This window comes from the organism of the source record quoted next, unplaced genomic scaffold (genome assembly GCF_019419815.1).
Source record: "Pyrus x bretschneideri cultivar Hongxiangsu unplaced genomic scaffold, Pyrus_bretschneideri_v1 Contig11, whole genome shotgun sequence".
Taxonomy (NCBI): Eukaryota; Viridiplantae; Streptophyta; class Magnoliopsida; order Rosales; family Rosaceae; genus Pyrus; species Pyrus x bretschneideri.
In genome coordinates this window covers 1054477-1114593 of record NW_025999402.1, presented here as the reverse complement: position 1 = coordinate 1114593, position 60117 = coordinate 1054477, and the positions used below count along the sequence as shown (strand labels likewise).

Below are 60117 nucleotides of genomic sequence, written 5' to 3'. Positions count from 1 at the left end.
CACCCACGCGCCGGCCAAGGCACGGCCAGATGCGCGGGCACGTGTCTGGCACACTTGTGAAAACCCTAACGGCGTTAGGGAATATTCCGTCCAAAAATAGTATATACCGTTAAATATACCTGACGTCGTTAGTAACGCTGTTAGTATATTCCGTCAAAATTGACGGAATATTCCTTGTCTTTTCCGCCGGTTACCGTCGTCGTCTGCAACTCGAATTCTCGCTGGAAACTGGAAAATTTTCAAAACTTCATATCTTCTTCATTACTTAACTAAAATCCATGAAATTGGTACCAAAATGAAGCTTACAATGAGTAGAACAAAACAATACCACTTTGAAGCCCTTAAATTCACGGAATCTCACCGGAGAAACCACGAAATTCCGGCCAAACCTGTAACTCACCACTCCAGGCCTTCCTGATGTCCAATTTCTTCCAAAATGCTTCTCCGAGCTTCGTAAGAGTATTTTAAAGCTTCCTATGACCTTAGAAACTTCTAAAACCCCCACGATCACGTGTGCATGAACAGTGCACAAAATCAGGGTTCCCTGGTTCTCAGGTTTTTGAGGGTTTCACGTCCAACCAACACCACCAATAGACTCCTAAGCTCGAAGGGAGTCCAAAAACAGCAACAATGGTCACGATCCGTGCCAGAAATGGTTGAATGGAAGCTTGTCCGTACAAGTTGTAAGGAAAATGGAATGAAGTCCGAGAGAGAAGAGAGAGAGAGAGTCACATGAGTGTGTGATATGGGTGTGTGTGTGTCCTGTAGAGTCAACCACCAAAAACAACTAAACAACACACCAAAATGGCAAATACCCACCAAGGGAAAAATCGTCATTTCACACCTACAGTACAAATAATTCGGGACGGGCTGTCAATGTGTCTATATCTTTTCAATAGGAAATCAAAAAAATTTATTGTTAGTTTTCAAACATATTAGGTTTGTAACTTACTTTTTTGCTTTTGGGTTTGTTACTTAACTTATTTTACTTTGGTTGCATGTTAATTTGACTTGTCATGAATGATTGGTATTTGAATTTGTGTAAAATTTAGGAATACCAAACCATCCCAAAATACTGAAAATTGGGAATACTGAAATTTCGGTTTGGGATTCGGAATTGCATTTTTGGTTTGGGATCCCATACCGAATCACCACCCCTAGGTAGGACACATTGATAAATATAGGTCACTTATAGGGATGGGCAACGGTTATGATGGGCGGGTAACTGCAGTTATTTATCTATAATCGTTATATGTTGGGTAATTGCATAGATGGTATACCCATACCCATAACCATTTATAAAACGGTTAACCATACTCGTAACCGCTTACATGTTTAACCGTAATCGTGTACCCATTTAACTATAACCATATACCTATTTACCCGTTTACTCCTTTTTCACCCCGTTTACCTTTTTCTTTTACCCGTTTATCCTTTTTTTTGAAGATAAAAATAAAAATAAAAAATTGTTATAGAAACATTTAAAATGCAAGCCTTTCAATATCTTCTAACCGATAAACCTAACCACAAATTGTTCCTCTTCTTCATTCGATTTCCAATTTGCGCCCACAATCCTAAATCCAAACCACAACTGGGCAGCACGGTAGTGTATATCATTTTTTTTTTGGCAAGTCGTTAGATTTATGGTCAATGGGGTCTTGGACTTTTCCCAAGTACGTAATTTTTTCACATATAATTGTGGATGAGGACTCTCTTCGGAATCTATTTGCAAGGATATTAAAAATTTTATCGTAGATTATGCGATCAATTTTTATTCGTTACTATTTGTGTTTAATTTTAAATAAAAATAATTACTGACCACACGATATACGATAAACGAATGAGATGTGAGAATCCAATGATCTTCACAAAAAGAATCTGAATTGGGATCCAAATCCTATAATTGTGCTCACCAATCAGAGCAATAAATAGGGTCGCTTACCAACTGTTTCGGACAAGGGATGAAATGCGAATGGGGTCGCGTCATCTAAGTTCTTATTTATTTCGGATGGAATGGTTTTGCTTCAGGTGAACTATGAATTTTCGGATTCAAGTGATGAGTTGAATCAAATTGGAGTACTTACTAAGTAATGTTAGATATATCATATTTTAAGAGACCACGTTGTATCAGGTAAGACACTTTGCTACCTGTAGGTCACTCATTTACTAAAAGGATGGTTAAAAGATGATATTATGTGTCCATTCCCGATTACAGACAAAAATCAATAAGATCACATTTTGAGAGACGATATTATACCATATGTCTGATAGAGGTGAACTCACTAATACAATAGGTCACCCCTTTACTAAATGAGTGGTACAATGTGGTCCATTTCCAGTAATTAACAAAAACCAATAAAAAGTCTCCTACTCGCCAACAATAAATGAGGCGTTAAATGAGCAGCTGTTTTGCTGTTAGCGAGGCTCAGCTACTGAGATTGTGAAATCCCATTCCCGGATTTCATCATTTAAAATCACGTATTTCATATTTTGTATTCTTATGCGTAGTTTTGAGATGTTTGTATTTGCGGCGTATAATTTTTTTGATAAGTAAAATGACGAAAATGCCCTTAATGAAATAAATGGAATTTTCGCAGACGTTTTTTATCCTTTCATAATTTTTCAGATTTCTTTTCCTATTTGGATAGTAGTGTCAATGCGAAAGCGTGGCCGCAAATGAATCGTAATTTGGAGTTATTAACGAACGAGGTTAGGGGCAAAATAGTAATTTAATTATTAAACTTGAAGGCTCCAGATTTGTTGGAGCAGCAACGGATGGGATGAAGCCACGTGTGTGGCTAGGAAGGAAAGGAGAGAAGAGAGAGGAGAGAAAGGGAGGGGCAGTTTGCTGAATCAAAAAGGAGAACAAGGAGGGAAAATAAGGAGTGGAGAGGCACACAACCAAGACCCTTTTTCCCTTGACCCATTTCCAGTCAGTGACCTGTTTCAAACCCGGACACCCCGAGTGAGTTCCGACGCATCTCCGCCATTTTTTATGGCGAATTAGGACACCTCATCACCTGCAAACACCATCACGCCTCTTCTTCTTCATTGATCACCAAAGATTCGACGAGATTAGGCCCATTTTGTGGTGTACCGCGGCGACGGAACCGTGAGGTTCTTGGTGGCAATATGCCAATTTCCTTGATCCCAGGAACAAACCCCAAACAACCTTGGAGGTGGCGGAGCACCGGAGAAGTAAAATCAAATGCCACTTTTTTAAGGGTTTCCGGCGGGTTCAAGACGAATTAGAGCTTTTCCCGGCCAAATTTTCCTTAGTCATAGGTATGAAACTTGCTCCACTCATTGAGATGTACATTTCTGAAAAATTTGGTAATTTTAGAGTTTGTCAGAATTTAGGGTTTCCGTTCGCCGGAAACCACCACCTGCGGCAGCGCGTGGCCAGTGGGTCGATGCTGCCATTTTAAGTTAAATTTGATGTCCTAATCTTAGATTTGATATCCATTTGATGTGGTTCGATAGTTTGATTCTAGTATTGAATATTACCGCCATTTGATCATTATATGATTCGACCATTCGACTGTTAGATCGTCACCAAACTTTGATACCTTATAGTACGTAATATTAGAGGACCACAAAAACTGACGAATTGGGAATCCTATGTAAGGATCTTCCCGAATTGAATTTCTAAGTTTGTAAAACCAAACGTTGACCACCATTTGAATTTACGATTGGTGGAGATTCGACCGTTAGATCGTGATGAAATTGTAGTATGTTGTTCAAGAAGAATAATGTGGACCTTAGGAAGTTACGGATCTGAAATCCGATGTACAAATCTTCTGGATTGAATTGCTAGGGTTGTGGACCCGACGGTTGACCTTTGACCGATAATTGACTTTTGGTTAATGGCTCCCAAATCATTCTAAAATGTCCTAGATGACATGTACAAGCTATGATTATGTGTTCTATTGATATAAATTCTAAGACGTCATTTGATATTTGTTCTAAGCGACGAGCATTCATGGCGCCTCGATATTCGTGCTAAGGAGTTGTAGCGCAAACTCCAAGTGAGTGCCTTTAATATATGTGATATGGTTATTACCTTGATTTCTTATATTAGTATTCTTTGTGGATATGACTTTGTTTTATAAATATGTTTTCTATAAAATTGTTATTTTTATATTAAGCCATCGATCTATTTTTATTAAGTGTAGTTGCGTATTACGATTTTAACCGTATTCTATTAGGATGATTTTGTGTTTTTTTTTTTTTCTGAAGTGAGGGAATTCTTGGCATTTTGAATGCTTCACCAAACTGGTATTCTCCCTTTATATATATATATATATAGATGAATACCACATAAATACAAAAGAGGATGACAAACTAATTGAACTAATTTCACAAAAAATAGTAAAAAATGGTTTGAACTGATTCTACAAAATGATCGAGGACGGGTTGAACTGATTCTGCAAAAATAGTCGACGACTGATTGGTCGAAGATGGGTTAAACTGATTCTGGGAAAATGGTCGAATATGGTGAATTGATTCTGCAAAAAAATGTTCGATGATGTGTTGAACTGATTCTGTAAAAATGGTCAAAGACAAGTTGAATTGATTCTGGAAAAATGGTTGAGGATGGGTTGAACTAATTCTGCAAAAATGATCAAGGACTAATTGAATTAATTCTGCAAAAATGGTCGAAGATAGGTTAAATTGATTCTACAAAAATTATTGAGGACGAGTTGAACTGATTCTCCAAAAATGGTTAATGACTAATTGAATTGATTCTAAAAAAAAATGGTCGAAGACGGGTTGAACTGATTCTGCAAAAATGGTCGAGAACTAATGGAACTGATTCTGCAAAAATGATCGAGGACCAGTTGAACTGATTCTACAAAAGTGATCAACGACTGATTGAATTGACTCTGCAAAAATGGTCGAAGACAGGTTGAACTGATCCTTTAAAAATGGTCGAGGAATGTTTGAACTGATTTTGCAAAAATGGAAGATGACAAATTGAATTGATTCTAAAAAAAATGGTCGAAGACATGTTGAACTGATTCTGCAAAAATGGTCGAGGACCAATTGAACTGATTCTGCAAAAATGGTTGATGACAAGTTGAACTGATTCTACAAAAATGATCGATGATTGAATGAACTGACTCTACAAAAATGGTCAAAGACTGGTTAAACTGATTCTGCAAAAATAGTCGAGGAAGGGTTGAACTGATTTCGCAAAAAGGATCAATGACTAATTGAATTGATTCTAAAAAAAATGGTCAAAAACGTGTTGAACTGATTCTGCAAAAATGGTCGATGACTAATTGAACTAATTCTGCAAAAATGGTCAATGAAGAGTTGAACTGATTCTACAAAATGATTGAGGACTGATTGAACTGACTTTGCAAAAATAGTCGAATATAAGTTGAACTGATTATGCAAAAATGGTCGATGACGGGCTAAACTGATTCTAGTAATAAATTATACAAACTGATTCTACATATAGTTTTAAAACTAATTCTCCAGATATCGAGGATGAGTTGAGCTTATGGCACATATTAATTTTATTGGAGTTGTGAAGGCTGAGTTCTATTAACATCTCTAAAACTTTAAAGGTATGACTGTTATTTTAAAACATTGTTTCCATGTTTTTGGACTGGGGTTAAGTTGTTTTTATGTTTTTATATCTCCTTGATATGTTTAAAAACTAGTGGAGTTTGTTGAACTATAGTGAAAGTTTTTGTTTCTATATATACAGCTCCCAATTTTTCATAACCCAAATATTCGGGTTGAAAAATCAGCTTTTAAAGTGTAAAATATCACATCTTTTTTTTTTTTTTTTTAATTTGAAAAAGAATGTCACATCTTCTATTAAAGATGCTCTAACATTTTTTGAGCCCTCTAGTTGGACGTAGTAGAGGAAGAGGTGGTCGAGGCCATCGAGTTGGTGGACGGTTTGGATATCGAGGTGACAACAAGTCACCTCCTATTTTCAAAAGAGATGACTACTCTGAAGAAAAAGGAGTATACCACTTTGACAAGTCAAAAGTGGAGTGGAAATTTTGGTCACTACAACCAGTGAATGCTACACGAAGTTACCAAAAGAAAAAAGAGAAAAATCAAACTAGGTGGGGAAAAATAAAGGACAAGGAGACACTTGTGATGGCTTTTCATGCATTGACAGAGATTGATTAGGAGACACTGTATGTGAACACCGATTGCAGTAATCACATGAGTTGATGTAAGTCTTCCCCTTTTAATTTGGATGAAAGCTTTCACAATGTGGTAAGTTTTAATGATAAATCACCTGTAAAAGTGATGGGTAAAGGAGATATTCAATGAGGACAAAAAATTGTTTGTTGAAACTTATTTCAAACGTCTTTTATATCCCTGATTTGAAGACAAATTTATTTGAGTGCTTGTCAATTACAAGATAAAGGATACATGATTACAATCTTTAAAGGGGAGTGTGAAGTACAATCCAAAAAGAGGCTCCACAATCAAATTCGTCTAAAATCTGTTAGATTTCTTGATGTAACACATGTGATGCACTTTACGAGAGATACAAATTCATACCATTATGCTTGCCTAGAGATGTTCCAAATACCAATTTTCTCCTTAACAGTCATTTTAAGACGAGTTATGTAACATCCCACATCGCCCAGGGGAGTGGATCATGTAAGCCTTATATATATATATATATATATATATATATATTCTCATCTCTACCTAGCACGAGGCCTTTTGGGAGCTCACTGGCTTCGGGTTCCATGGGAACTCCAAAGTTAAGCGAGTTCGCGTGAGATCATTCCTAGGATGGGTGACTCATTGGGAAGTTCTCATGTGAGTTCCTAGAAACAAAACCGTGAGGGCGTGGTTGGGGCCCAAAGCGGACAATATCGTGCTACAGTGGAGTCTAGCCTGGGATATGGTGGTGTGGCGGTGCGTGCACTGAGACTCCACCTGACCTTCCTAGGCTAATTTTGAGGCCCCGATTCCATATTTGACATCCGTTTAGTGAAATTATGATGTTTAATATAGTTTCATAGTTGACCGCCTAGTTGGCCATTAAGAGGTCCTTGCATGAATTGACGATCCGACCGTTGGATCGTCACCAAACTTTAATATATTATAGTATGAATATTTGAGGATACTAGAAGCGTACGGATTGGGAATCTGATGTACAGGCCTTCCTGAATTAGATTTGTAAGTTCATAAAATAAAACGTTGACCGCCACTTGATTTGGTAATTGGCGGAGATCCACCCATTGGATCATAATGAAACTTTAGTATGATGTTTTAGAAGCACAATGTGAATCTTTGGAAGTTATGGATCAAAAATCTAATATGCGGATCTTCCGGATCGAAGTATACATGGTTGTAGACCCTACCGTCGATCTTTGATCAACAGTTGACTTGTGGTCAATGGGTCTTAAACTATTTTAGAATGTCCTTGATGATGTGCTTTATGTGAATTACATATCCTATTGATATGAGTTCTGAGATGTGACTCGATAATTGTTCTAAGTGCCAATCGTTCGGGACACCTCGATGTGCATGCTAGAGAATCATAACGTGGACTGCAGATGAGTGGGTCTTTTCCTTTTATCGTGTGTATATATATATATATATATATATATGACTAATAATTCCACAAACATTTATAAATTGAATTTCATATAATTTCTATTAATGCTTTGGAGGACTAGTGTGAACTACAAATGGCTTGATCATTGTTTAGGATACGTAGGCAGTCTAACGAGACGTTAGATGCAGCCATACAAAATGTGAGATTAAATAATTGAGACAATAGCTTTGTTTGGGGAATTGAACAATGTGAAGGACATTGAAGGACATTGGTGTAAAATGTGAGTTTTAACCTTATGTGTTGGTGGTTAAACGCTGGTTATAAATCAATGTGTGAAGAATCAAGAAATTTAAGTAAGAATTCATAAGTATTGATAGTTAATTAAACTAGTGTCTAGTTGGGCTTGTCACCGATGATTACCCCAAAAATAAATAGTTTGGGAGTAGGGAGTTACAACTTGTGCATTTTATGCCATATTTTATATATGTATATAATTTAAAATGCTATGACATGGTTGAGTATTAGATTGCATCACAGTATATCCATATGTATATTTCTTGCACATAATTATTGTGAATGCTTTGAAGGGCAAAGGTGAACGCATGACACCCAGGTAAGTTTAGGTGAGTTTATGGTATTAGCGGAAATGATTGAGTTATGGTATGACTATATTGATGTTCTAGGCAACTCCAACTTTTTCCTACTGGTTGCCTATGAATTGTACATGTTGTGTTGAGATGTAGTTAGAGCTCATCAACCTGCACCCCGGTGTTAGTGCTCTCACCCAAGGACAGGGCTTAGCATTCACGTGATCGTTCACCTCCCGCACCATACGATCACCTTAGATCCAAATTTGGTGCTAGCCTATCGTACTAACCACATTAAGTGGTTCTGACTCGTAGGTGACTTGTGATTCGTCGCATAGCCTTCACTTGATCGTAGCACTTGAGTGTACTTATTTACACCCAGCCTGTCGTACAGACCACTTTAGGTGGTTCCAACTCATGTGTAGGTATACATGTTATTGAGCTATTGGCTAGCATATTGATGAGCTATTGGCTAGCATGTTGATGAGCTATTGGCTAGCATATTGATTAGCTATTGGCTAGCATGTTATTGCATATTGATGAGCTATTGACTAGCATGTTATTGAGCTATTGACTAGCATGTTATTGAGCTATTGGCTAGCATGTTATTGAGCTATTGACTAGCATTGATTGATGAGAGATGGATAAGTCATACAGGTCACTATAGGTGACTCCGACTTATGTGCTAGCATTGATTGAGGAGATATGGGTGCAATTGTACATGTCACCATAGGTGACTTCTAACTTGCGTGCTAGTATGGGTTATCAAACACATGATTTACGTTGCTAACGAGATGCTATGTCATGGTATACTTTTGGATTTACTATTGTTATACATTTGATTTCATACTTATACGTAGTATGATTTCCTGGAAACTATACAGGTTTTGCGACGCAGGGTTACTACCTTTGATAATTGAAATGATTTTGAAAATCTTTGAATTGCCCACTCACACTTTCTACTTCGCACCCCTTTAGGTTCCGATAGCAAATTTCCGTATCGACGAGGACTTATGGCACTCCCCAGTTCAGGTGGCTTTTATGATGGTATAATTATTGTCTTACCTTACTGTACTTTACTTATGCTATGTATCACGTGTGAAAGGGGTCCATAATCGCTCACCACGCACTCGCGTAATTAAGCACTTTTAGGTTTTAATTTATTCACATTTTATATACTATCACACTTTATGGCTTCGTCACCTTCCAGGTGTCGGCCAGCACAGCTCGATTTGGGGTCCTAATGGACATTCCGGGTCAGGGTGTGTCAGTTTGGTATCAGAGCCAATCCCTGACAGGATGTGTGCAGACGAGGACGTCGGACCCCTAAGGGGGTGGATTGTAACATCTCACATCGCCCAGGGGAGTGGATCATGTAAGCCTTATATGTATATTCTCATCTCTACCTAACATGAGGCCTTTTGGGAGCTCACTAACTTCGAAGTTCATCGGAACTCCAAAGTTAAGCGAGTTTGCGCGAGAACAATCCTAAGATGGGTGGCCCATTAGGAAGTTCTCGCATGAGTTCCCAGAAACAAAACCGTGAGGGCGTGGTCAAGGCCCAAAGCGAACAATATCGTGCTACGGTGGAGTAGAGCCCGGGATGTGGTGGGGGCCCGGGCCGGGATGTGACAAGTTATCTCTTAAAACTTAATTCTTGTGTTCACTTTGTCCTGTAATAGATTCATTAAATTTAATGATGTGGTTTGTAAAAGTCCACTTTTTGAGGAGAAGGTCTTCTATTCACCACGCGGAACTAAGGACATGCGAGAGGGGGTTGGAACCAAAGAATCGACCAGGGTAAGCATGACAAAGCAAGGGATTGGGCATGGATAAGTGGTCTGATTGCCAGTCCTTAGAATTTCTCATATAACACGTCAGCAAATTTAACATATTTTTAACAGACTAAGAGCAACTCCACGCCTTAGAGCAATAACTGCCCGCTTTATTGGACAATTGTCAATTATTGCCTTAGTGAACATTAATTGTTGGAGTGCATTTTCACCCCATAAATGAATTGCACATACAGTGAGTGCTACACGAAGTTACCAAAATAAAAAGGAGAAAAATCAAACTTTGTGGGAAAAAAAAAAAAAAAAAAGGATGAAGACTCACTTGTGATGGCTCTTCATGCATTGACAAAGACTAATCAAGAGACATTGTATATGGACACTAGTTGCAACCATCACATTAAGTCTTTCCCTGTTAATTTGGATGAAAGCTTTCGCATTGTGGTAAGTTTTAATGATAAATCAACCGTAAAAGTGATGGGTAAAGAGATATTCAATGAGGACAAAAAATTGTTTGTTGAAACTTATTTTGAACGTCTTTTATATCCCTAATTTGAAAACAAATTTATTTGAGTGCTTGTCAATTACAAGATAAGGGATACATGATTACAATCTCAAAAAAGGAGTGTGAAGTGTACAATCCAAAAAGAGGCTCCACCATCAAATCCGTCTAAAATCTGTTAAATTTCTTGATGTAGCACCTGTGATGTTCACTTTACGAGAGATACAAATTCATACCACTATGTAGGGCTGGTTCGGTATGGGATCCCAAGCCAAAGTATAAACCGATATATACATATATATATATATATGTATATATCGGTTTGGATTCCCAAAGGTTATTGGGCAGAGGAATGTTGAAAACCCAAAAATTTCAGGGTAGTAAACTAAGATTAACCTTTCAAAATAACACTTAAGCTTATTTGATCGAACACCACCCTTTTGAGAGTTGAAGAAGATAAATAATATTCAGATGTACATGTTAAAAGTGATTTGTGGTGTATTTAGAATTTTATTTTATTTTTAAAAAATATATGAGGTTGAAATTGGCATGCATATTAGGGTATATAAATTATTTAATATTAAATTTTAATGTGGGGTGTATTCACCATTATGTGGGGTAGCCAATAAAAAAAGCCTTAATAAATGAGATGATTAAATATAGCAGGGACTAAAATTAGATTTGAATTTTACACAAAGTTATAGTCTAAAACTCATATTTTTTTTAAGAATTAAAATAAAATTTTCTATAATATAAATTGTGCCTACTTAGTTTGTCTACTTGTTTTGCATAACCCCTCAAAATGATCTACGGGTCAATGAAGCAGGAGCATCTCACGGATCCTTAAATGCACCATCATCCCGTTGTTCACAGAATAGTATGGAGGTGGGCCGAGATAACAGCCGTAGCTTGAAATACTACAAGGTAATTAAATGTGTGAAGACCAAATATATATATATATATATATATATATATATATATAATTTTCAAACGGATGAAAGTATTGATTTTTCTGATTGGATATTTCCTATTGTTGATCCTAAAGGTGTGAATCTGTTTGTCATGGCTAAGGCCGATGAGGAATCGGGAATAGATTCCTGTTTTACTGGTGCTGGGGTTTGGGAGAGAGTGGCTGGAAGTCTTCTTTGGTTAGTACCCATGCTTCCCCTGCAAAAATTCTCTGGTTAGGAAATCTGGGATGCAATTCTGGCTGCCTTTAATGTATTCAATATCAAAATCAAAAATACTTAATATGGCTTGCCAGCGTGCAAAAATTTGTTTTGATGCAATGTTTTGAACATCTTTTTGTAAAACATATTTTGCAGATTTGCAATCGACACGGACTAAAAATTTTTTATTTAATAAATCATCTTGGAATTTGCTAATGCATAATACAATAGATAATATCTCTTTTTTAATAGTACTATAATTACTTTGAGCCAGATTCCAAACTCCTGAATGGAAACAAACAATTTGTTCAGGAGATTCGGAGGAAATTTTCTGTTTGAGGATACCTTCATAACCGATATCAGATGCGTCGGTTTCGACTATTTTGAGAGAGCCGGGAGTTGGAATGCCAAGGCAGGGCAATGTCTTGACATGATTTTTTATCTGTTTGACAATAGAAGTATGATTTTGTGACCATGATGGAGGATTCTCCTTGAGACGATCAAACAAAGGTTTGCATTGTTGACGAAGATGAGGATAAAATTCTGAAACATAATTGAGAGATCCAAGAAAACGCTGAAGCTGAGTTTTATCAATAATTTGATCTGGAAATTTATCAGCAAATTGGATGACTCGATCTATGGGTTGAATGGTAGACCTGTAGATATGGTAACCTAAAAATCTAATCTTGGTTTGAAATATCTTAATTTTGGTTGCCGAAACAACTAACCCATTAGACCTAATGATCCTAGTAAATGCATGCAAATGCTTCCAATGCTCATCTATTGATTTTGAAAAGATTAACACATCATCAATATAAACAATCGAAAAATGGTTGTATTGATTAAAAATCTCATTCATGATATTTTGAAATTCGCTGGGAGCATTCTTCAAGCTGAAAGGCATTACATTCCATTCATAATGTCCGAAAGGAGTTACAAAAGCAGTTTTATATTTATTAGATTCATGAATTTGAATTTGCCAAAAACCTGATTTCATATCAAACTTAGAAAAAACAGTTGCTTGAGAAAGTCTCTTTATCAAATCTCTTTTGTTGGGGATTGGATAACGAATCCATTCTAAAACATCATTCAAAGGTTTGTAGTTAATAACTATTCGTGGAACGCCGCGTTCTAATTCTGCGTTTTTCTGAACATAAAATGCAGGACAACACCAAGGAGATTTACTTTTTCGGATAATTCCTTTTTGTAAAAGCTGATTGATTTCTGTTTTACAAAACTCTAAAACTTCTTGATTCATTTGAATAGGTCGTGCTTTCGTGGGAATTTTTGACTCAATAAAATCTTTGACATAAGGAAGTTTAACAATATATTGTTTTCGGTGCCAAAAGGCATCGGGGAGATTCGAACAGATTTCTTTAACAAGTTTATTAGAAAACTGGCTAATAGAATCTAATAAAGACTTATTTGTTAGCTGTTCTTCAACTCGTTTGTGTTTAATTTCTTCCTGTAAGAAATTAATTTGTTGGGATTTTGCAGTAATCTGGTTGAGGGTTTTTGAAACATTATCTTTTTGAAGTTGTTTTAATTTTTTAAGATCTGTTTCTATGCAAAATTCAAAAGTAATTTTTTGGCCAAAAACTTTGGTAGTAATGCAGTTATGATGAACTTTGAAAGGATAAATTAATGCAATGAAAGGGAGTCCCAAAATGATTGGATCGGAAATATTTTTGATTAAAACAAATGGAGTTTTAAAACAAACATTTTGTTGACAAACATGGGCTTTGGGAATCTCGTATTTTAACTTCATCGGGGATTGGTTTGCATCACTAAGTAATTCAGTGGACTTGTGATAATACTTAGTAGGTATTAACCCTTCTTGAATGCAATTTAAGTCTGCACCCGAATCAATTAAAGATATGGTTTCTAAAGAAAAATCTTCGATTATTATCTTGATTTTAGAATACCATTTTCTGATTCTGATTTTGTCTAAAAGACTTAAAACAAGATCTTTTGAAGAAGAAGATTTGCTCGACTGAGCATCGGATTCGGAATGTGAAGAAGAACTGTATTGTTCTTCAACAAGCGCTTGAGTACGGACTCTACTGAGTTGTGAGCGGATATCTGTATTTTTGGATTTTAAAAACTTAATTTCTGATTTGATTTGGTTAATTTCCTTTTGTAAATCTTTGATGGTGATTTCCTTTTTAGGTTTATTAAAACGTTCTAGAGTAGTACTGAGAGAAATCTTTTGAGAAGAAGTTTGGCTAGTGCCAGGTTCTTGAAGAGAAATCAAATTTTTGAGTTTTTTCAAATAAAAAGATTTCAAATCAGGGTCATCGACTTTGCTTACTAATTCCATTAAAAACTCTTCTTGTTGTTCTTGCTTATTAAGCACTGAAATTTTTTTACAACAAGTGTCTGTGCATCCAAACTTAATGTTTGGCGAGGAGACGTCGCTGGAGCTGCTAGAATCGGAGGCGGAAAAATCCAAATTTTTATCAGATTGACTAGAGTCGGTGTTTCGTAGTTCTAAAGCCTGGATAAGCTGTACTTTCTCTTCATCAGAGATTTTCAGCTGGTTAATTACCTTCTTAACTTTACAGTTATTTGTAAAATGACCAAATTTGCCACATTTGTAACATTTTCTCTTTTTGTTCTGAAAATCCTTTTTAGATTTTCGAAAAGGTTTTTTGTTTGAAGATGGTTTTTCATAAAACTGATTTGTTTGAAAAGATTTATTGGGATATCTTTTGTTCTTGTAAAATCTGGAATGGGGTTTAGAAAACTTGCTTGTTTGCTGGGCTTTTTTCTTTTTGCTCGAATGAGCGATTAGAGGTAAACCATATTGTTCACAAAACGTTCCAAGTTCATATTTAGCAATAGATTTATCTTTATTAACTTGTTTTGAAATCTTCATGTAAATACACATTTTCAATCCTTCCTTTTGTATAACATTAACTATGTTACCATAAGTAAGGGTATGATAAGGTATGACACCTTCTTCGTTTATCAAAACATTTCGGATTTTGTGAGCAAAAAGATTTGGTAAACCATTGATAAATTTTTCTTTCCAAAAAGATTGATTACTATCTTCGCAAAGCATGACTCTTGATATAAAAACATCTTTATACCAGCTGAAATCACTTAAGGTTGGACACCTTAAATTACTCAGTTGGTCGTGGATACGTGTAGTAACGTTGCTAGGTGTTCCTATAAAGTGTTCTATAATCGTATAAAGTAAAGTATTTACTCTGTTAGGTATTCCCTGTCCTATCGTTTCGTCAAAGATGAGAAGTCCTTCCTCATCTTTTTTGACCGCAAAGCGTATTTCATCTCTGTACTGAGAAGTTAAGTGCTTCTCCCACCAAGAATGAAGCATTCCAGTGAAGCCAGTGACGAGAAGATCAACGATCTGTGTCTGTGTAAAATTGTGATTTGAAATGTAGCTATTAGCAACCATGGACATATTTTGGAGTTTGTTTAAAAGTGCTTGTTCTGACAATCCATCTATATTCCATTTATAGAGTTTGTCAGCAGAGACTGAAAATTGATTTTGATTATTGTTTTCTTCAAATTGTAAATCAGGAGGTGTTGGTCTGGGATACCAGTTTTTTGTAAGAGAGGTAGGGTTGACTGGATGAGTACGAATGCGTTTTAAATCAAAAGTGGGTTGAAGATCAACATTTTGAAAAGCATTTTCAATTTTTTGAATAGCAGAACTAGTTTCTGTGTCCTGAGAAAAATCTGGATCAAAAGTGTTTTCTTCTTCGACAGAAACATTATTGTTTTGCAAGACACTAACAACTTTCTCTTTTTTGAGCTCAGTGAGCATATGATCAATTGTTTTGTAAAGTAGTCATAGATTGTAAAGCATTAGAACTTGAAGAAGTATCAGTGAATTTCACTAATGGTTTTTCTTTTTGAGAAGATTTTGGAAGAGACAATTCGTCGATTTTGGTTTCAATTTTGTCTAACTGTTTTCCAATAGTGTGAAGACTTTGGTTTGTAAAATTATTCTGTTCAATGACAGGTTTAAAACTAGAATCCTCTTTTGGAATTTTGAAAGGAGTTGCAGGAATATTGATATTACCAGTGGAAATCAAAATAGTTTCTTTGGGAGGATGACTGGAAGAAATCAAAGTTTTGTCTTCCTTAACCCAATTTTCTTTGGTAACAACCGTAACTTTATTTTTTGTTTCATAATGTTTTTCAATAAAATCAAAGAAAGATATTTCAAATTGGTATTGTTCTACAAAAGCTTTCCATTCAGCATAAATGGCTAGCTTTTCTTCATCACAATACTTTTTTCTGAAAATATTTCTTCTGGGAATATTTTCCTCAGATGCGATGTCAGCTTTAAGCTTCCTCCATCGGATTTTGTGTTTTTTGTTTAAAACAAGTAATTGGTGATTCACCGATGTGGTTTCAAAATCAGAAGCAGTTGGAGAAGTTGGTTCTTCTTGGTTTGGGGGATGATAAACAGGATGTGCAACTTGTGAAGAAGTGTCGACAAACTTTAATTTGAGCAAATCATTGATTAATTCTTGTTGTGCAGTTTCTTGCTCTTTTAATTTCTTGTTTACTAACGATTTGATTAAATCTTGATCTCGACCCAGTCTATCGGTTGACGTGGATCCAGAAAATGACTGTCTGCTAGGAGTAAAAGATTTATGTGAATGTACTGATTCACAAGATCTTCTTGCTGGTCTATCGAAGTTAATTTTTACAGTGCCATCAAAGTATTGTTCAACATTGTCATGGTTGACAAGGCTATTTTGAATGGCTACTGGTTTACTTTCATTGATTAAACACCAATCTGAAGGAAGACTGATGTCTGACCACTTAATGGTTCTAGGTATTTTTATATTTGCATTTTCTTGTGTTGTTTGGATCAAAAGAGTATGGTCTCGAGGACTTTTGTTTAAAGCCTGAAAATTCATATTTGTACCAGTGACTTTGTAATAAATTCTGAAAATAAGTGCCAAAGGCTGTGTTCCTTCTAGGACGTGATATCCTGAAGTTTTGATGTTGAGTGTGAGTGCTTTCAGCATATGTGGATCTGAAAGACTTATCGTAAGATCCGGAAAACAATCAAAATGGATAGGTCCGTTGTAAAGACTGGATTCAATCATTCCGAGTATACTATCGTTAAAATCAGTAAATCTGGCGTCACGAAGACATAAAAGAATTGAAGTATTAAGACCTTTTCGTGTTAATGGTTTAACAGCAATTTGAACCAAACCAATATGAATATAGTTATGACCGTCTTTCCTATGAGTTTTAATTTGTTCTGGAGAAAATAATTGACAAGTCTCATGTTCTTTACTAAGAGCATAAGCCTTCTCAATTGTTTTGACGTGATGTTCGGATTTAAAAGAGGTTAAAGACCATTTTTTCTTGTAAATATTTGTACTTGAAATCTTTGGAATGTTCCAATCAGAAAAATCAATACTTTCATCCGTTTGAAAATTTTATATATATATATATATATATATATATATATTTGGTCTTCACACATTTAATTACCTTGTAGTATTTCAAGCTACGGCTGTTATCTCGGCCCACCTCCAAACTATTCTGTGAACAACGGGATGATGGTGCATTTAAGGATCCGTGAGATGCTCCTGCTTCATTGACCCGTAGATCATTTTGAGGGGTTATGCAAAACAAGTAGACAAACTAAGTAGGCACAATTTATATTATAGAAAATTTTATTTTAATTCTTAAAAAAAATATGAGTTTTAGACTATAACTTTGTGTAAAATTCAAATCTAATTTTAGTCCCTGCTATATTTAATCATCTCATTTATTAAGGCTTTTTTTATTGGCTACCCCACATAATGGTGAATACACCCCACATTAAAATTTAATATTAAATAATTTATATACCCTAATATGCAATGCCAATTTCAACCTCATATATTTTTTAAAAATAAAATAAAATTCTAAATACACCACAAATCACTTTTAACATGTACATCTGAATATTATTTATCTTCTTTAACTCTCAAAACCGTTCTCACCCTCTATTGTCGAACGAAACCTTAACTAATTAAACTACAAAGAGACATCGGTAAAACTAGAAAGAGCTCAAATGGGTATTGAAAGGGCGGTGTTCGATCAAATAAGCTTAAGTGTTATTTTGAAAGGTTAATCTTAGTTTACTACCCTGAAATTTTTGGGTTTTCAACATTTGGTACATCATGTTTTTTTTGTCCTAGAGTGGTACTTAAAGTTATAATTTTGGGACATTTTCATACATCCGTTAAGTTTTCCGTCAGAATCTCTGTTAGTGGATGATGTAATGCCCACATGGACAATACTGGGCAGCACGTGGATATTAAAAAATTCAAAAAAGAAAAAAAAAATTGGGCCTATTCCTACCCACCCCTACACCCACCTAGCCATCCCTCCCTTCTCCGTTCTCTCCTCTGTGTCTCTTTCCATGGCCGCTGCCCACCCCACCCACCCATTCGCTTCTCATTGTGGGAGCAAAATCGGGCGAATGTGTGGTTGCATTCGATGAGGGCTGGTGGTTTTAAGGAGTTGCAGATCTGGGAGTTGTGAGGGGAGGGAGAGCCAAGAAGGAAGCTCTTATTCGATATGGCTGAGTTTGGGTTGAGCGCAGAGGAGAGAATAAAGAAGGGAGGGAAGGCTAGGTGGGAGGGGGGTTGGGTAGAATAGGCCCCATATTTTCTTTTTAAATTTTAATTCTTATTTTTTAAAATTTTAATTTGTTTTTTAATTTTTTTTAATATCCTTGTGGCGCCTAGTCATTGTCCATGTGGGCGCAAAGTCATCAGTTAACAAAGATTTTAACAGAAAACTTAACGGATATATGAAAATGTCCCAGAATTATGACTTTAGGTACCACTTTGGGACAAAAAAAAAAACATGATGTACCAAATGTTGAAAACCAAGAAACTTTATGGTAGTAAACTGAGATTAACCCTATTTCGAAATACTGTAACTCTCAAAGAATGAGTAGTGTTTGGTTTGATTTAGAGGGAAACGTTGGTGACTTTGAAGAGCTTCTATAAGACAATATTGAACATAATTTGTTGCAAAAAATTGTGGTTGAAGTTTGCCCCTGTGAGATGAAAATAATGTGGAGAACTTTCATATTGCTTTGAAGAATCTGACTAAAAGACAAAGTGAAGAATTTGCAGCCTAAGATTTCAAATGATCATGTTGTGCATGTGGCATAATCGTGATATAAGTGACTAGACATTACAAGAAAAATGGCCTTTGGACACAAAATTAGGTGTTTGTTTCTGTTTAAACACCAATAGGATGGAAAGTGCTCATTCCGTAATGGGCACCATGTGTTGTGCCCAATGTTAAGAGAAATGGACATAATCACATTATTGGGCACAAAACCATGATTTTTGTGCCTTTAATGTTAGAAATGGAAATTTTTTATTAATTTGCAATGACACCATAAATGTAAAGAAGTTTTAACGAAAAGTTAACGGTAATGTTTATTTTAACCAAAAACCATATTTTTACATTAAAAAGTCAATCCTGATACTATTCACTTTACCCTTTATTTTGTCTTTATCATTAATACTCAAATTTTTCAAGCCATTTTTATTAATTTTCTTTAAATGTAGTCATACCCTATAATTTAATATATTTAATGTAAAGGTCGATTTTTTGTGCCCTTTGTTTAAAATAATGTTTTAAACGAAATGAGAAACCCACTTTCCTCAATCTTCCCGCCTGTCTCTCTCCTCGTTTCCTTCCTTCCGCCTCTTTCTGTGTTTCCCCCGTTCAAACCCAGCCTCTCCTCTCTCTCGTTCTCCCTTCCCCAATCGAACCGAGCCTCTCTTCAACCCCAGGCTCTCTCTCTCTCTCTCTTTATCTTTTCCCCAAATTTTTCTATTTCCTTCTCTCTCTCTCGCCTCTCATCTCAATTCTCAACTCCAGTTCACATCTCACGCAGAAACAGAATTTGGAAATCCTTCCCCGTCAAAGCTCACACACTGTAATCGTTGGGTCTCAACTTAAGTTTCAAGTCGAGTTCACATATTCTCAGACTCTGCAAATCTTTCTCCTTCACACAGAATCTGCAAATCAGTCGGCCTCAACTCTTATCTCATCCCCAGTTCCCCTTCAATTCAGTGCCTGCATAATGTGATTCCTTCCTCTCCACTCCGTTCCAGGTAAAATGGTAAGAACTTAGAACTTGTATTGGTTAATTTAGTTAATAATTTGTGATTAATTTTAAGGTTCGGATTAGGGTTCGTTTGAAACAAAAGGGAAACTGAGCTTTTTTATCTTTTTGGTTATAATCAAAAGGGGATTTGATCTGGTTCAGATTCAAACAAACCCATTTTTGCCTCTTTCATCTCTGCCTTTCTCAGACTCCGCCGATGGATGCCGTTTGTCAGCTAGACAACCACCGCATCACGGACTCCTCTCGGATCTAGGCTTTCCTTAGTTATTTTTCTATTATTTTTGTGTATTTGTTTTAACAACTTTTGTGTGTGTGTGTGTGTGTTTTTTTTCCCTGTATTTCATCCTGCAGGAAACTCAACGTCTCCTCAAGGAACCTTATAAGTGATTCACTTTTTTCTCACTAATTATTTGGAGCTTGAATTGAGATTGTGCTTAAATTCGTTTAATTTCTCTACAAGTTTGTTTTATAAAGAAATCAAAGAAATGTGAGTTTGATAGTTGGTTTTAGGCTTTAGATGTAATATAAATATGCTAATTTTGTTGGAGTCTAATTGATGGAACTCTGCAGGAGAGTGTGAAGCCTTTCTCATCTAATTTGGATTGAAAATTGTTCTACATTGGAAGACAGCATTTAATTTCTGAAGTGAATCAAGCGGTAATTGCAGGTTACAATGTGTGCACTACCATTGGGCTTGTTCCAATGATGTCAAGGCCTTGCGTAAATTTTCCTTGTAGTGTGGTATTCCCTATAGCAGTATGTCTTGTTCTTGAATTTTTTTTATCTGCAAGGGCTCATATTTTTGGTCTTGAATGATAATGTGATATTTATCATTTATACAGCTCGTTACAAAATCAAATTTGTGATTTTCATTATTCCTAAGCTACATATTGGCTGTTAAATTCTTTAGATAACTTGTTGGTTGAAATTCTTTAGATAACTCATTGGTGGACTACTAAAAAAAGGTATCTGGCACTCGACCCACAATGGAAGCTCACCTGAATAGTTCTCAGGTACAAATGTGGATCTACAATGTTGTAATTAACTTATAGGTACTCTGTGGAATGAGATAAATGGAGTGAGGTTTCTTACAACTTGCTAATTTATACTTGAGAAATAAAAGTCCCACATAAGGTATTTCGAGCCTTACATGAAATATAAGTAGGTTTTACTCATGATATTTAGTTTTCTATCTTTTGTATTAGTATCCTAACAGTGCTTAATAAACACAGTTAATGAAATGATTAAAAGCGTGTTAATATTTTGTGAAGTTTCAGAGTCTAAATTTCAAAAGAAAGAAAAGAACGAACATTATGCATGTATGAGTTTGGACTTTGGATAATATCCATTACGCAACATTTGATGCTTTCTTTTTTCTCAAACTAGTGTGTTATTTGAATTATGGCCTTTTTTTTTACTCTCATGGCTCGTCAAATCGGAAGGATGTTGAACGGGAAAGAACCAAAGGTTTGGAGTTTGATCCACCTTTTCTTTAATAATCAAATTTCTGAGAGTTGCAATTCTCTTAGGACTAAGAATTTGTTCCGTTCGTTTGAGTGATTACTTTTCTATGTTTTAGCGGTAATATCAAGTGGACTTAACCAATTGATAACACATGAAGCTGAGGTGAAATTAAGAACTAGGTATTCATTATCACAATCTTGTATTCTTATTTTTCATAATAGGCTTAGGTAATAAATCGATTATAAGTTCTGCCAGCTGTAAACATTGAACCATACCGATTTAACACATTATTTTGATGCTAGTACATGCTAGTGCATTATTTTAAGGTTCCAAAGCTATTTGAGCATGTCTGCATGATTTTGGATATGCAACTTATCCTTATATGAGTTACTTGTTATCTGCATTGGTGATTGATGAGATTTCTATTTTTGTGAATTGTGCTAGATTGTTAATGGCCCTGAAGTTTTGGGCAAGTTTGTTGGTGAAACTGAGAAAAATGTTAGGGGATCTATTTGCTGATGCTGAGAATGATCAAATGGCTCACGGTAAGGAAAAAATAAATGTCAATTGCACTTAGGTTGGTTTTTCAATAATTGCTAATGTCATTATGTCCTTAATTCCCTAGGAGACTAGAGTGGTTTGCATGTGATAATCTTGATGAAATGGATGTTATTTGTAAAGGTATAACTATTTCTTACTCCATGCTTTATACTAAGATTCCTTAGAGCAACTCCAGCGTTGGAGCCCTCCCCCCAGGCTATGCACTATTCAATCCACCTAATGAATAGTAACTGCCCTTAATGAATAGTAATAGCCCTGGCAATAGTATTTGCATCTCCACCGTTACACTTCAATAGCCCTGGCAATAGGCAATAAAATATTAGTATTTTTTTTATTTATAAAATAATACAAAATAATTTTAATTGTAATATCGGATAAGATTTTTAATCGTTCTTGTTGCGCTACGTGTCATTATCCGAAGTATTATTAAATAATACAAAATAATTTTATTTGTAATTTCGGATAAGATTTTTAATCGTTGTCGTTGCGCCACTTGTCATAAAATCCGAAAAGACAATTATTGGGGATGGATTTCCGATAAATTTTTTAACCGTACTCGTTATGCCACGTGTCATTATCCGAAAATACAATTATTGGTGATGGATTTCTGATAAGATTATTAACCAATCACGTCGCGCCACGTGTCATAATATGTTCACAATCTTTGAGGATAGATTTCCATCAGATTTTTAACGAATGACGGCATGCCACGTGTCATAATCTGTTCACAATCTTTGAGGATAGATTTCCATCAGATTTGTAACGAATGACGACATGCCACGTGGCATTATGTACAATCTAATCCTTTCTGAATCCTCCATATAATCCACCATCCATCCTCACAAATCTCACACCAATTTTCTGAAGATCTCTATCATTATTCATAGTTTCTGCTTTCTTATTCACAAAAATCTGTATCATTATTTATAGTTTCTGTTTCTTTCTTACAATGTCTTCTTCTTCCTCAAGGATGATGTGGGAACTCGATCAAGAAGAGGAAGAATTGTTTAACCAATCAGAAGCAATGTTCAATCACCAGGGGGCAAAAAAATGAGAGGGAAGAGGATGAGGAGTGTAGAAGGAGAGATGATGAAGTAAGAATGGGCAAAGCCTCACATTCCCGTCAAGTCGTCCAAGCTATGGCTCAAATCTGCAGGCCCAGCCATTCCGGAAACCTCGATAGAAGCAGGTAACGACGAGGTATGGAACTCTTGGATGATTATTTTGTTCCTAATAGTGCATTCCCTGATACGTACTTTAGACGTCGTTTTAGAATGGAACGACATTTATTCAACAAAATCATGATTGCTGTTTGCAACCATGATTCTTACTTTGTGCAAAAGAAAGATGCTTTTGGTGCTATGGGTCTACTGCCTGAGCAAAAAATTACTGTTGCCTTGTGGATGTTTGCATATGGAGCATCTGCAGACCAAGTGGATGAGATAACGAGGATGGGGAAATCAACCATTCTTGAGTCCCTGATGAGGTTTTGCGGAGCAATCGAATCTATCTACACCGCTGAGTACCTCCGCAAACCTACAAACATGGACTTGAAACGGCTGTTGAAGAAGGCCGAGATGCGTGGTTTTCCTGGGATGATTGGAAGCATTGATTGTATGCACTGGACGTGGAAAAACTGTCCAAGTGCATGGCAAGGCGCTTATGGGGACAGAAAAGGAGCAAAAAGTATCATTCTGGAGGCGGTGACATCTTTTGATACATGGATTTGGCAAGTCTTTTTCGGGGTCCCGGGAGCTCAAAATGACTTCAAAGTCCTTGCCCAATCCCCAGTGTTCAACGATGTCCTGCAAGGAAAGGCACCAAAAGTCACGTATGAGGTCAACAGACGTATGTACGACGGGCCATACTACCTAGCTGACGGCATTTACCCGCGATGGTCAACATTTGTCAAAACAGTGCCACGTCCGCGAAGTGCAAAGGAAAAACACTTTGCAAGCTATCAAGAGGGGTGCAGGAAGGATGTGGAGCGTTGTTTCGGTATCCTCCAAGCTCGTTGGGCGATCGTCAGGGATGCTGCCAGATTGTTTGATGTAGAGTCGCTTCGATCCATCATGATGACGTGCATCATTTTTCACAACATGATTGTGGAAGATGAGTACGATTATGAAGCCGTTGATAAATATAAGCCAGACACGATGAACAATTCAAGAACACGTATATATTGTGCTTATGACGCCACCGATGAGCCCGTGCAACATGAGCCATTACAAAGGGATAAACGTTACAATGAAAGGCTCATTCAACGATATACTGCATTTCAAATGCCAGACATGCACAATGCTCGACAAATTGACTTGATAGAGCACTAGTGGGCATTGAAACAAGCTGAAGATAATGAAGTTCATTTAGTGTGTTTTTTTGAATTTGGTATGTTTATATTATTTTATTTGGTGTGTTTTATTATTTGGTATGTTTATGTAATTTTTTTAGTGAGTTTTTAATTATTCGGTATGCTTATGTAATTTTATTTGGTGTGTTTTTGTCATTTCAATAAATATTCTCTTAGTATAAATAACTTACCAAATTAATTTGAATAAATATTCAATAAATTGGAAACAACATAAATAATACAAACAATAAATAATAAATTACAACCCAAAGTGATTGGAAAATTATGGGCTCAGATTACAAAAAGTACTCTATTCATCATCACTTAACCAATTTGTGGTGCTAGGATGATCTTCTCTTGTGGTGCTAGGACCATCCTGGCTTGCTATCGCTTCTCTTGCACGCCTCCTTCGCACCATGTCCGCTTTCTTTGACTTCCAAAAAAATTTAGAATTTGGAGAATTCCCTTCTAAAGGCGTGTTCATAATCTCATGATCTCGTTGAGCCCGTCTTTCTTCTCTAACATGTTCCCTTTCTTGCCTAAGTAGCTCTCTTTCTCTCATTAGCCTGAAATTCTCTCTCAATAGCTGTAGCTTTTGCGTCCTCTCTAGCCTTATCAGCCTCATATTTCGCTAGTTCCCTTGCCAAAGTCAATTCACCTTGGCGAGTAAGTTCTTCTATGAACTTTGCATAATCATTCTTGGAAGCACTCCCTTTTCTCTTTGAAGCCTTCTTACCTTGAGGCCTAATTGGATAACGGGTCGAACCCGACGCTTGTTCAGGGAGGGGCGTTTCAGACACTTCTTCTGCATCATCTTCATGAACATGCGAGACATGATCAGGTGTAGAGTGTAGAGGGATGATGTTCATGTGCACTTCTAGACCGACTGACACAACTCTAAATTTAGGACAATCTTTGACAATATTCCAACATTCCCACCGGTTGAATAATTTATTTTTGCTTTTGGTTTTGGCAGCGTACCAAGCTTGTGCTTGAAGTTCCTACACAATGAAAATAAGTAACAAATAAATAATACAAATAAATAATTATAATGAAAATAAGGAACAAATAAATAATACAAACAACATGATTATAATGTAAGTAGGTAACAAATAAATAATACAAACAAATAATTATAATGTAAATTTGGGTATCAAATAAATAATATATTGTTACCTGATCCGAGTAATTTTCCCCACTTCGAATATTACTACTAGCTTGTGCCAAGGCTTCTCTCCGCGTACTAAACGATTGGCTAAGTAATTTCCAACGACTAGACATCGATTCTTTGGTTCTTTTCCCACCAATTTTCTCAAGATAATTGGTATGAATAAGACTCCACATTTCTCGCAACTGCATCTCATTACCCGTAAGCGAATTATGAGTAACTTCAACCCAGCTAGTACACAACGTAACATCTTCAATAAGCGACCAATTCGTACCTGCACCAGTGGCCATTTTGTTGAAAAAAAAATGGATTCAAACTTTGAGACAAAGAAAGGAATGTGATTGAAAGTAGTTGAGAAAATATGAAATTGTTGTGTAAGGTAGATGATAATGAGAAGGTATTTATAGAAAAGTAAAACAATTTTTTTCAGATTTTTTCAAATTTTTCAGATTTTTTCAGACTTTTCAGATTTTTTTTTTGAATTTTTTTGAATTTTTTACAATTTTTAAAATTTTTTTATTCAATTAATTAATCTCTGCCTTGGATATAAAAAAATTTGAATTCCAACACTCCAGATTGTGCCACGTGTCACAACGGTAACTTTTCTTAATTTTAAAACTATTTTTTCTTTTATTTTTTTTATTTATAAAGCATATTAATATCCACAGTTGATCTCAGATCGAACGGTGGATATTAAATAAGACTTTTTTATTTTTTTTTACCGTTGAGATCGAACGGTTGAAATTAAATAACCGTTGAGATTGAATGGACCGTGGGAAGCCACGTGGCTTCCCAACGGTAACTGAAAAAGTTTTTTTTTTTTTTTTTTTTTTTTTTTTTTTTTTTTTTCTGATTTTGTGTCGACGACGCACCCCCACGCGCGAGTGGGGTGCACGCGCCTGACACAAAAAAAAAATAAATAATGCCTGACGTCAACGCTGACGTCACATGGCCTCAGGTTCTCGGGCTGGCAATTCTCCACGGGCCCGGAGCTCGAGCCTCCACCTTCACTCGGGCTTGCCCACGCTGGAGCTGATCCACCAGGCCTCGGGCCCCTGTTCTGTCCCTGTCCCTCGAGCATTTGCCCATGCTGGGCTTGCTCTTATAGGCAAGAAGGGAATGTGGTTAAGTTACATTGCATGAAGAACTTGGGTCCTAACGACTGCAGTAGGGGAGGATAGGATTCTGAAGAAGGGCTTGGTTGTAAATATGTGGGATTTATTGTAAATAATTAAAATACATGTATATTGTGGGATTTATTGATTTTATGAAAATTTAGAATAATTTTTTTTGTTTCAATTTTTTTGTATTTTTCAAATTGAACCTATTGGGCACGATTTGAAATTTGTGCGCATGAGTGTCTGTCATCTGACATGTTGTCAGAATTAAGGCACAAATAGGCTATTACAAGCATAAATGTCTGCGCTTTGCTGCAGGTTTTAGGAACAACATTTAAAACAATACTATTAACATATAAATAAGTTTTATACAACAATGTTTGCATGTACATTATTTGAGAAGGTAAATTACCAACATATTACAATGATCAAAAGATCAACATTTTCTTATTTCATTGTTTTCTGCTCATCTTCATCTTCATGATGTTGAGGTTTATGATTTCAGCTAGTTTCTACAAAGTTTGAAAGAAAAAAAAAAAAGAGTTGTTAGTGTGGACACATAGGGAAATAAAAGGGGGACATATAAGCAAAACTGAGATAGAGTTCATTTGTGATCCTGAAGGTGCTAACGATTTTTTTTTTCCCTTTATTATCATATGTTGTGGTTAATTTCATGAAAAAACCATATATAAAGGAATCATGTGCAAACAATGCAACATATAGAGTATTAAAAGGCGGATGGGGAACATGTGAAGTCTAAGAGCAAAAACATATAAATGAGCAACATGTAAGGAATGTTAAAATAGAGAAGACATCGATGTACAAGGTTGTAATGGAGAAGGGCATATTATGTGGAATAATATCCTAGAAGATGGTGGCCTGAAGAACCAAATTGTCTTATAGCATACTTCTCAATAGTTTTAAAAATGGATTGGATTCCTATATTTCAGGAATTGGCACTTTAAGATAAGACAGTAGTATTTAGAAATAAATGATCAGATACATACATATTCCTATGTGTGAAGGGCTCGGACTCTTACCTTAGTACTAAACCTGCCTATTGGTAAAAAGATAAAACAAAATACCCGTACATGATATTTTCTTCGTTGCTTCAATCTAAAGAGGAAGGCTTATCATAAGCTTCAGGTATCTGTAAAAAAAAAGGGTAAGTATATGAATTCTCAAAATAAAATTGAAATCGAAATTCTTATTTCTAAAAGAAATTGAAGACAAATTAAGATTAGATTATAAATTGAACATATATTAAGAGTAAAATCAACACTCGTTTCTCAGGAACTAAATTATTGTGTATCAACGCTTCTTCTCATCTAGGATTAGTTCCATATTTTTAACAAAGAAATGTGCTGCAGATTGTTGCTTTAAAAAATAAAAGTAAACTTCAATTGAAATGTATATATTATCTTCAATCATTTGTAACCATATAGAGGTATTGAAGGAATGATACACACTGAAAGCTCATATGCTTTGTAAAAACAACATAAATTCACTTGGGATTTACTGTTAACTGTTAAGCCAAGCTACTAAGAAATTGGAACTTATTTTATAAAATAATTAACCTTTTTCAGGTTGAAGCAGTTCCAATCCTGGGGTTGGTGACCTCGAGCATTATGGCAACTCTTCTGTTCTCATCATAAAAAACGGCTCCTTTTTATAAAGAGATTATCATCAAAGCATTGCTGCTCAACACCCAAATCATCAAATATGAGACAAAACAAATTCTAATGTTTAAAAGGAATTCCACGAAATAAATAATGTCTTTATCAAATCTTTAATTCATTACAGTAAAACCCAAAAATCTAAAAAGTTTAATTAACCTTACATGACCACTCATGAGGAAGGTCAAGGCAGCAAAACCCAACAAACCCAAAATATTCAAATAAATCCCACACAAAAAAATCCATTTGAAAAAACCTACAAACAAAATAATTCACTACTTTTTTATAAGAATTCGAACGGAGCTATAGAACATACCAATTTGAAGCGAGAAACCTCGGTGAAAATAGTTGAGGAAGGCACGTTGATCTCAAGAAGCAGAGAAAATTAGGGATTTTTTCCTGGCTCCAAATCATCCTTAGACGCCGTTACTCTTTCCAAACAAAAAACAACCAAATTGGGGATTTTTTGGGTGAAGAAAAAAGAGAAAATTAAAAGAATGATCCTTTAATGTACACATGCATTAAAGATGTATTGCTCCGATAAAGATAATGAAGAAGAATGATCCTTTAATGTTAAGCTTACTGCTCGTGGAAGATCTCCTCAAGAATTCTGCCACCAACTTTAACCATATAAGAAAATATGGTTGGACAGAATTGCATAAGGAAAATAAGTCAGGAAAGTGAATTTGTAAGGAGCTCAAAGGCATTCGATTTGGTCATTTACATACAGCAATAGCAAAAAATACAAAAAACTATACCATCTCGCTTCGATCATCTCCTGCAGGTTCTGAAAGACCACTTGGTTCGCTAGGTGGCCGGGCACAATGAGAGTTTGGAATTGGTGGAGGGCATGGAGCGATTTTCTTAACTTCCCTGCTGCAGACAAACATCAAAACCCACAACCAAGTTCACCAAAAATGCACAGAAAAAATACGACTACCAAACTCACAAATTAATCGAAGTACTCTTCAAAATCTAGAAGGAAAAAAAAAACTAAATCTCACATAAAAATATAAAAAAAAACCCATAAGTTTAATGACGGATCCTCTAAAACTCTGAAATTTAGACGAAATTTTTTACAAAAGCATGAAAAATTATTAACATTCAATTATATTAAATCACTATGGGGAATTAATTTGGTTTGTTTCAATTAGAGTATGAAAAATTTACTAAAATTCAATTGTGCAAATTTACACTTCTAAACACATAATATTCAAATAAAGAAAAATTTGAATAAAAAGGTACTGACATTTCAACGCCCATAGCTTGGATAAAATGGAATTCTCAGAAACTCATGGAAAATCCTCAATGAAATACTTCCAAAAGACGAAAAGTATACAATTTTAAACAGAAAAAAAGGTACGAAAAATGCCTTAACAAATCGATGAAGCTGGATCATCACAGCATCTTCTCTTTCCTTTATCCTCATACTCTCTACCCATGTTCATGCCAGTACAATGCTCAAACACAACCTAAATTAATTCAAAGGAAATATGCAGAACCCAAGCGAAATTAATGAATTCAAATAATTATTCCGTTCCTCTGCACAACTCAAATTAATTCGAAGGTTTTTCATACCTCGGGGAAGAGCACCGTCTCCTAATTTGGGTTGTGCAGATTGGTAAAAGTGATTGGGGAGGAATAGCAGAAGAGTCCACTGTCTCTCAAGCTCTTCCCTCCACCTATTCCCATTAAAAAAATTTTAATTAAAAATTTGAAGAAAAAACTTAACAGAAAATCACTAATCTGTTCAATAACTTTGGAATCTTTTGTTATTTTGCTGAAGAAAAAAAGGTGGAAACTTTACCTAAGGAACTGAAAGAGGTTGTGATGAGAGCAAGGCAGATGGTGCTGGAGAAACTATGGAGGGAAAAAATCAGAACCGATAGGATTGAATAAATCAGTCGGAAAACTCAAGATGTGATCAACCTGTTGTATCCACACAAAAACCAAACAAATTAATCCCAAAACCCGAACATTCCAAATCCCAATCCCCTAACATTCCAAATCCCAATCTCAATAACAAACAATCACACAAAAAAATCGTCAATTAGATTCGATAGCATACCATTTCCTCAAGATCGGTTGGAGACCAGAAAACCTTAACATTTTCTGGGCTTGAGATTATATTCGAATCGACACCAGATGCATTGGTTTTCAACGATAAGGCGGAAGCAAAAGCTGAGAAAGAGGAGATGAGTAAAGTGACACGCGTCCCACTCAACACGCGTCACTATGCTAAGCCTGCCAGGTGACACAACCATTACTGTAGAAAGAAGTCTTGTGAAGAGCCACTTGTGTTTCTGAGGCAGGAGTCCAGAGACTTCTATTGGACACCGAGGGCCAAAATCGTCATTTTACTGTGTAAAAGACCAAAAAAGCAAGACTTGAAGAGCAATTGAAGGGCAAAATTGGAAGAACACTGATAAATGAACAGTAAAAAGGACACAAAGGGAATTAACTGAAAAGTTAGACGTTTGGTATATACTAGATAATAATGCTCGCGCGTTGCTGCGGGATTACAAATTGCAGGAATAATTATGTTTGAACGACTACCAAAGTTTAATCTAATATAATCAGCTGATTTTTTATTTTCAGCTATATGAACACATGTTGGAAAAAATAATAATTAGAGTATGTATAAACATAATTACTTGGTGAATTACTAAATCATGAGATAATGAAGGGTTTGCAATTAGATACAACCAAACCCATTAGGCCAAAATGCTAAAACAATACTAAAAATACAAACCAGAGTTTTTAAATTTGATAAAAAAAAAACGATTAACATCAGAAACAACGAACAACACATTCGAGTATATTTTGTAAATATGATGTTCTCCTTAAGTCTTAACTAAGACAGCATTTTCAACTGCAAACAAACTCAATCAATGAATACCAAGGGATAGAAAAAACCTTGCAATCCTTGTCTGCAACTTTGGTGGAGATGTAGTTGTGTCAGCTACAAAGATTGGAAATGCATCAAACAAAATAAATAGCAAACTTAGTTATAAGCCTTGAGCTTTATCCAAGCTAAACAACAGTCAAAATTTAGGCACTCCAAAAAATGACAGAAAAATTAATGAGAGTAACATAATTTACACCAATAAACTACCATTGAATTTTAAGTTTGGAATGACTTTTCTCCATATTCTCCAAATCATTAAAACAATCTTATTTACATCATGTGAAAATCTATTTACAACCCTAAAAAGTGTTTTAACTACAGCATAACAAAAGCGTTTTGCAAGAATCTTAGTAGGAATTAACCAATTGAACTAATAAATGTATCTCTAAGTTTCCAAAAGTGTTTAAATTGAAACTAACATATCGATGACTTAGGTTTCAAAGTGCACTATAAAATTGATTAATTTAAACAGAACAATCTCAGCAAAGCAAACATTTTTATATCCTCCAGAAATTTATCTGTTCTGTTACCTACCAAAGCTAATTTGTTCCAAAAGATTGAAAGCAAATGGTTTTCAACTTTGAAATCCCACAGCATCAGTAGATTAAAGAAAGAGTTTCTCCAAAATCACAATAACAAAATTTGAACAGAAAATCTATTTATAAATCCAAATTACACTTTTAAAAACTTCGGCAGTTGCTGTTGTTTGTTTCATTTTGGTTTTGGTTTCGGTTTCGGTTTCGATCCACATCAAATATTTCATTCATTTAATTGGAGGTTCGCACATAATTAGGTCAATTAATTTCATCTTATGAAGTCACTTTTGGGATTATGAATGTGAAGGTATTTTGATTAAATTTTAATTGCACTCTTGCAGTGGTTGCAAAGAGAAACAAAAGAGCTCTCTATGAAACTCTTGACAAACTGATCATATTTCTAAGACCCTGTCAAGAATCACTTAGTTGAGAACTCCATTGCTCAAATAAGAACATAAATTACGTACTTATCAGTTTCAAACAATTATAGTCATATAAATTCTTTTTCTTGGTCAATGTAGTTTTTGTTTTTTTTAACTTCAAAAAACTTGAAAGGGAAGGGCAATCATATTGCCTGTAAAGCAACTATCTGAATGTTCATATGATTTTCTATCTTTATGCAATAGGATTTCCACGTATTATCATGAGTGTCTTGGGTGAACCACCATTCTAGACCAACCAAAGCATCAATTTATTATATTAACGTTTCATAACCATCATTTATCATGATATTATCAAATTGACTTAACCTCTATTTAGATAAATATTATCATGATTCAGCAACATCCCTAAACTTTCAAAAACCCAAATAGAAACAAAAGCATTGGTGTAAATTAACTATCTAACTGAAGAAATCAAAACAAAAGTATATACCTCAAAATGTCAAGCAGCCAAATTCTTCCTCCAACGACCCAAAATTCTGAAAATTCCATGAAAAAGGTAAACCCATTAGCAATTCATAGACTTTATAATAGCTAAAAAATGGGACAATGGTAAAGACGTGGTGAGAACCATCCCTCTTTTTGCTTATGTATTTGAAAATATATTTTATAAGCAGTTTATAGAGTCATTTTGATCATGTTGCATGTAAATGCCTTTCCACAGAGTTTAAAAAATATGGCAGTTTATGGTATCAGTTGAATAACACGGTTGAAAGATTTAAAACGGATACATTCAATTTTTATGTCAAACTATAACATATAGCTAAAGATGTTGGGTCTATATACCCATATCAATCATGTGCTAATTAAAAGTTTATCAATGTAAATAGATGATTTCAATCATGTGATAATATAGTTTGCTTCAACCTAAATGCATGTGCATGCAGATGTTTGTTAATGCATCTCTAAGTAGATGGTTAATCAATTCAAAAGACTATTCTGTCAATTTGCTACTGAACTTTATGATCACTGTCGCTTAAATTATTTTAATTAGCCAATTTACTCACTCTCCGTTAAATTTCTATACACTCCATCCATGTCAGTGTTAAAATTTTGCAGCAGCTCCAATTACTTGTGCAAAATGCCCAAAAATTTTCTGCAAACAAAAGATTCAAGTGTTAGACAATCGGTATGAGATAACCACGATGAAGTGTAAAGAAGAAAGTCAATTGGCATATCCGTAAAATAGCATGGTCAAAATCAGCAAGATTGTTAAAGTTATTGGCTGAATTGAGTGTAATTGTACATGTAAAGTGAATGATTTCATGTGCAACTGTTTTTCAGCGAGGTTTAAGTAATCAGGCTTTAGAAAAATATTATTCCAAAAATTTCAACAAACATAATTAATTTGGTGATTAGCAATAGCCTGCATTGATAGAAACACAACTTGAATTCCAATGTCATGATGATTCAGTTCCCATATGCAATTGTGATTCTTATATCATCTATACTGCAAAATTTGATCAAAATAAGATGAAGATTAATCCAGCCGGTTTCTTCACTCCTATAACGGAAGATCAAAATACCTACATCAGCACTACATAAGTCCTCTAATTTGTATGGAAAACTTGTATTTAACCAACCTACTCTTTTCAAATGGAATTTGGTGTATAAAAAAAATGAGAAAATCAAAAACTTTGCAGCAGAAATATAAAAAAAATAAATTAAAAAAAAACCTCACCATGTATTAAGACTTTAATTCCAATTGCCAATTCAAGATCCCTAGCTTTTGATCCATCATGGTCATACTCATAAAACCTTGAACATGAAACCAAAATCATTACTTTGACAAATAAATATAACCAACAACAAAACAACTAAATTTTCAAATGCCAAAACTTACCAGCTGAGTTACTGAACACCACGATATCGGGTCTACCTCATCTCTCTTCCTCTTATGCTCCAACGCAGTTGAAATCCTGACCATTTCCACCCATCAAAACATAGAAATAATTAGATTTCATTTTTGCGTTTACGGAATCAATCAGATATCAATCAAACTAAAAAGGATACAACAAAGCAAAGATTCTTTGGTTCTCACACATTGTCCCTGTCGAATCATCCCATGAAAAGCCGGCTTTTGTGGCGATGGTGCTCTTTTCTTCCACACTATTGGAATACCATCTCATACTTGGCTTGCAAATTATTCTTCTCCATCTCCTTCGCATGTATCTTTTCCTCCAGTTTAGTATAGAACCGCCCAAAGTAATTGTAAACGTTACTTCGCTAACAGATTAGCACACTGCAAAGGAAAAAATCAGAAAGATGCAAATGCAGAAACAACAACTCAAAAATTCAATATCCATTTTCCCTTCTGATGCTATTTTTAAGAAAACTATCATCTCCCTCAACAGATTTATTCATGAGATAATTTAAAAAATAAAATAACTTTCACCATTAACTGTGAATATCCTCATAGGGTAACGATTCTCAAAATTAATCCCTACCTACCTCCCATCCAGGATTAAACTTAGTTTTCCAAAAACAAATTATACTGATTGATTAGTAGTTAGGAGCAATATGGGCATATGCAATAACACACTCATAATTTGTGAGTTTTATGTAAATGATCCATTAATTTTCTATCTTAACAGTTAAAACAAAAGAAAAGCTAAAATATATTTACTCAGATTGATCAAATTGCTTAGTCTAATTCCCAAACTATGTAATGTCATGATCATCTTATACAATTATCATGGAACAAACCACAACCAAATTGGTGGATTTTAATTTAAAAACAAAGGTCAAACATATGGTAAAAATTACACTATGTATGGACATTGCATTAAAAACAAAAAACAAAAAGAATGGATCACTTACCGTCCAGTTGATATTGGACTCTCTCATTACACTAATAAGGCCTTCTTTGTACTGCAAAGATAATAAACAAAGCTTAAGTCAACCAAACTTGAGGCAAAATAAGAAATAAATCATAATTATAAAAATAAAAAACAAAAAAAAAGTCGATAAAAATTTGATCAAGTGAACAGAAGATGATCTTACAATGCCATACCCTATGATCAATGATAATTTGATACAGTGCTGCATGTGGAAATTCCTCAGCCATCTACTGAAGACTGAATCTGTGAAAAAATAAGCTGCAGAAGAATAGTAAACCGAGCATAAGTTGAAAAAGAAAACTTGGTTGCAAATTACCAGATAGTTAAAAGTAAACTCATAACCAGGCCGTCTGCAAATGAACTAACTTTTCTCAATTGATTGAAGGCATAGTCTAGTGTCTGATTGATAGTAGACAGTCTGCATTGACATCATAATCAGACTACAAATTCAAATTCAAAACACAAAAGGCAAATTAAACACAGAATTCACAACGCAAAATGATGCTTTCCAAAACCAATGTGTTATAACCCCACAATATTGACATATAATCTGTATTTGCGTGTAATCACAACATACCAAAAGGTACTAAAGAAAATCTCCACAAACATATCCAAGAAAAGATGTTTTTTTTTCTTTCTCAATTTCCTTCCCCAGTTATTTTTATTATTAATTCAATAGAAAACAAATCTTCTCAAAAGAAAAGAAGGTGGGCAGTGCAGTGGATAAGATATCAACTCAGCTAAGAAAACTATAATTGAATTCACTTACCCAGTCCATCAACTGATATCGCGAAACTACTTATCCATGAGTTCTAAAGAAATTGACACCCGTAATGATGCCCAGAAGTGTACCTGATGCAGAATAAACCAGGCTTGGAAAATCAGAAACCCGATCAGTTTCTTATTTTTTAAGATGTAAAAGAATTCACATGTTTATAACTATTGTTGTATGAAAAATAAACATGTTCAAAATATAATTAATGGGATTAAAAACTAATGAATGATACTAATATGGCAGACTCAGATATCAAAGCTTGTGATTTTAATGAAAAATTAAGCTGGTTCACTATCTGTTTAGGGAGCAGTCCAACTCATAGAGTTTGCTAACAAACAGCGACTAACATTTTTCTAAATTATAATGCTTTTGTATTGTATAAAACTACGATTGAAGGGAGCATGACTGAGACCTGAATTGGTTCCTCTGCTTAGCCCAAATTTTTTTCAAGATTTACGGACAAAACCACAAATTCTAGCAGACCAAATAACAAAAAGAGACAGAATCAGGAAGCAGCAGAGGCAGGAAACCATACCCAAAACAACTCATAATTTCCAGTGCCTAAAATCCAACCGAAACAGAAGATAGCAAACTAAACATATAAAGATGCTTCCAAATTCGTTGATTAAAAATAAAGCTAAGATCTCATTACAGCTTTGTAATCCACCACCTCACCAGCTAAATCTTACCCTCAAGTGCCCAGAAATGGTGCAGTGGCCAAGTTGTCCTTGTCTCTGTATAAACGAAACCTGCAAAACAAATGAATCAACCAAAAAAACCAAATCATAAATCTCAAAAAGGCCAATGAACAAAACCCATAACACGATTTGGGTTAAAAAATTCACACAAACAAAGATTTAACTTTTGATATTTTTATATGTAACAAAATCAAACCCGCAGTTTTGAACCAAAACTGAAAAGTTGAACAACCTTACACTGATTCGGTGCTTTCTGAGCAAACCAAGAGTCGCGAACGACAAAAAGCGGGATTTGAGAGTGACAGAACACAAATTCGCGACCAACGGAAGCAAGGGTTTGAAAGGGAAATAAAGTGAGGTCTAAAAGTGATAGAAAAGCAGAGACTAATTTGGGAAGCAAAAGTAAAAGTGGGAAGAATACAGGGGGAAACGCAACAGCCTACAATGATCAACACGTGGGCTGGGCAAATGAATTGGAGTCACGCGTGGCCTAGAAGGGCAATGCCGTCATTTAACTATGCAACAAAGAGAAAAAAGCTTGCTGGAAAACCAAACGGAGGGCATTTTCGCCACTCCACTGTCCGTGAACAGTACACTGGCGTTTGGGTTTTAGTATTGAAATAATATAATTTGTGCTTTCTCTATGAGCACAAAAGCAATACTGTGCGTTATTACCAATGACCATGCCCATGGAGGGCACAAATTGGTCTATGAGCACACATGTTGGTGCTCTTTAGCTTCAAAGGGCACAGATAATTTATTGTGTCCAGTGTCCATATTTTTTGTAGTGAGAACATGAAGAGATTTGACATGATCATTTTCGTGCCGATGCTGAAGAGAAATACAAGGATTATACAATGTTTGTTCAGGAAGAGGGGCAGACGAAGGCTAAATTCGTTTTTGATCTTCAGTCTATAGGGGGATTAGAGAGTTACTATTTTTGTTATTTTATTTACCTGCATATTCAGCGCAGCCATAGCCAAGAAAGAAAGGGAAATTGTAATTGTAAGTTTGTATTGGAATCTACAGGTTAAATGATGAACACAATTGGTTTCTTCTTTAAAAATCTAGTGGATGTGAATTGTGCATTGGCTTTTGATGTTACAGTTAATAGTGTGAAGAGTGCGGAATGTATGTAAAAAATGTAGGGTGTATAATGTAAGGCATATGTTGAGAGTGTGGAGTGCGACGTGTGAGTATTATGAGAATATATGAGGTGTATTAAAATGAATTTTAATTGAAAAAACAAATGTTGGGTGTTAATATAACAAACCTTTATTAATTATATTTTGATGTTTTGATGAAGGTTTGTTATATTAAAATATAATTAAAATATATTTTGATGTTTTATTTCTTTCCTTTTTCCTAATTCATTTGCATTTATATTTCAGTGTATCCATTAATACAAATATATAGGTACATTAATTCATTATAATACATTTTGGTACATATATTACGGTATATTAATTCAATATAATACATTTCAGTATGTATATTTCTGTATATATATTTCGGTATTGACATTTAGGTACATTAATTCAATATAATACATTTCGATACATATATTTAGGTTCATTACAACATATTTTAGTACAAACATTTTTGTACACTTATGTATTTACATATTTATGTGTCACTAATTTCTTATAATATTTTCTCATTTATGTTCATTTATAATTGAAAAAACTAATATGTGGATATTAATAAAATTAACATTTCAATGTGGAGACATTAAAAACAAAAACAAAATATAAATTTTAATAAAAGTACACTTTAAGGGATTAAATTAATAGAAAATTAGATTTTAATCCTTAAATAAGATGAAGATTAGAAAATTGTCTGATACAAGATTAAATATTGATTTTAGTCCCTAGATTCTATTTAATGCCAAAATATACATTAGTGTCTTTTTATTTATAATTTTATGGTGTCGATGAATTACATTTTATGTAAAATATTGTAAATTTTAATTTCATTTGAAATTAAAATGAATTAGGTTTATTTGTTGACATTTTTCATCACCAATTTATGGTAAGTATTTTATATAATAAAGAAAATATTTTGGTACAGACTTTTCAGTACACTTATGTTTTTGCATATTTTCTTATGTGCCACTAATGCATTACAATATATTTAGGTATGGATATTTTGGTACACTAGTTTTAGTATAATATGTTTAGGTACGGACATTCCGGAACATTAATTTGGTATAATATATTTAGGTACAGACATTTCGGTACACTAATGTGACATCCCACATCGCCCAGGGGAGTGATCCTTATATGTATATTCCCATCCTTACCTAGCACGAGGCCTTTTAGGAGCTCACTGGCTTCAGGTTTCATTGGAACTCCGAAGTTAAGTGAGTAACACGCAAGATCATTCCCAGGATGGGTGACCCATCGGGAAGTTCTCTTGTAAGTTCCCAGAAACAAAATCGTGAGGGCGTGGTCGGGGCCCAAAGCGGACAATATCGTGCTACGGTGGTGAAGCGGGCCCGGGAAGTGGTGCCGCTCGGGCCGGGATGTGACAATTTGGTATCAGAGCCTAACCCTGGTCGCATGTGTGCCGACGAGGAAGTCGGGCCCCTAAGGGGGGTGGATTGTGACATCCCACATCGCCCAGGGTAGTGATCCTTATACGTATATTCTCATCCTTACCTAGCACGTGGCCTTTTGGGAGCTCACTGGCTTCAGGTTCCATTGGAACTCCGAAGTTAAGTGAGTAGCACGCAAGATCATTCCCAGGATGGGTGACCCATCGGGAAGTTCTCGTGTGAGTTCCCAGAAACAAAACCGTGAAGGCGTGGTCAGGGCCCAAAGCGGACAATATCGTGCTACGGTGGTGAAGCTGGCCCGGGAAGTGGTCCCGCTCGGGCTGGGATGTGACAATTTGGTATCAGAGCTTAACCCTGATCGCGTGTGTGCCGACGAGGACGTCGGGCCCCTAAGGGGGGGTGGATTGTGACATCCCACATCGCCCAGGGGAGTGATCCTTATATGTATATTCTCATCCTTACCTAGCACGAGGCCTTTTGGGAGCTCATTGGCTTTAGGTTCCATTGGAACTCCGAAGTTAAGTGAGTAGCACGCGAGAGCATTCCCAGGATGGGTGACCCATCGGGAAGTTCTCGTGTGAGTTCCCAGAAACAAAACCGTGAGGGCGTGGTCGGGGCCCAAAGCGAACAATATCGTGCTACGATGATGGAGCGGGCCCGGGAAGTGGTCCCTCCCGGGCTGGGATGTGACAACTAATGTAGTATAATATATTTAGGTAAGAACTTTTCAGTACACCTATGTTTCTGCATATTTTCTTATGTGTCACTAATTCATTAAAATATGTTTAGGTATGGACATGTCAGTACACTAGTTTGGTATAATATATTTAGGTACAGACATTTCTGTGACATCCCACATTGCCCAGGGGGTGATCCTTAAATGTATATTATCATCCCTACCTAGCACGAGGCATTTTGGGAGCTCACTAGTTTCGGGTTCCATAAGAACTCCGAAGTTAAGCGAGTTTCTCATCCCTACCTAGCACGAGGCCTTTTGGGAGCTCACTAACTTCGGATTCCATCGTAACTCTGAAGTTAAGCGAGTAGCGCACGAGAGCATTCTCAAGATGAGTGACCCATCGAGAAGTTCTCTTATGAGTTCGCAGAAACAAAACCGTGAGGGCGTAGTCGGGGCCCAAAGCGAATAATATTGTGCTACGGTGGTGGAGCAGGCCCGGGTTGTGATGAGGGCCCGGGCTGGGATGTGACATTTCGGTACGCTAATTTAGTATAATATATTTAAGTACGAACTTCTCGGTACACCTAACTTTTTGTATATTTTCTTATGTGCCACTAATTTATTAAAATATATTTAGGTACGGACATTTCAATACACTAGTTCAATAAAATAGATTATGGTACAGACGTTTAGGTATACTATTTAGAGGAAGTCGAACAAAATTAAAGAATTAAAATATATATAATAATAAATTTAAAATTTAATGTGGAGACGTTAAATAAGAAGTTTTTTTTTTTTTTTTGGAGAAAATAAGATATCTATTAAATATTAAAACAAAAATATAATATGAATTTGAATTGAGTACGTATTAAAGAACTAAAATGAATATGTAATCTAACATCATGTTTTTATTAAATTTTAATCTTCTTCAAAGATTAAAGTTCAAAAATCCCTTAAATTAAATATGTAATCTAGCACCATGTTTTTTTTAAAATTCTAATCTAACCCCTTTATATAATTCTAATTTTTCTTTTGTGTGGTGTTGAACAAAAGAAAAGTAAATTTGAGCGGTCTATTGAATATATCCATTCACTTTGAGGCAGGGCGTGTTTTCTACTTGGGTGAGTATTTAAGTTTGTCTACTCATTTGCCTATTCCCTTGGAGGATGAAATTGCCCATGTGACTAGGCAAACTTACTCCTTCCATAATTCAAAACTTGTGGTATTTAGGAAGTTAAAAGAAAATCTAAAGCGTAGTATCAAATGGTGTGGTGGTTGTAAACTCCTTGGATGATGTCGAAACCATCAACTTGTCTTGAGGAATACCTTGTCATTTTATAAACTTTCATCGTTTCATTTCCACAGAGTTGCAACTTCTCGTAAAGGGCAATTTGGAGAAGTACTGCCTCTTAAGCTAATTTGGAGACTTTCCTCGATACACCTTATCATTAAATTTACATTTTGTGTCAAAATGGTATATAGATTCATACTTGAGGCCTATAAATGGATTTTACATACTAGAGAAATTGATTTAGCGTTGAATGCTTTGTTCAAGAGGAATGAATCTTCCTTTTACATACATTCATTATACTATTTCCAGAGAGTTGTAACTTCTCTTGGATGGTCTTATCTAAGACACATCATTTCCAAACACTTAAAAAGCGTTTTCAGAGGCATTGAAGATAACATTTTTTTATTTTACTCCATATAAGATGCGGTGACAGAGGAATCCAAAGTTGAACTTGACAGAGGTTCTTATGTTTTGCTCATGTTAGATGACTTTTAAATTCTTTAAATTTCAAAAATAGCTCGAAACTTTTCATCAACCATTGGTCTAAACATATCTTACTTACAAATATATGGTTATTTTAAATTAAAAATCTGGTTATTAGTTACAGATAACTAATAGACCTAGCAAAGTTGCACTTCAAATTTGCCACTTTTCTCAAATAATTCATCCAACCTAAGAAATTCCCGAAGAAATTCCATATCAGTGTATTTCCACATGAGTTTCCACATGACTACTATCCGTTAGGTGGGGGAGCTCGTGTTGAAATGCGTCGTAGATTTAGAGACAATACGTTGTAATTTGGCAGCCCAAATTGCAAAGACTTCAACTTTTTTGTGGGACTTAGACAGTTTTGTCTAAGATGGGTAAGCCGGAAAATGGGGTAGATGTTGCCGCCCAATCACGAAGTTTTTTTTCCCATAAACATCACCTTTCCCAAGATGTGTAGTGCTTGACGAGCCACTTTCGCCACCCCTAGTTCCAGTCTTGTAAGCAAGTGCAATGCCTTGCGTGAGGAACATCATCCTAGTGGTTCCCCCTCTCGAATAATATAGCTACCATCAGCATAGTTAACTGGCTCAAGATCCTTCATGATTGCATTCAACACTTATCTGTCTTAATTTATTCTCGAGCCCTGGCAACTGGGGTTAATTCATACATGTAATTAGAAACTTATAAATACATCGATAAGATCCAATAATGCAGCAAGTTCCTTTACTAAAACGGATGATAATCAACTATTCAAAAGTACACTCACGAAAGCACGCCAAAAGAACTGAAAGAGGAGTTCATGCTCCTATCTATACAATAGCTTGAATTCGTTAACTAGATTCTTCGAAAAACCATCTATTGCCACAAGTTTATAGAACGCTGTATAGAGCTATGTATATGGAGAAATTGAGAGAGATAGGAAATTAGGAACTTACTTTCTCTAGTGTAGCCAAGAAGTGATGTCGCATCGTATGTTTCTTAACTTCTAAAGGAAATAAAGAGAAGATATTCTCCATGGAACGGTCTTCGTCCCCTTCAAGTGCTTCTCTCCAAATTGTAAACTCCATCTCTCCACGGAGACCAGATTCAGATTGTTCGGGCTAGATTTGCCCCTCGCACAGCTCTCCGAGGCTCTTGCCTGTCGGGCAAGGCTTGCTGTTTGGTGTGCTGCAATATGAGTTTGTTGTTAGTTTGAATGGTGCCTTTGTAGGGCCTTTTCTAGGCCTTGAGGCTCACAATCAAAACTAACAAGGATCTAAGCGTGCCATTGTTATCTTTATATAACAGATTGTTTGTTTAGTTGTGAATTGAATTGATTACTTGCGCCACAAATTATTTAGACTTCTTAATTATCAATGGATTGTCACAGATGGGTTAAGTCTACATAAAATTCTTTTTCTTGCCTTGTAAACAAGGACTTTTGCTCATTATATTATATGTCCAAAATGAAGGGGTTCAGGGCCCTTCCAACCATTTTGTTGATCTCAGTTAACTTTAAAGAAGCAAGGTTCATCAGTTTAAATTTGATCATAGGTGAGACTTTGAACAAAAGACAGTTGAAAAGTGATGTTAAATATAATGAGATATGCATTAAACAATAGATCTACTATATGTAAGTACAAACAAAAGAGACTAGGGCAAGATTTAACCTTGTTGGGCAAGGTTTAACTTCTTGCAACCACTTCTCTTTGTGCTTATAGGGGTTTGTGGACTCCAGAAAATGAAATGTAAACAAGATTTCCTAAAGGGATTCGATACTACAATACTAGAAGGAGGTAACAAAGCTTCTAAACTTGACAAAAGATGGCTTTCTATAGAGGATCTACAATTAAAAGGGGCAAAGTCTGGACAAAACAAAGCTTTCTGGTTTCTTGCTTGTCTTAGAGCAAAGTTTGTATGTCTTTTGATTGATTGATTGAGTGTCATTGTCTCTAGTGTCCCTTGCTGCTTTTATAGACATTTTAGCCCAACTGTCCAAGCTTTGCCTTCTGTTGATGGCCTTCAGAGGGTAGTGAGTTATCATCAATTTACCATCCATGCCCTTGAAAAGTGCATTTGCTGAAGGTGAGCTACCCTCTGTCACCTATTACTTCTCACATAGGCATATGGCCTATGCCTTGCTGAAATAGTGATTAAACTTCTCCTGGGCTGTTGGCTTGCGCAAGTCCAGTCTCTCCCTTGCTTCTGTGTTCTTAAACCATCATCTTCACAAAGCCCAACATTAAATATTTACCCAAAAACAGATAACATGAAATCCATTTGTGGATCTATGACTTGCATCCGCTACCAAATCTGAGATGTTCTGCTAATTGCCTGCATATATGTCTACACCATAACATGGAGGTTTGAAACTAAGTCTATTAAATCCTGAAACTTACATGCATATATGTAGAAACTACTCAAAAGAAAAAAAAAATACAAAATATAACTTATCACCGACCTGCAAATGTGCAGTCAGATATATGAAGAGTAGCAGGCCAATAATGGAAATAAAAATTACAAAGACGGTTTCCCTTGCATAGGTATTAGGTACTAGTGTTGAGATTTGAAGCAAAATAACTGCATAAATCATTGGAGCAATATATTAAACAATATTTGAAAAAGGACAAATCATTGGACGGCTGGACTTGCATGACTGAATCTTGATAATCAATCTCAATATACCCTTCAAATTGGCACATCCCATGCACCAGTGTACTTAGGTAGGACATGCTGGAATTATTCCAATATAAATCAACCTTAAATGATCTACAACAAATAATAAGAATGTAAGGTTAATGTAGATATTGTGATTTGATCTCCTAAAGATATCAATCTTATATTAGATGTCTTGTAATACAAGTAAGATTGATGGAGTCCTTGATTTTATGTGATTATGATACCTAACTGATAGGCTAAAAAAGTGGGATTTGGGATTCTTTTATGGACAAAACCTTAATGTCTTAGCCAGTATAAATACTAAGGTCCCTGCAAACCCGAGAAACACAAAAACGTTTCCTATAAAGTAGTTGTATCCGACTAAGTGCTTTGTAGAAGATTTTGGTGTTGCCGCAACCTTCATCATTTTCACTTGGTCTCCAATGACTATCGCTTCATGGTCAGGTCAGCCAACTCACTGTTTGTGTTTTAACTATATAACTATATAAAGTTTACATGGTATTAGAGTCAAGAAGCGGGCCCGATGATGGTGGGTCCCTTGGCCTCGCATGTAGGATGAGTCCCCTTAGCTCCACGTGGTTGTCGATGTGTGGATCTCCCACGTATGACCCAATAATTGGATCCCAGATGAGGCGCGTGTTCATCGGCCATAGAAAAAAAGAAATTATAGTTTAAATATCATAACCTCATTCCAACTAATACCAAGATCTTTTGTGATAAAACCACACACCTGATGGATTGTATAGGTTGTAATTACCAAGTTGGGGACATTATCAGTGTTGTTGGAAGTGGGTCTTTGGCCCAGTCTCTCTGATAATTCTACAGGACAAACCTTCGATTTTGTAAGCCCCATGAGAAACACATCAAGAGTTTTTTGAGGAAAATCTGTTGTTCCCACTACCGAATATGCCAAAATCGTATACCATTGGATTTGGTGGATGCAAAACTGTTGTTCCCACTACGCTAGACTAGAGAGTGTCAACGAATATGTTAAAATCGTATACCATTGGATTTGGTGGATTTGTTGGACATAAATTGTTTAGAAGTGTGACATTTCTGAACGTAGTATTATCACATTTTAAAGTACTTAAGTCGCATCTATTTTCAATTCGACAAGTAGAGATCCAACAATCTATCTCTCGTTGAACAAAAAAAAAAAAAGAGAAGTACTAAAATACTCCGAGTACCTAACAAACCAGGAACTACATTTGTAACTCAACAGTATTTACAAGCAACTTATGGAGCGGTTACAATAAATTAGGATAAATCACATTTTACCCTCTTCAGATTTGGATGCAATCGTAACATTTTATAACATCTTTAAAATATTTTAATCTCATTCCTTTACTAACTTTCATTTGAATGTTAATTAATGACATGGCAGTATAATTTGTCCACATAAAAAAAATATAAAATAAATTAATTTAAAAATGAAATTTCATTTTTATGCCAAGTGAGCCCCGCCCCTTCCATATGCATTTGCATATCTCTCTTCGACTCCCATCACAGACGAAGGTACGTTGATGTCATCGCCGACAGAGATGAGCTCCTTGGTAGCCTTCTGGTTGAACCTACCTCTGGTTCACGAATTTTAGTTGGATTAATTGTTCAATTTCCCAAATTCGGCACTTGCAGTTCCCCGTTTGCTTATTTGCCCTAAACTTTCAATCTTTTTGTTGGGGGTAATTTAATTGTTTATGAAAAGCTTCACAGCACCACCATCGACTTCCTTCTCTGCTGCGGAGACTTTCAGGTACCGCCGCCCACTTTCCCAAATTCCCCAAATTAACCCTTCACTCTCGCTTACTTGCTCTAAATTTTTGAGCTTTTTTCTGTACTCAATTGCCCCGAAAGTAACGAATTTTAGTTGGATTAACTGTTCAATTTCCCAAATTCGGCACTTGCAGTTCCCCGTTTGCTTATTTGCCCTAAACTTTCAATCTTTTTGTTGGGGATAATTTAATTGTTTATGACATTAGAGCATTTGTTTAATCATGAGGAAAAATATTGGTTTTGTGAAATTAGGCTGTGAAGAATAAGAAGGACTTGATAGCTTAAATGTGCATCAAAAGTTCACATTATTTTTATTTGTGGTTTGGCAATTGAAAGATATGTATTGACCCAGGTTGTAAATTCTAATTATTTTTTATTTTTGGCTTAAAAGTTTTAAAATTTAAATTTCAATGCTTAAATTGGCTACTGGATTTATCAAATAAAACTAATGTAAACTTATGATACATGCACCACAATGTAGGTCAGCCAATTCTGTATCACTATTGTACTAACTGGTTGTCATATCCTTTCATATTAATCTTTTTTCATAGTTGAAAAAACTTTTAAACTGAAAAATAGACCCTCAAATTAAGATGTAACACAATTAAAAAAACATTCGTTAAGCACTTTCTAAGGTACGGACTCCACCAATCCCATGTTTTAGTTTGTTTCTAATTTATTGAGTTTTTAGGGGCATATTCTGTAATTATAGTGGAAGGAGGAGTCCAAATTGGTTTCGAAATCTTGAAACCGGTCAAATTAAAGAACCAAAATTCAAAGATAATATGCCACCAATCACAGGACTCCGAATTCCGACTCTGCTGCTGCACTGAAGCATCATACTTTTCAAATGTAGGAAACATATTTTATTTTTTTGGTTTTTTACTGTTATTAGTATGAATTATGTTTGATAGGAGGCTGGTTCAGTGGCAGTTACTAAATTTGTGTTCAATTGGTTTTTATTCAGCCTCGGTCACTACATTTTTGCAATTTGCAAATTTTGGGTAATTTTTTATGTAGATTGATGGGTTGTGTTGTATGTGATTATAGCTCTGATTTCAGAGTTGGGAATTTGATATATATTTGATGTGGGAATGGTGATTAGGGTATGTTCTTATTCTTATGCGTCTTTTTGGGGTTTTTTCTTTTCATTTGTTGTAATTTAATGACGAAATTCGATTGAGACGAAAAAAAAAAACATTTTGTATTCTCATTTGTTGATCCATATAACGTATGACTTTATTTTTTGTATTAATACTGTATGACCATATTTTATGTTTTCATTTGTTGTGATTTTGTTTGCTCCAATGCGGATACGATTATGTCTTTGTTTATTCATGCTCTTTTGATATCATAATCGATTGTATCTTCGGTTTGCTCTGCTTTGTTTTTACAAATCTACACACATTGCTTATAACACATTTAGTCCCTTAGTTTAACACTGACATACAATATTTGTTATCCATTTGATATTCTCGCGGCAACGTGCGGGCTAATGCTCTAGTAAAATCTAAAGTGTAATATTAAATGGTATGGTGGTTGTAAACCCCTTGCAGGATGTAGAAACCGTTGACTTGTCTTACCTTAAAAAATATATTCTCATTTTATAGACATTCATCATACCATTTTCACAGAATTGCAACTTCTCGTAAAGGGTGATTTGGAGAAGTATTTCCTCTTGAGCTAATTTGGAGACTTTCCTCGATAAGCCTTAAATGGATTTTACATACTAGAGGAATTGATTTAACGTTGAATGATTTGTTTAAGAGGAATGAATCCTGTTTTTACATACATGGATTATACCATTTTCAGGGAGTTGTAACTTCTATTGGGTGGTCTTATCTAAAGATACATCACTTATAAAAAGGTTGTAACTGTTATGATAAATTATACATTTTATTAAAGCATTTGTTTGTGTGTCGACCAGTCTTATGGTTTACCTTCATACATCAAACACACGCATAGTAAAACCAACATGGTTGTAATCATTTCCAAACACTTGAAAGCGTTTTCAGAGGCACTCAAGATGAGATTTTTTATTTTACTCCATATAACGTACGGTGATAGAGGGATCCTCAGTTGAACTTTACACAGGTTCTTATGTGTTGCTAATGTTGAGGAAAGGAGATGACTTTTAAATTCTTTAAACTTGAAAAGTAGCTTGAAACGTCTCGTCAACCAATAGTGTAAGGGCAATGCCAGGCATCAAATTTGTAGACAATTTGCAAATTAAATTTTGTTTCTTAATATTACCTAGCAAACATAGTTATAGGTAATGTTATTTGTAAGGTAATGTTAGGAGACTAAATTTAGTTTGCAAATTGTCTACAAATTTAGTCCCTGGCATTACCTATAACTAATATGTAGTTATTACTATGTTTGCTATACCTTACTAAATTTAGTCTCCTAATATTACCTGTAACTAAATTTAGACTAAATTGTTATTTTGCAATTTGCAAACATTGTTATTTGTAAGGTAAACATATTTTCCTTACAAATACGTAGTTATTTTGAATTAAAAATCTGGCTATTAGTTACAGATAACTAATAGACCTAGCAAAGATTTTCCAGTTTGGCCAATAATTCAAGCAACCTCAGAAATGCCAATATCGTTTATATCAAGAGTACTATCCGCTGGGCAGGAGCGCTCTGTGTTGAACTCCGTCGGGCATTGAGAGACAAGAAGCCGTAAATCGTTGGCCACGAGAGCAAAGACTTCAAGTTTAGCGTGTGACTTCACAGTTGTGTCTGAGATGGGTAAGTCAGAAAAAGAGGTAGATGCCGCCGCCCAACCTATAAGTTCTTCTCCATAAAAATCACGTTTTGCAAGACGTCTAATGCCTGACGAGCTACTTCCTCCGCCGACACCACTCGTCTTGTAGGTAAGTACACTGCCCTGCGTGATGAAAAGCATCCTATCCAGTGGCTCCCCCTCTCGAATAATATAGCTACCATCAACATAGTTAACTGGCTCAAGATGCTCCATGATTGCTTCCAATACTTGTCTTTGTTTTCAAGCCCTGGCAACTGGGGTTAATTCATACATGTAATTAGAAACTTAAGAATACATCGATAAGAACTCAAAGGGGAGTTAATGCTCCTATCTATATAATAGCTTAATTCGTTAACTAGATTATTCGAAAAAGCCATCTATTGCCACAAGTTTATAGAACACTATATATAGAGATATATATATATGGAGATATAGAGAGAGATAGGGCATTAGCAACTTACTTTCTTTAGCGTAGCCAAGAAGAGATGGCGCTTTATATGTTTCTTAAGTTCCAGAGGAAGTAACGAGAAGATATTCTCCGCAGGATTATCTTCATCCACTTCAAGTGCTTCTCTTACTAATTCTCATATCTTATATTGTATTTCGCTACGGAGACCATATTCAGATACCATGAACTCTATTTGTGGTAATATGACTGAGCTCCGCTGCGATATCTTAGATGTTACCTGCATAAATGTGTACTCCACAACATGGAGGTTTGACATTGAGTTTATTAAATTCCTGAAATTTACATGCATATATGTAGAAAATACTCAAAAGAAAACCAGATATACAATATATAATTCATCACCGACCTGCACATGTCCAAGCAGATACATGAATAGTAGCAGGCCACTGATCGAAATAGAAATTACAAAGACGCTTTCCCATGCATTGGTACTAGAGTTGAGGTTTGAACCAAAAGAACTGCAGAATTCATTGGAGCAATATATTAAAACAATATTTGAAAAGGGACAACTCATTGGACGGCTTGCGTGACTGAATTTTGATAGTCAAACACCAGCACATCCCATGCACCGGTGTACGGTAAGAAAATTCATGTGCATGACGCAATATCTAAGAATAAAAATACTTATGTAGGACAAACCTTAGATTTCGTAGGCCTCATGACAAACACATCAAGAGTTTATGACAAAAATCTATTGTTTCCACTGTGCCAGACTGGAGAGTGTCAACGAATATGCCAAAATCATATACCATTGGATTTGGTGGATTTGTTAGATATAAATCATTAAGAAGTGTGACGTTTCTGAATGGACTATTATCACATTGTAAAGTATTTAAGTTGTATCCATTTTCACTTCGATAAGTAGAGATCCAACAATCCATCTCTAGCTGAACAGAATAAAAGTACCAAAATGCTCCGAGTACCTAACAAACCAAGAACTACGTTTGTAACTCAACGATATTTACAAGCAATTCAAGGAGCAGTTAAAATAAACTAAGTTAAGACAATAACTTACATGGCTAGCAATGATGTACATGATGAAATTTAATAGACATGGAATCCATATTTGCTTTCTCCCAGCAAGTTTCTTGCTATGTTCACCTGTTTCCTTGTTAAAGTCCTTACATACTTTGTACATTGGATAAGCTCGTGGAACATATTGCAATAAAATAAGTAAGTTCAAAAACTTCATTCTATTCAAAGATCTTGAGTTCCTCGTATTTGGAAGGAAAATTAGAATTACGATCTGTACACAAATGCAAACCAATAGCTAAACTTAAAGTGTTGTGTGACATAATCAGCAAAATCAAATTATCCTAATTCCTAATATATGACTTAAGAGATTACGAAAAATAATTTACCTCAGAAAAGTAACTGGCTTACTTGTGGAATAGGAAGAACAACTAAAATGTTTTGTATTGGGGATTTGCGTGGTACGAAAAACTGATTAGTAGTTAGGAGATCTTCCACAAAGCTCAATTTGCACCACGTACGCAGCACAAGATAGATGATTTGAAGTAGATAAGTGAGATCTGTAAATGCTCTCAAAACAATGGCTATTTTTTTTTATTTTTTCGTCCAACGCGAGACACTTGATATTTTCATTGATGATGGGAACGTACAAGAACAAAGGGTCCACAAGCATCGGGCCAAAATAAATCATGGTGACGAACAAACATCCTATCCCAAACCATATAGAATGTATAGCACGTTGTATTGAATTTCTATCGCATTGTATTGACCACGTTGATCTATTTCCTCCATCTCTCTTGCCATACTTCCCTTTTGCAAACTCTAAAATTTTTTCACTTGCCAAGCTGAAAAATTAATACACAAGAATTAAACATGAAATTCATTTATTCGATTTGTTTATTCCTATTTCGAACAACCATAATGATCTGATGCAAAAATCCTTTGTTTTAATTTTAAAAGAAAACTAAAATATGTTAGATATTAAAAGAAATACGAACCCTTGCAAGGTCGATTGAACTGTCATCAGAGCTCTCCGTTTGTGGAACTGGCTCATCGGATTTCCTCATAACTTAAGTTTACTAAGTTACGATGCGTAGAAGATCCTCTGAGCTATCAAAGACTCGAATGAGGAGCTTCTTGAAGTTACAACAAAGTACATATGCTAACTACAACCACTTCATGATGGAGAATAAGTAGGCTAGGAGTTGAATGGACAAGTTAAGGGGTCGGATCCTAGAAGAGTGAACTAGAAGTGTGATAACCCATATTTGCGTTTTAATTATTTGACTCAACTACATGACATCGTCATTGTTTTTTGTAGAAAGATAAATGATGAAAATATGAACTAAGGATTTTTTTTTTCTTATTTATTTTCCCCTAGTGGTTTAATTTTTCCAAAAATATTTTTTTACTGATTTTAGTAGTCGCGTGCATATTGTTTTCTCTTTATTTCTATTCTTTTCTTTTCCACTTATTCACTTCACCAAGGAAAGAACAGAAGTTCTTGTCAACAATATTTAATTATTTGATTGTTTTTCGTCAAGAAATAAATGAAAGAAAAAGAAAAGGGAGAGGTGGAATGCTCTACAAGGAACGGGAAAAACTGGTGGGAGAAAGAAACTTGATCTTTATACTTAAAAAAAAAAGGAAAAAGAAAAAGAAAAAGAAAAGAGAAAGGTAGAGTACTCTAGAAGGAACGGTAAAAACTGGAGGGAGAAAGAAAAAAGAAAAGAAAGGAAGGATAGCCAAGGAGGAAAAAAAAAAAAAATAGTAGTGCTACACTTAATAGAGGTAAGGTCCATTAACAAACGTGGATCATATTTTTATTAGATAGATAGTACAAATAATGGTACAAATAGATGATACAAATTTACGTTAGCATTTGTACTGTATTGTCTACTCTCTTCTAGTGTGGATCTTTTCCAAAATATCTTTCCCATGTGAGAAAATGATGCCCATCGGCACTCTGCGAACCTGAAATGGTGTAAGAGGTATCGTAACAATGAAACCCCTTATAATCGTACGTAATTGATGAAAGTGAGGGTTTTTATTAGCTACGATGTCTCTTGACAACATTTGAGGTGAGGAAGATGTTGATGCATTGTAACACAATTTTGTACATGGGAAAGACATTTTGGACAAGACATATTGCACCATTTTGTGTGTCGGAAGTCAGATCAAATGAAAGAATTGGATTCCCAGATTCTTCAAAATTCTTTCATAAAGTAACTACTACAATGTTTTCCAATGGATGTTTGAAATCCCTCTTTGCTCCTTAATAGTCATTTTGACCTAATTTGCCTATGAAATTAACTGTGTTGATGCACAAAATCGGCGAGAACTTTGGTACAACAGAAAGTGTCAAGTTTGTGACCTTCGCTAGGTTGCTCTGGTCATTAGTGTGGATAAGTATGTAAATGAATAGAGACAGGGAAGCAAACAACACAAGATGTACGTGGTTCACCCAGATTGGCTACGTCCACGGAGTAGAGGAGTTCTCATTAGTTGTGAAGGGTTTACACAAATACATAGGTTCAAGCTATCTTTTATTGAGTTCTAGTGAATAGTTTAGTACAAATGACATTAGGAATTATTGTGGGAGAATGATCCCCTTTTATAGGTAAGTGATGAAAATCTAGGGATTCGTAATCAACCACAAGCAATCTAGTTTAGGTTTCAATGCATTCAACGGATCTTTCGATTCTTTAGATGATAATTCCCTTATCTAAGTCCTTGTTAGGCACATTATACCATAGTTTTCCTTAAGTGAATGATTCTCTCCTAGTTTAGGCAGAGGATCCTAATATGCAGTCTATCTTGGTTAAGGCATAAATTTAACAAATAGGACTCTTGTCGCTCTAGAAAACAAGGAAACCAAGCAAACCATTATTCTTTGTCAAGCAACAATGTAATTTACCACACTTAACCATTAGAAGCTAATTGAATTATATTGCTAGTTCAGCCTCAAATTCATCTTCCAATCTTACTAGATGCAAAGTCCTAAGGTGATCAATCAAAGAACTCAAACAAAAAGTAACAATTCAAACAGTGATTAAGCATTCATCTAAAAGAAACTAGAAATCCAATGAATAAAATTAAAAACCATAAACATTCATGCTAGGGCATCATCCTAACCCTAGAAAAAAAGTTTAGTTACTCATAAAATACGAAAACCTAATTAAAATTCTGAAAAACATGAAAAACTTAGGAAAGATGGTCGTTGGCTGCTGCTCTTCATTTTACTCCTAGCTGCGACCTCTCCTCTCTTCATTTTACTCCATGCGTTCTCCACTGTTTTGCCACGCGTCGATCATCGTGGATAAGTTCTCTTCAATTGCATCTCTCCAAATCTCCTTCAGTTTCTAGTTTAGCCTAAATATGAGATTTCTGTTAAACCTCAGTTAAATGTAGGGATACAAGTGTCCAACTACTCTTTCTTTTTAGCCTTCTTCTCTCTTCCCTCTTTCTGTCTATGTTAGCCATGTTCTTTCTGTCTCTGTAATCTTAAAAACATAGGAATAACATTATTCGAATGCTGGGGTGAAGAATAGATAATCATAGAGGTCAGAGACCCAGATTTTGAACCCAGATTTAATCCAAGATGCTGCCTACACCCTTTGACCCGGTGCCTACAGTCTTGGACCTCTACGAAGGTAGTAATTTCCCTCTCGACCTGCGTTTCAGAGGTGCCGCCTTGAGCAATAATTTCCCTCCGCTTCCGCTTCCGCTTCCGTTGCCTTGTAGACTCCTTGACTCGAAGAAAAGTAGCAAATTTGGTGCCCAATTGCTCTCGCCCATTCCTAACTTTTGAGGTGCCTTGAGCATTATCGCCATCACCATCACCATCACCGACAGCATTCAACCCCCTGAGTCTAGAACAAACAACACAAAAAAAATTATTTTCTTCAATCCCAAATTTGAGCAAGTTTAAATTCATATCCAATTGCCCATGCTGGGGTGAAGACCTTACTAGCAACAGATTACCAATAAACTGAGCTAATCTTACCTCAATTTTCAAAGGTTGTAGCTCGATTCCATTAGAGCAACTCTCACCGAGAACCGCTGCTTGGATTCTCCTACTTCCCATTACATAATTTAACATGCAATGGTACCATAGGGATCCCCAGGTTGCGCAGGTCTTGTATTTGGTGGTTTGGGGTCTCAATTTAATTGGAATTTGCGGTGATAGTGCTTGGAGGTCTCTTTGGCTATGGTGGTTTAGAGAGAAGGCAGAGAGTTCGAAAAGAGAGAGAGAGTCCGATAAACTGTTCAAATCAAGCACGTTGTCGTCGGAGCCATTGGTAGAATGCAGCCTCACCGACGAAAGGTTAAGGCGCTCGTCAATGTGAATGGTGCAGACGTTGTGGAATTGGCGGCGAGGAGGCCGACGATGAGGTCCGGGCTGCCGATGGTGCCGATGCAGAGGGCGGTGTTGCTGAGGCGCTCGAGGGCGAGCTAGCGCTTGCAGACGAGGGAGCAGGCATCACGGTTGGGCTTGGAGTCAAGCCGCCGGAAGACCTCGACGATCAGCTCGCGTGGAGGTTACACAGACACAGAGAGAGGAAGAGAAGGCTAGCAGAAATAAAGAGTAGTTGGACATTTTTATCCCTACATTTAATTGAGGTTTAACAGAAATCTCACATTTGGGTTAAATTTGCTAATAACCTTCACCACAAGGGTTTAAATTCTAATTTTTTTACCACATGGGCAATCCTCCGAATATCCTATCACCACGGGAACTATTAATACGATTTGGCCGACAAGTTAAATCATACTAGAGTACCTACTAAATAATGTTAGAGAGATCACATCTTAAGAGGCCACATTATACCAGGTAGGGGCTGGAAAAATTTCCTAAAATTCCAAACCAAACCAAAAAAAATCCCGATCTTAAACTAAAAATGTCCCAAATCAAAATTTCCAAAATTTTTAGGATGACATACCGAACCGATCTCAAAATTTCGATACGGAAATTGGTATTGCCTTCTCTATGTTTCGATAATACCATACTGAATCAAAAATAAATATTATATATATATATATATATTATATTTAAGCTTTTCTTTTTTCTTTTGGTTTGGAACTTATTTTATTTTGGAACTATAGTTTGTAACCTTTTTTTTTTTTTTTTTTTTTTTGCTTTTGTTACTTAACTTATTTTATTTTGGTTGCATGCATTTTGAAATTGAATGTTGAATTCAAGTACTTAAAAAAGGACATTTGAATTGTCGCAAACTACTAGTAGCAATATAATTGGTGTGGTTTACAGGTAGTAACCATAGCTCTTTACTCTATTTGTTCAACGCTGCCATCCAACTCTAGGATTTCCAGAATTTTAACTCCGCCATTTGGTCTAAGGTAGTAACCATATCCTTTTATCGCCACAACTGCCGGTACGAACCTCCCACACACATTCACCCTGCAGTGTTGCTTCTTGACCATATGTGTGACACACCCCAACCAAAATCAAGACGTGTTGGCCGTCACGTGAGGGTGACATAACCATGTGCACAGTGCGGAAGCAAAAGATAATAATAAAAGTACGAATAAATAAAAATCAATCTACTAAATAAACTAGTTAAAGTAACACACTAGTGCGAGACTAAGTGTGATAAACATAGTCAAAGCACAGAAAACCTAAGTGCAGTCCAGAAGAACGAATACTAAATACACAACACCCAAAGGTGATCCTATATTTGTGATGTTCTGTCAGAACCACCGACAAGTCCTCGTGAACCACCAAAGTTGCTTCTAACTAAAACCTGGAGGGGGGCAAAACAGAAAGTGTGAGTGGGCAAAAACAAAGCTTTTCAAAATCACTTCATTATCAAAAGTTCTAACCCCTCGCTGTAAAACCTGTATAGTTTCCTAGAAAATAGAATATACACATATATCGAAAACATGTTTAGAAATATGCCATGTCAAATGCTTCAACATAAAGTGTGAGTAATCCAGGTAAAGTCAGTCAATATAAATAACATGTTAGCTAGAGTCACCTAACATGACCTGTACGGCTGAATCTAGAGCTCAAATCCCCACAGATAGAAGTTGAAATGGAAAAGAAGGAACAAATAAGGCTACTGACTCAATTTTGTCCGATATTAAGTTGATATTTCCCTTCCCTAAAACCTTAGAACTCTCACCATTGGCAGTTCAGACTTGAGACGGTTTTGAAAATTTTTCAAACTTGTGAAACTTAGAAACATGGTTGGTCATATGATCTGTGGCACCCAAATCAACAATCCACAAATCATGCATCATATTTATATTAAGAGCAGTTTTAAAAGCAGTCATGATACCTTGCATGTCATCTTGGGCCATGTGTTGTGTTTCTGTCAGAAATCCAGCAAACTTGCCTAGCAAAGCTATTGAATTTCCATCTTCAAAGCCGACCGTTTGGTCACTCTTAATCCTTTCCTTCTTGCTTTGAAGATACACTGCAAACTCATTTATGAGTGCAGCTGGATTTGCAGTGAAGCTTTTGAGTGCATCAGACCTATGAGAGGTTGAGGTAATTGCATTGTTGGCTCTATATGGTGCACGGTTCAGTCTTTGTGAGCCCTTGTTATCCTTCATGAACTCTGACTTTAATTCTGGATGTAAAATCCAGCATGTCTCCTTAACGTGACCAGTATAGTTGCAGTGTTGGCACTTTATGTTGGAAATGTGCCCTAAAACCAATCATATGATGATACTTTACGGACATTTCAAACTAATGTAGTTTAAATGTAAAGGGCAAAGATTATTGTTTGAGCCGTCTAATATAAATGTTATATGCTTAAACGATAAGTCCAAGGAATATGTGATTGGAAGAATGCGATCTAAAGAAGTTAGATTCATGAGACCATTCTTTCGTTGACACATCCTAAACGTTCCTGATCATAGGATTGTCAATTGGGCATTGACAGTCCATTAAGATCAGTACGTGCTATGTCTTCTCTCAGGGAGAGTGACTAGTCTCGAGTCATTGGTGTGTGTGACATCAAAACAAGTACGTAGGTGCTCAATAGAGAATGAGTTCACTGAACACGATCAACGAAGAGTTCTCATATTCATGTCACATGAGAACTCATGGTTGGGATAATGCAAATTAGTCTTTTGACCTGAGGCATCACAGTTGTCTTGTGGTTAGGTCCTTAATCTTTGATTATGTCAAAGTCACTCTATCAGGGTGTCCACGGCATCGTTGGGGTTAAGCCACTTAGCCATGGAGGCAAGTGAATGTGCAACAAGGGATCTCTAACCTTCAAACTGTTTGAGGGAGAATACTCTATGATATGATTTAGAATCTTTGGCCAGAGTATGAATGAGATGTTGGAATGCGTTCCAGATCACATTCAAGGTAATCATATAAGTACAAGATTCACATTGGATAGTAGACATGAATAAACTATCAAACCAAACAATGTGGTCAAGAGTATTGTATTAGAGAAAGACCGTATTGCATTTGTAATCCTAAACTGAATAGGTTCTCCACCTCTTCTGATTAGCTTGGGTAACCATGATATGCTGCTAGGTGTCACTCATGGTTTGTGGAAGCCCTAAAAGTGTATTATCACTAACGGGAGAATTGAAAGTAAGTTTCAATTCACAATCGATTTGAAAGAGTTTGAATCGCCCACTGCCTCGCTAAAAGGAACCTAATGGATCGTACACCGTGTAAGGTAGAGTTTGAAGAAACAACGGAGATGAGTAAGAATAATTAAATGGTTTAATTATTTATCTAAGGCTAGGATTAATTAATATGTTAATTAATCAAACGAATAAGTTCGTTAAAGACCTCGGGTTAGTTTTGGGCCGCAAGGCCCAATGGGATTTGAATGTCAAGCCCATTAACTCAAGTTGTATGACAACTTGAATAAAACAAAGGGCTTGAAAGCCCAATAAACCTATAGGCTAGCCATGTGTAAAAGAATAGGGCTTTTGGTCCATTAGGTCACTTATTTGAAGGGACTATATAAAGGACTTTATAGCCTAAAATTTACTAAGGGTTATTTTTGGGGGAAAGGATGAGAACACAAGCTCTCCTTTCTCTCTAAAATTTCAGCCAATCTAGAGGGGAATAGCTAGCAATCTTACTTCCTCTAGGTCACTCATTTCTTCTACAATATACCTTGGTGTGGAGACTTAGAGGTTCTCAATTTTGGGAACTTGGAGAAACCTTTTCATCCATCCAAATCCATGGATCCAAGATGCAAGGAATGAAGGCCCTCTCTTTGGGTGATTAGCCTTTGCTTATGCAAAGAGGAATCTACAAAGGTATTGATTTCTCAACTCACTTTGTTTTGAGTTGAGTCTTGATTCACCTATCTACTAGGCTTTGAATTTCATGGGTAAATGTTTTGTTTTAAGTGCATACAAGCATGATTCCGCCTTTAATTGTTAATTGCATGCTATTGATGTTGCTTAAATGAACATGTTTTTCACAAATTTTCCTTCAATTGGTATCAAGAGCCTAAGTCTAGTAGTTGGTGAATCCTTTTGGGTTTTGTAGTTCATAGTTTGTGATTTGAATGTTGTAATTGTTACAAGCTTTATTCTTGCTTCTTTGAATGTAAATTTTGTTAGAAAATTTGCCATCTCAAATGTTGTAGATGTAGTTCATATGAGCATGAATTTTGGAGCTAAAATTTGGTGCCATGTTTTTGGGGAAATTCGGCCAAATCCAAAGGGTGGAATTTTGGGTTCTTGTTTGACTTGTTAAAAGTGTTTTAAAGTGACTTTTGGAACCCCTATGTACCCTAGTATGGTTGTATGTTATTTCCCTTAAGTTTGAGTGGTTTTGGAATGTTTTTGGGTGAAGAATGTTCATGGAGCTCTTATGGGTTTTCATGAATGTTCTTCATTGTTCTTGATATGTTCTTGCCAAGAACAAAAGGGTTGGTGTTTTGATTCAAAGTTTTGATTTATTTCATAAAGAGTTTGTTTTGAAATATTTCTTATGTTTAAATATATTAGATATTTATTTTGAAAAAATTAAAGAAATTTTAGTGGGTTGGTGTGTAATGATTTATTCCATTACACACACCCCACTTACAAAAACTTTGAAATTTTTTTTTATTACTTTGCTTCAAAATCAGCCACCCTAATCAATTAGGGTCCTTGTGGGGCTTTTATGCAATTATATAAAATTTTGATACTTTTGTGTATTTGCATTTTGACCCAAAAGTTTACGTTTTTACGTAAAGGTCCAAAATCACTAAAAGGACAAATTGTTTTGCTCCTTTAATGAAGTTTTATTTTTTTTGTGAAAATTTTGGGTTCTAGTTGTAATTACATGAAGTAGTGGACTTTTGTGTTTTTACAAAGTGACCCCAAAAGTTTAAGTTTTTGCAAAATAGCCCAAAAGTTGAGGTTAATTGCACTATGGCCCAAACAAGTTGAGGTCATAGCATTTTGGCCCAAATTAGGTAGAGAACAAAATTGTTTTGTCTCTTTAAATGAGAATTGGATTTTCATTTCATTTAGCTCCATTTAAATCAATTCTATGGATACAAAAACCAAATGAAAATGTTGCATTCAAGTTTAATTAGTTAAAGCGTTAATTAATTAAAGAAAGGATGATTATGAACCTTAGCTTACGATAATTGAGCTATGTGAAAGGCCGTTTCAAATTTGTTTGAACCATGGGAATGTGTAGATTAAATTTTGGTTGTAATTTGATATGATCAATTGTTGTAAAAGAGCATAAGCTCTTCTTTACTTTAAAGTAATTTGATTTGATCAATTGTTGTAAAAGAGCATAAGCTCTTATTTACTTTGAAGTACTCCTTTCTTGTTTTATTCGATATGCATGAAAATGGAGTAGTTGGGTCCAACGCCCAATAAGACAACACGCCTTAATGTGATTAAACGCGTAACTAAAATCAATCTCCATCCCTAGACCGAGATTCAACACTAGGCTCGTGTTTGAATCGAATCAAAGGTTCATAGTCATCCTAAGGCCCTAAGGCAACTATATAGTCCATCAATGAATGCAAACCTTATGTTAGTAGTATCATATACTCTTGCTTTAAAAACCGTTTTAAAAGCTTAGTGGGAGTATTATATACAACTAAATCAATCAAATGGACCAATAGTTGTAATAGGACCAAAATGTTTTAATTGGATTAAAATGTATGTTTATATGTGATGAGACCTAAAAACCCTCAACCAAATCAATATTAAGTTGATAAGCGAGAGATG

The 60117-nt window shown here is 35.5% G+C and overlaps 1 long non-coding RNA gene and 1 pseudogene across 3 annotated transcripts; one reads left to right on the top strand and one right to left on the bottom strand.

The window, feature by feature from the left end:
- Nucleotides 1-19286: 19286 nt before the first annotated feature.
- LOC125472382 lies at nucleotides 19287-47644 on the top strand. Of its 3 annotated transcripts, none has more exons than XR_007254327.1 (5): nucleotides 19287-19731; nucleotides 20308-20478; nucleotides 20674-20750; nucleotides 21646-21746; nucleotides 47353-47644. It is a non-coding gene; the product is annotated as an uncharacterized LOC125472382 (long non-coding RNA). The 3 variants fall into 3 exon arrangements; XR_007254326.1 differs by lacking the exon at nucleotides 47353-47644 and adding an exon at nucleotides 27985-29404; XR_007254328.1 differs by lacking the exon at nucleotides 47353-47644 and having other exon boundaries at nucleotides 20308-20493; nucleotides 21646-21870.
- A 658-nt stretch (nucleotides 47645-48302) lies between these two features.
- Nucleotides 48303-50999, bottom strand: LOC125473437 (annotated as a pseudogene).
- Between the last annotated feature and the right edge of the window lie 9118 nt (nucleotides 51000-60117).